Source organism: Lactuca virosa, chromosome 4 (genome assembly GCF_052849685.1).
Source record: "Lactuca virosa cultivar CGN04683 chromosome 4, Lactuca_virosa_CGN04683_v6, whole genome shotgun sequence".
NCBI lineage: Eukaryota > Viridiplantae > Streptophyta > Magnoliopsida > Asterales > Asteraceae > Lactuca > Lactuca virosa.
Window position 1 is genome coordinate 11,158,169 of NC_136429.1, and position 72,089 is coordinate 11,230,257.

General features: G+C 39.2%; 2 protein-coding genes across 5 annotated transcripts; one reads left to right on the forward strand and one right to left on the reverse strand.

Annotated features, from left to right (window-relative positions):
* Nucleotides 1-40,365: 40,365 nt before the first annotated feature.
* Nucleotides 40,366-43,285, reverse strand: LOC145169325 (uncharacterized). Of its 4 annotated transcripts, XR_013742434.1 has the most exons (10): nt 43,122-43,285; nt 42,339-42,683; nt 42,198-42,231; nt 41,918-42,124; nt 41,747-41,836; nt 41,587-41,652; nt 41,071-41,162; nt 40,924-40,977; nt 40,775-40,822; nt 40,573-40,644 (listed from the first exon to the last, which is right to left on the reverse strand). XR_013742434.1 is itself a non-coding variant. In XM_079087900.1 (9 exons), exons 2-9 carry the CDS (start codon nt 42,656-42,658, stop codon nt 40,551-40,553), a joined length of 951 nt encoding a protein of 316 aa, XP_078944026.1. In that variant the 5' UTR covers nt 42,659-42,683; nt 43,122-43,284; the 3' UTR covers nt 40,366-40,550. The 4 variants fall into 4 exon arrangements, 3 of the variants coding, with proteins under 3 accessions (XP_078944026.1, XP_078944027.1, XP_078944028.1); XM_079087900.1 differs by lacking the exon at nt 40,924-40,977 and having other exon boundaries at nt 40,366-40,644; nt 43,122-43,284; XM_079087901.1 differs by lacking the exon at nt 40,924-40,977 and having other exon boundaries at nt 40,366-40,644; nt 43,088-43,284.
* Nucleotides 43,286-45,749: 2,464 nt separating this feature from the next.
* LOC145169327 (ubiquitin-ribosomal protein eS31 fusion protein) lies at nt 45,750-46,414 on the forward strand. Its single transcript, XM_079087903.1, has one exon. It carries the CDS (start codon nt 45,801-45,803, stop codon nt 46,260-46,262), a length of 462 nt encoding a protein of 153 aa, XP_078944029.1. The 5' UTR covers nt 45,750-45,800; the 3' UTR covers nt 46,263-46,414.
* The last annotated feature ends 25,675 nt before the right edge of the window (nt 46,415-72,089 follow it).

Below are 72,089 nucleotides of genomic sequence, written 5' to 3' on the forward strand. Positions count from 1 at the left end.
TCTGTGACTTTGGTGCCTTGACATTACAATAGGATCATTGCATGTGGGTTTGGATTCTAATGGATTCTAGTAGCGTTAAGAATTCGGTATTCTTACACTTGTGATAAGGATTTGGAATTGTGAAATGAGCATCATTGGAAATGTATTCAATTGATTTGTTTCACAAAGAAAGGACCATAGATAAACATAGTGTACGTGCTTGGAGCATGGCATGACTATTGTTTTAATTCAAGTATTAATTCGATTACCCGAAACATTATACAATGAATAAATTATAATTAATATGGTGATTAAATAATAAGTGTTTTATTTATATTCAAGAGTTTTGAGACCATAATTAATTAGATTATTCTTGTGTTTCACTTCGCATGTTTTACTTCCCGAATAACCAGGTTATTCAAACATCCATAGTCGATAATACTTTTGGAAGTAAGTAGTGAATTAAGATTGTCATGAATCCGACTGTAGATTGTCTAAGAGCTTAGACATGGCACAAGTTTGTTGCAGTGTTCATGAGTACTCCTGAAATAGGAATTTGAGTATTGGATAAACCCACGCCCTGTGAATTAATTCATGGATTTTATCACGAGTAATTCTGAGACGATAATATATTATATTCTTGAAACGGAGACATATAAGTTGTTGTTTACGAGTCGGTTGTGCATTGATAATACGTAAACGCATCAGTAACTTGATGTTATAAAACATATTGTTGTGTGTGATTTGATGAGTAAATAGTACAAACATATGAGTCGAAGTTTATCTGTTCCTTTTACCCTTAATGGGATAAAAGCGATATATGTGGGCCCCTCGATGATTTAGTGATTACATCTAGAGCGCTTGGCCAAGCATGGACTAAGTTGATGTGTTCAGTTGTAGTCTGAGTCAGTCGTCATGAATCGGAAATCAGGAAAAAAACTCTTGGACAGAGATTGATTATAATCCATGTCTCATGTCCATACGATATCTTGTAGAACGTAGGAATATTTGATCACTTATCTAAGGACAAGTCACTGACTAGGTCAGACTTCGACAGCGGCTTTTGGTAGCTAAAATTTGCTAGTCAATTTTTGAAGTTGTACTTGCAACTATAGTTATTAGACTTATCCAAGTGGGAGACTGTTGGATTAGGTGTCTAAGCCCATAACTATAATTGGTATGTACTTGAATTGATAGTAGCAATGTTGGAACATCCCAAAAATACCAGCTAAAAATTTCATTTTTAAATTAGGTTAATACATAAAACATCGTTACTAAACATTCATAATATTAATTCATGTCTAAAAACCGGTAACATCATAGTAAAATATTCAGAGTACATCCCAGAAAATCCATAGTGCGGAAACAAGAGTGTGTGTGATATGCCGCTACCGCGCCAGCTCCTTTCCCCTAGCTGAAGAGGTACCTGAAACAAAACTGTAAACTGTAAGCACGAAGCTTAGTGAGTTCCCCCATCGTACCACATACCATACAATCACATAACATACAGATACTGTCAGGCATATCTGGGTGCCCGACCTACCCCTTCGGTCCTTTCGACCGGATACTGCCCAGCATATCTGGGTGCTGGCCTCCCCTTCGGTCCTTTCGACCGGATACTGCCTAGCATATCTGGGTGCTGGCCTCCCCTTCGGTCCTTTCGACCGGGTACTGGGGACTATTTCACCCCTCTACTACTACCACATAACATATATCACATAACCATAATCTGTCTAACATGACTGGGTATGACTACCCCTTTCGGCCCTATCGACCGGAAATCCTGGGGACTATCTCCCCTACTGCTACTAGCATATAACATCATATCATACTAGCACATAACATATCAGGTAGTAGCAAACCTAGATGATATCACAAAGGCAATCATCCATCATACAACTCCTACTGGTGGGCCGGCATTGTGGCCGTAGACCCACCGCTACTGGAAGGTAACTCACCTCGAGGGTAGCTGCTGAAAACTCGCTCAACCTACGCCTGGCTGCCGCACCGGTAACCCTCCGGCTATAAATCTGTAATCATGCATTAGGTACTCATAAATACCCCTTAAGTCAAATGACTGGTCAAAGTCAACTCTCTGATTGACTGGACTCGCCGAGTCCATATAGCGACTCGCCGAGTCCTTCTACGTCTAGCCCGACTCTGACTCATCGGGTCCCTGTTCCCACTCACTGAGTCAGCCTGACTCGCTAAACGGGGACAACTAACAAACCCGCGACTGGACTCGCCGAGTCCGAAGAACAGATCTCACAATTCGCTCCAATCTTCCATCAGAACATCAACCTTGGAGATTTGGAGATTCTGGGACTATAGCTACACGTTAAATTGCTAATTCCACGTGCGACTACGAAGGGTTGGACCTCCTACACTTAAACCCTTCGTATCCTAGTGACAGTTCATGTGACTCGCCGAGTTTGAAGAATACTCGTCGAGTTCAAGGCTATATTCAAGGGACTCGCCGAGTTTGAAGAACGACTCGCCGAGTACCAGGCAATCTTCATAGGACTCGCCGAGTGCACTTTGGCACTCGCCGAGTTCCCTTCGACTCTTCACCCAATCTTGCCAAATCTGAGACATACAACTGATCCAACTCATGGGTCTCAGTTCCTAGGGTCTGGTTATCACATATACACACGAAATCTGGGGGTTTTAAAGCTTGAAGATCAACCATTGGGGACAAAAGGAACCTAAGAGCTAATGAGCAAAGTGAGGGTTTTATTACCTGATTTGATGCCTTCCCTAGCGTAGATTTCGGATCTACCTTCACTTCTGGAACACTCCAACTTCCTCCTTCTTCTTCTAAGCTCCAAAACATTCTTTGGAAGATCAAAATCACTCAAGAACACTAAAGGAGCTAGGGTTGTTCTCTACTGCTCTCTGGGAGGAAAATGGGATGAAATGGGTGTTTTAGAATGGGTAAAATAGGGTGCAAAGTCTGAAAATAGAGTTTCATCCAGACAGGTGGACTCGTCGAGTCCATATGTCGACTCGCCGAGTTCCCAGCTTAAATCCCGTGTCCACCTTGCTGCTACTCGGCGAGTCGGGACGCAGACTCGCCGAGTTCATGGAAAAAATTTAAGAAAATACTTAAATAAAATCGTACCAGGAATCGGGTGTTACAAATCTCCCCCACTTATTTTAGACTTCGTCCTCGAAGTCTGCTGCTCCCTCTCGGAACAGCTCCGGATAATGCTCCACCATCTCATCCGCGGGCTCCCAAGTCCATTCCGAGCCCTTCCGGTGCTGCCATTGCACCTTCACCAGCTCCACCCTCTTGTTCCTCAGTTCCTTCGACTTCCGGTCTAGGATAGCCACAGGCCGCTCGATATAATTCAGGCTGTCATCAACCTGGATGTCCTCCAAAGGTACCACCGCTGAGTCGTCCACCAGGCACTTCCGCAGCTGGGAGACGTGGAAAGTGCTATGGATCTGACTGAGTTCGACTGGCAGATCCAGCCGGTATGCCACCTTGCCCACTCGGGCTGCAACCCTAAACGGTCCAATATACTTGGGACCCAACTTGCCCCTCTTCCTGAATCGGATGACGCCCTTCCAAGGCGACACTTTCAGGAGAACCATATCCCCAACCTGGAACTCCAAGTCTGATCGGCGCCTATCGGCATAACTCTTCTGCCGACTCTGAGCAGTCTGAAGCCTGCTCCGGACCTGCTGAATCTTCTCTGTCGTCTTGAGCACTACTTCGGTGCTCCCCATGACTCTCTGTCCAACCTCGCCCCAACATATCGGGGTCCTGCACTTCCTCCCGTACAACATCTCGAAGGGAGGACAGTCAATACTCGCGTGATAGCTGTTATTGTATGAAAACTCGGCTAAAGGAAGATAGGTATCCCAGCTACCACCGAATTCTAAAACACACGCCCGCAGCATGTCCTCCAGAGTCTGGATGGTCCGCTCGCTCTGGCCATCCGTCTGCGGGTGGAAGGTTGTACTAAAATGCAGACGAGTACCCAGCTCGTCATGAAACTTCTTCCAGAACCTGGAAGTGAACCGCACATCCCTATCCGAAATCACTGAAACTGGCACCCCATGTCGTGCCACTACCTCTCTGATGTAGATATCGGCCAATTTCTCGGCCGAGATGCTCTCCTGAATCGGGATAAATTGGGCGCTCTTGGTCAATCGGTCGACAATGACCCAGATTGAATCCATTCCCCGCGCGGTCCTAGGAAGCTTGGTGATAAAATCCATCGTGATGTCTTCCCATTTCCACAGCGGGATATCCAACGGCTGCATCTTGTCGTGCGGTCTCTGGTGTTCGGCCTTGACCTTCCTACAGGTCAGGCACCGCTCAACGTACCATGCTACATCCCGCTTCATGCAGGGCCACCAATAGTCCAGACGAAGATCCCTATACATCTTCGTTGCCCCTGGATGAATGGAGAATCGGGATTTGTGCGCCTCCTCCATCAGGACCTGGCGCACGCCTCCGAGGTATGGAACCCACACCCTGCGGTGTAATGTCAATAATCCCCTGCTGTCATGGTCGAAGGAGGAAACCTGTCCCACAATCCGCTCACTCTTCCGATGTTCCTCCTTCATAGCCTCCTGCTGAGCCTCCCAGATCCGTTCCAGAAGCGGAGTCACCACCGTCATCCTTAAACAGATATCCCTGCTCGGTGCTGCCTTGCGGCTAAGTGCATCGGCCACGACATTGGCCTTCCCTGGGTGGTAGAGGATCTCACATTCATAATCCTTTACCACATCAAGCCACCGACGCTGCCTCATATTCAGATTTGGCTGGTCCATGAGGTACCTCAAACTCTTGTGGTCCGTGTAAATCGTACAGTGAACCCCATAGAGGTAATGACGCCAAATCTTGAGGGCGAACACAACGGCCCCCAACTCCAAATCATGCGTCGGGTAGTTCGCCTCGTGAGGCTTCAGCTGCCTCGACGCGCAAGCTATGACATGCCCTCTCTGCATCAATACTGCGCCCAAACCTGAGGTGGACGCATCGCAGTATACAACAAAATCCTCCATGCCCTCTGGCAAGGCTAAGATTGGCGCCTCGCACAATCTCTGTCTCAGTGTCTCGAATGCTGCCTGCTGCTTAGGCCCCCAACGAAAGACCACGGCCCTCCTCGTTAACCTGGTAAGGGGTAATGCTATCTTGGAGAAATCCTGGATGAATCTCTGATAGTAGCCAACCAATCCCAGGAAACTCCGAATCTCAGATGGATATTTCGGAACCTCCCATCTCATCACGGCCTCCACCTTGGCCGGATCCACCGAAATCCCGTTCTGGTTGACAAGGTGCCCAAGAAACTGCACCTCGCGCAACCAGAACTCACACTTGGAGAACTTGGCATACAAGTTCTCCCTCCTCAAGGTCTCTAGAACCTCTCGCAAATGCTCCTCATGCTGCTCTCGCGTCTTGGAGTAAACCAAGATATCATCAATAAATACTATCACCGACCGGTCTAACATCGGTCTACACACGCGGTTCATGAGGTCCATGAACGCGGCAGGAGCATTGGTGAGCCCGAAAGGCATCACCACGAACTCATAGTGGCCATAACGCGTCCGAAATGCCGTCTTCTGCACATCCTCCTCTCTGACCCTCACCTGGTGATACCCTGAACGCAAATCTATCTTGGAGAACCAAGATGCTCCCTGAAGCTGGTCAAAGAGGTCGTCAATCCTCGGGAGTGGGTAGCGGTTCTTCACCGTTACCTTATTCAGCTCCCTATAATCGATACACATCCGATGCGACCCGTCCTTCTTCTTCACAAACAGAATCGGGGCTCCCCAGGGTGAACTACTCGGTCGAATGAAACCCCTGTCTAACAGCTCCTGAAGCTGTGTAGAAAACTCCTGCATCTCAGGAGGAGCCAACCGATACGGTTCCTTGGCTATCGGAGCTGCACCAGGGACTAGGTCGATCCTGAACTCCACCTGTCGCTCCGGAGGTATCCCAGGCAGCTCCTCGGGGAATACATCCGCGAACTCTCGTACTATGGGCACATCGCCCACCATCGCCTTACCCGCCTCCCGGGTGTTCATGACATGTGCGACATATCCTGCACAACCCTACTGAAGGTAATGCCTCGCCCTCGCTGCCGAACAGAAGGCCGGCCCTCGCTGCGATCTCTCACCCTGAATTACTAACTCTCCCCCACTTGGGGCTCTGACTCGTACTAACTGCTGCGCGCAATCTATCACTGCCCCATTGGGACTCAACCAATCCATACCAATAATGACCTTGTTTCCCCGCAATGGAATGGGAACTAGGTCAACCAAATACCGCTCTTCGAACAACCTCAATACACAATCTCGGAATACCTCTGATGATCGCACCGACCGGTCGTCCGCAATCTCGACCTCTAAAAGGCAATCCAACATGCCCGAGGACTCAGGAAACTTCTTGCTAAGTGCAAGAGAAACAAAGGATCGGGTAGCCCCCGAATCAAACAACACCTGGACTGGAATACCGTTCACATGGAACGATCCTAAACGTATATACACAGAGCACATATCAATATCATAAATCTCATATAAATAGGCCAGAGGGAAAGAATCATACCCGTCACCACATCGGGTGCAGCGCGTGCCTCCTCGGCTGTCAGCTGAAATGCCCAGCTCCTCACCACCGGAGCCTCTGCCTTGCCCTGCCGGCCATCCGTAATCCGCAGGGTCGTTGGAGCTGGCGCCCGTACTGGCGCTGCTGCTGTCAACTGAGGCCAATTGGCCCTCTTGTGGCCCCTCTGGTTGCAGTGGAAACACAGCAACTCGGACGTCTGAAATACCAGAGTAGGAGCAGTACAATCCCTGCTAAAGTGCCCCGTCTTGCCGCACTTGTAGCAGCCTGATGATCCTAACCTGCATGGTCCCTCATGCGACTTAACGCATTTCCTGCAGCGGCTACGACTCGGTGGCCTCTTGGGCCCGGATCTGATCCCTTGGGCTTCTTCCCCGAAGCCCCAGTCATCTGTCCCTCCTCAGCCTTTCTCTTCAAAATGTGACCCAGATCAATCTCCCTCTCCCTTGCCCTGGCAATCATGGACTCAGGGTAGGGCAAGCTGAAAAACTGACATGCTCCCGGATGTCGGCTCGGAGCATGTCGTGGTAGCGGGTCCTCCTCATGTCCTCATCACCCGCGTACTGAGGTACCAGTAATGCCCTCTGCCGGAACTTGGCGGTGATCTCCGCCACTGTCTCTGTCGTCTGCCTCATATCCAAGAACTCCCGTGCCAACTGCTGGAGCTCCACCGCAGGCGCGAACTCCGTCCTGAATCGTGTCACAAAGTCCGGCCATGTCATAGCCTCAATGGCCGCGGCTCCCAAAGAGTCACAAACCGACTCCCACCAATCTCTAGCTCTGTCACGTAGACACCCTGCTGCAAATCATACCTTCGACCCCTCGGGGCAGAAGCTGATCAGCTGTGCAGACTCAAGGTCTGCAATCCATCGTCTGGCAGCAATGGGGTCCTTCGCCCCATGGAAATCTGGTGCACCACTGCCCCTGAAGTCCTTAAAGGACAGTGTGCGTGGTCCTGACTGGCTAGCCGCCATATCACTCCTGAACGCCCTGAGACGATCCTCCATCAAATCTACAATACCCTCCTTGATCGACCCGAAGATGATGGGAGTCGACTCAAGGATGCCCCTGGTAATCTCTGACGCGATGAACTCGCATAGACCCTCATCAACTGGTTCGGACCCTGAACCCGAACCCGATCCTGATCCTGAGCCTTCCGCTCCCTGTCGTGTGGTCACCATACTGCAAAACATAGCTTAACCACCATCAAACTATATTCCACTAACGAGGCTCACATACATATCACAAGTCCCCGGTCTCGTCTCGGCCCTTTTTGAATCGAGTACGGATCCTCCGCTTTCAGTAGTACGGGCCCATACTACCTTCCACGTCTCACCGTACTTTCCTAAAGAATTGCCTCAACTCAACCAAGTCCCTTCTACTAATACTGCGGTTCTCGTGCTACTCTCGCCCTAGGCTTGCCCTAAGTAATCGCCATCCAACTCTCTGCCATCAGCTGCACAAGAAGTCCCTGCTTTCTTTCCCTAACTAGCTCGCGAATACTATTACATATTACTCAGACTAGATAATTCTTCGAATGAGAGGTCCTACCCTACAACGGTTGGACTCAAACAAGAGCTGCGAAGCAGAGCTAGACCCAACCTTCTGAAATTATTTAGTCCTTGTAATATGTAACGTAACATATTCGTTTACTAGTTAGTGAGAGACAGCTAGAACTCCTAAAAGCACATAGCAAGCAGCATTCGTGCATTGAGTACACATAATCAAGTATATACTATTCTGGCTATCATACTGACTGATCTGTACTAGCATGCAATTCTCATAAAGCTGGAACACATAAAGCAGGCACATAAGGCATCATTCCTAGATCCTTAGTCTTATTCTAGCATGCTGTTCTACTGAAACTGGAACTGATAATCATAACAATAACTTGTATGGGTACTTTGGGGAAAACTTACTTGAGCTCGGCCGGTCGCGCACATCACACACCTTGTTCTTTCTTTCTCAAAACTCTTTTACTTAGTCTTTAGAAAAATCATTTCTTTATAAAAAAAAATCTTTTAATCCCCTCGATTTGAGTCCATACACCCCCGAAGGTGTGTCCGAATCCCTCAAACCAGGGCTCTGATACCAACTTGGAACATCCCAAAAATACCAGCTAAAAATTTCATTTTTAAATTAGGTTAATACATAAAACATCGTTACTAAACATTCATAATATTAATTCATGTCTGAAAACCGGTAACATCATAGTAAAATATTCAGAGTACATCCCAGAAAATCCATAGTGCGGAAACAAGAGTGTGTGTGATATGCCGCTACCGCGCCGACTCCTTTCCCCTAGCTGAAGAGGTACCTGAAACAAAACTGTAAACTGTAAGCACGAAGCTTAGTGAGTTCCCCCATCGTACCACATACCATACAATCACATAACATACAGATACTGTCAGGCATATCTGGGTGCCCGACCTACCCCTTCGGTCCTTTCGACCGGATACTGCCCAGCATATCTGGGTGCTGGCCTCCCCTTCGGTCCTTTCGACCGGATACTGCCTAGCATATCTGGGTGCTGGCCTCCCCTTCGGTCCTTTCGACCGGGTACTGGGGACTATTTCACCCCTCTACTACTACCACATAACATATATCACATAACCATAATCTGTCTAACATGACTGGGTATGACTACCCCTTTCGGCCCTATCGACCGGAAATCCTGGGGACTATCTCCCCTACTGCTACTAGCATATAACATCATATCATACTAGCACATAACATATCAGGTAGTAGCAAACCTAGATGATATCACAAAGGCAATCATCCATCATACAACTCCTACTGGTGGGCCGGCATTGTGGCCGTAGACCCACCGCTACTGGAAGGTAACTCACCTCGAGGGTAGCTGCTGAAAACTCGCTCAACCTACGCCTGGCTGCCGCACCGGTAACCCTCCGGCTATAAATCTGTAATCATGCATTAGGTACTCATAAATACCCCTTAAGTCAAATGACTGGTCAAAGTCAACTCTCTGATTGACTGGACTCGCCGAGTCCATATAGCGACTCGCCGAGTCCTTCTACGTCTAGCCCGACTCTGACTCATCGGGTCCCTGTTCCCACTCACTGAGTCAGCCTGACTCGCTAAACGGGGACAACTAACAAACCCGCGACTGGACTCGCCGAGTCCAAGGGGGGACTCGCCGAGTCCGAAGAACAGATCTCACAATTCGCTCCAATCTTCCATCAGAACATCAACCTTGGAGATTTGGAGATTCTGGGACTATAGCTACACGTTAAATTGCTAATTCCACGTGCGACTACGAAGGGTTGGACCTCCTACACTTAAACCCTTCGTATCCTAGTGACAGTTCATGTGACTCGCCGAGTTTGAAGAATACTCGCCGAGTTCAAGGCTATATTCAAGGGACTCGCCGAGTTTGAAGAACGACTCGCCGAGTACCAGGCAATCTTCATAGGACTCGCCGAGTGCACTTTGGCACTCGCCGAGTTCCCTTCGACTCTTCACCCAATCTTGCCAAATCTGAGACATGCAACTGATCCAACTCATGGGTCTCAGTTCCTAGGGTCTGGTTATCACATATACACACGAAATCTGGGGGTTTTAAAGCTTGAAGATCAACCATTGGGGACAAAAGGAACCTAAGAGCTAATGAGCAAAGTGAGGGTTTTATTACCTGATTTGATGCCTTCCCTAGCGTAGATTTCGGATCTACCTTCACTTCTGGAACACTCCAACTTCCTCCTTCTTCTTCTAAGCTCCAAAACATTCTTTGGAAGATCAAAATCACTCAAGAACACTAAAGGAGCTAGGGTTGTTCTCTACTGCTCTCTGGGAGGAAAATGGGACGAAATGGGTGTTTTAGAATGGGTAAAATAGGGTGCAAAGTCTGAAAATAGAGTTTCATCCAGACAGGTGGACTCGCCGAGTCCATATGTCGACTCGCCGAGTTCCCAGCTTAAATCCCGTGTCCACCTCGCTGCTACTCGGCGAGTCGGGACGCAGACTCGCCGAGTTCATGGCAAAAATTTAAGAAAATACTTAAATAAAATCGTACCAGGAATCGGGTGTTACAAATGTCCTTTTGAGTTGCCTTCAAACCTGGCAATTGAATAGGATAATTGTTAGAGATAGAAGAATGATTTATTAATTTATTACTTGGTTAATAAATTAATTTGAAATCAAGATAAATGATTTATTAATGTTTTATGGATATAATATATTAATTAGAAATCATATTGTTTAATTAATATTTAATCAGAAATTAATTTGAAATTAATTTTGGGATTAAAGGAATTAATTGAAAGTGCAGGGACTAAAGGTGACAATGTTCAATAGTTGAACATTGAGCATTCTAGAACCTCCCTAAAGGGGGGGGGACGAATTCTAGGGTGTTCCTAGGGTTTCATTGGGCTCTAAGGGTGCCTTAGATGCCTTAGGGAGGAAGTTATGGGATTAGGGTTATCTTGGATACATCTGCCTAATCAAATACCTTCCTAGCACCTATATAAACCCTCTTAGGGTTAAATTTCGTCCAATGCACTCCAAAAAGAACCTAAGGGCCGAAATTCTACTCTACTTCTTTCTCTCTAAAGTATTCCTTGGTTGTTAGGTTTGTTTGTGAGCCATTAGAGGCGCGACACTTGTGGCACTTACTACCAAAGTTCAAGATCTTCAAGGATTTGATTGTTATTACAATATAACAATCAAGGTATGTATCCTAACCCTAATTATATGTTAATTTGGAAAGTTATATGTTCCTCCTAGGGTTTCTAGTTTTGTGTTCAATGCTTGTATGTCTAATAGTGAAAACATAGATCCTAAAATTAGGGTTGCATGCACACATAGGATTGTTTGCTATGTATAAAACCCAGCAGCTAGTCCACCTTTTTTTTCCTACAACATGTAGCTGGTCTGCACTTTGGTATTTAGCATAATGTTAGTCCCCCCCGAGTCTATTTATAACATCCCGAAAATCATGACATAAATTTTTTTTGTTTTAGATTAGTAAATCGTTAATAGATATCTTTCCCATAAAACCAAGATAACCAAGATTTAACAAAACATCATCGAATCATAGTAATTCACAGAATGCGGAAACATGTGGTGTGTGCTCTGCAATCATCCCGAGCTCTTCCAATTGAAAACCGAAGTACCTGAAAGATAAATCGAAAACCGTAAGCACAAAGCTTAGTGAATTTCCCAAAATACCATACAACATACCACCACAGATTATCATGCAACATACATATAGTTGCCATGGGCTCCCCCATGGTCTTTATCTGGTATGCCATGGGCTCCCCCATGATCTTTACTTGGAATGACATGGGCTCCCACCATGGTCTGATATCCAGTTGCCACGGGCTCCCCCCGGGGTCTTCCATGCAAGTATCACAGAGACAACTAGCATACCACATAACACATAATGGGCCGACATTGGTGTCTTCTACCCATGGATATAGTGAGAAGACTCACCTCGATTAGCTGAGACCTACAGATACTCTCTGACTGTAGACCCGCTAACAATCTCACGCTATCAATTGCCCAAAACATCAAATTTATAACTAGGTCACGACTTACCCTGAGAGTCCAAACTAGGGTAAAAGACCATTTTACTCTTCCCTATGCTTTGCCCAAGGCCCAAGCCCAAACCAATAATCCAAAAGGCCCAACTTCTATATAAACATCCAAGGTTGGGTTATGGTCTAATTTTCCAAATTGGGCCCCCAAACCCTTTTATGGGCCTAACATCTAAAGGAATCCAAAAGGTACCAACCAAAAGTCCAAAAGGATTTAATGGCCCAACGAGGCCCAAACTATGAAAACCCAACAATGGCCCAAACCTCAAAAGCCGAAAACACCCTTCTAGGGAGTACGCCTAGCGTACTGAAGACGTACGCCCTGCGTACTCGACCATAAAGCACAACGTACAACCACCTGAAGCACAAACCTCACATTACTGTGAGCGTACCTCCTCGTACGCCCAACGTACTAGTCAGGAGTCCAAAAACCTTTACTTTTCTCTTAATGGGTTAAGTCAAAATGTCTAACACCTAGATCTGGTCCGTAACCAAGGTATTAATCAGTAAAGTTTCCAACTTTACTCACAAACACAACTTAATGGGACTCAACACTTAAACAAGGGACTAAATAAGAGCTTAATACATGCATGGACCAAACCTTTCATAAAGTTTCCATTTTTATGAACAAGGGACCTTGGTGGAACTTATATCTAACCTCCACTACTTCTGGAGTAGATTAAAAGCTCACCTTTTCATCAAAGGACTTAACAATGCCAAAGAACACCAAGAAATAGATCCAAACACAAATATCATCAAGGTCAAAGCTTTTTACCTCTAGAGGCTTGCAAATGGAAAGATACTTCTGGATCTAGAAGCTCAAACCACAACTCCACATGATTCTCTTCTTCTTCTCCTTCTCAAGGCACCCAACAAGCACATACCAAGCTCAAGAATCACTCAAATGAGGCTAAGGTTCGATTTCTAGGGTTTATAGGGGTGGAGGCTGAAGATACTAGGGTTAGGTTATGAGATAAGGAGCTTAAATAGGGTCCAAATCCCTAAAATAAGGTTTGCATGATTTTGGAGTATGCCTCGCGTACTCCTAGTACGCTTAGCGTACTCTTCCCAACTTCCTGATCCTTCGCCTTCGTACGCACATCGTACTCCGAGGAACGCCCAGCGTACATAGCTTCGCACCAATACGCCTAGCGTACTTCCCATGTACGCCCCACGTACAAAGGTTTTTGCCTTAAACCTTGCAATCTTCCGAAGGCCATAATTCCTTCATTATAAACACGATTCTGATGATCCTTATATCCATGAATAGGTATCTAGAATCCCTACACTATTATCAACTCGTACTTGAAATAAAACTCCCTTAACCCACAATCCAAATTCCATAAAGGTCTGCTGCCAATTTACCAAAATACCCTGACTCCAACTCTAACACTGAATGCCCGAATCATCTGTAACCCATTACCCACACTCAAATGGGTAACGATTTAGAACAGGGCGTTACACTATTGGCCTTCGGCACGAGACTGGTCCACCATCAACTCCCCATATAATATATATCAACACATATATGACATATCGACAATTCAACATACAAGCAACTAACTAAACTAGCCTGATGACATATTACAGGGCAACTATATCCTAACATACAAAGGATATATACTGGAGCACATAATATAGTGAGAAAACTCACCTTGATAATGACTCGGAAGATTGACAGCTATCTGGGCGATTCTACTAATGATCCAACTAATGGATAGCGCGTCGAACAAGTATTAACCTATAATACTTTAACCTATTAATATATATGACAATCTGGTAATGAAAACTAGATCTTTCACTAATTCCAGTGAACACCGAGAGTTCTATCCAATAAGGATCAGTCAGGCAGGACAGTTGGGAGGCAAGATCATTTCGACATATAGCCTTTCTGAAATCCAACAAGCAAGCCAATGTGACCATTCTAAACACATCTCCCGTAAGTAGATCAATCGGTATTTTGACTTTGAAGTACTGATAAATCTTATTTATAGGTTCATAATGACAACTTATGACTACAAATATAAGTTACACTAAAACCAAAAGAGTGTAGCTTAACTTACAGAGATTTTAGCGAAAACCGGGAAAATGCGCGGACATAACTTTGAAACCGAAAGAACTATTTCTCTGGGCCCATTAATGCTCCAGAACTTTGCTACTAGCCCCTAAAAATTACCAAAATAGGGTTTTGAAGGTTTTGGGTCGTTTGAGAGTGTTTTGGGAAGAAATTTGTGAGAAGTAAGGCCATTTTCGTAGGTATATATAGGTTGAAGGGGGGTGCACACCGCACATCCATCTGGGTATGTCGCGCACTTGCGCCTTGTTGGCTCCTCTCTTCCTTTGCCATGTGTCCCGTTTGGAATCGTCCACCTCGCCTATTTTAGAAGACTGCCACGTGGCCCATTCTTGTGGTGCCATGTGTCACGTCTGTATCTTGCCACATCATCGCGTCTCTTGGAGGAGCGAACGGTCAACTTGCCACGTGGCACACTCTGGTGCTGCCACGTCAACAACAAAAGTATTTTTTCGTAGATATTCGGACAGCCATAACCTTTGCATACGAGCTCCATTTTCAATGTTCTTTATATCTCCAGAATGCTCTCGATGAGCTCTACAACTTTCATTAAGGTCTCAACGTCTAATTATTGCTCTAACAGAAATTCATATTTAGATCATTTTAGACTGTTAAAGTCCAATTGAAATTCATAACTCCTTCATACAATCTTCATTCTCGACTGTCTTTATATCGAAGGGTTCATATTTACAAGAGCTTCAATTCTTGTTTAGATTGTTTTGGCAAACAATCAACCGATTAGAGTTTCGCTTTTTGTGCCCGCATTGCTACGCTGAAACTTTGAAAAATTATAACTTTCTCTCATGAAGTTAGATTTGGACGTTCTCTATATGCACGCTTTCGGTTTTATGATTACTACGACTTTCATTTAGGTGATGTTTTTTTTTCTAAAAACTACTTCCGACCACTTATTGTTGCGTCGCACAACACACACGCAACACTTGGCCCTTCGCAGTTCTTTGTTTTTCAGAAGACTTCTGACTTAAAAACTATTGTGTGTGTAGCGTGGCGCAACACTTGACCCTCTGCTTCAAACCTCTTCACACCTTACTTTAACTTATTGTAGTAGTCTGCAGAGGTTAAAAAACAAACAGACTTTTTATTATATGTTGCAGCCGTTTGTTCTCCTTCTTCTGCTACAGAGGGTTGCAGAGGTGGTCCGCAGACTTCAGACATTTTCACTTCGAAAAAACAAACGACCCCTAGATTGCTTGGGCCAATAAGCAACCTATCTAAAATTCACTTTTTACGATACATTCAGTCATGTCGGTTTAATTGATGAACTTCTAAGAACCATAACTTCTTCATACGAAGTCGGATTCGGGCGTTCTATATATAAATACGAAAATCGTATTGACGTTTCCTACACGTTTATGATGATTAGTTTGGCTAAAAAGTAATATGTCTATACTTCAAATTTTATAAACGGTGGTTTATATTAATTTATATTGGAATGCAAAAATGGGGTGTTACATATGTCCCTTGAGATCGGTATATTAGGATCAGTATGTGAGAATAATGAGAATGGGTAACCAGGTAAATTATTTGATGATAATTATATAATTAAAGAAATTAATTATTGTGGTTTGGAAATCCTATGTGATCACTAGTCCCCCAAGCCTGACCCACTCAGTTTCTTTATATCACAAGTAATGGTACGAAGACCCATGGATGTTGAGTAATTTGAGAAATCTATAGGCCGTAGTATAATAAGAAGTTGTAAGGCCTATTAAGACTTGTTTATGCGTATGTATATGTATTGAGGATGACATCCCATGGTTTTAAATATAAATTAAATACATTTCCTCATAAATGTTTTGATAATAATATTATCATGTTTTGGGAACAAATTATGTATTAAGTTTTATACTCTAAAATGAATAAAGCATAAACAAAAAGTTTTTAATTGGCCATGAAAATGGGGATGTCACAATTGGTATCGGGGCATTAGTTTAAGCGAAATATGAATATTTGAGGATTTCTAGACTTAAACTTAGAGCGTTAAGCGATGATTGTAAGATGAATGTCTGCTGTATTTTAGGTAGTATGCCTAAAATGACACATGCACTAGCTTATTTTAGGAATGATGCCTAAATTGCTTTTGTGTGCTAAATGATTTATGATAAAGCATGCTATAGCAATAAGATGCTTTAGTTTGCCTACCTAGGATGATATTAATTGAATAAGTCGATGGTCTATTGCCGACCTAGATTTGGAAATTTTATGTGTTCAAGATTCTAAATGTTTAATTATGATATTAGAGATGAACCCATGTCACCTGTTGTACAAACTGAGCTGAACGAAGAACAGTCTGAGGAGGGAAACTACAGCCGAATTGTTAGCCAAGATGAGCCAATAGTGGTTAGAAGGAATCAACTAAATGAAGGAGACGATAGTCGTGGATGCAAGTATAAGGATTTCATGGCTTCCAAGCCACCAAGTATTTCTGGAACCATAACACCATAGGAAGTCATGGATTGGATCTCCGAGATGGAGATAGTATTTGAGAGCTGTGACTGTAGCAATAGGAAGAGGATTGTCCTAGTAGTCCGACAACTAAAGATTGGGGTAGTAAGTTGGTGGAAGTTATTGGGTGATTACATGCCCAAAGGAGAATCCATCAACATGTCATGGGAATAATTCCTTATGCAGCTGAAGAGAGAGTACTGCTCTGAGCAGGATCTTCTGGAAATCAACAATGAGTTCTAGAATCTGAAAAGGGTAAAATAAGCGCTAGTGAGTACGCTGCAAGTTTTACAGAAAATATGAAGCTTATTTCTTACTTGGTTCCTACTGAACTCTCAAAGGTCAACAAGTTTGCTAATGGATAACCAGTGGATTTTGGTCCAATGTCCAAACAAGCAACCACTTTGAAGGCCTCCATCTGGGCAGGAAAGAATGTTAAGACCCAACTAAAGGAGAAGGGTCTGGAGAGAGCAGATCTAAGAGAGAAGAGAAAGTTTGAAGGATCTTCTAGATCCAACAAGAAGAGAAGATTTTCAAAATCTGGCCCCAACAACACTCCTATGGTGTACATGCAACCCTAGAAACCTTGGATCTATGTTTGACTAAGATACATGCAAATAATTATTTTTCCAAGGTTCTTATCCTAACTAGCATGACATGGGATACTTAAATCAAATAAAACTAGTAGAATTACTTACCTTGTAGTAGTAGTTGATTGCTTGGAGTTTGAGAGCCTAGCACCAATAATGTGGATGCCTCAAATGGAAGTCACAAATCACCACAAACTTGGAAACTTGAGAGAATAGTCACAAACTTCTTGAAATCGGCCCTCTTGGTTTACACACATCAACTAGTGTAATTTCTAGAACCAAAGCCTCCTTTATATAGTGTGGTGGATTAGGGTTACATCCATGTAAACCCTAATACCCATGTCTTTTCATTTCCATGAGATCCATGGGTTAAAGCTCCATGGAGTATCCATGAACTTTCCATGCAAGCCTAGCCCATTCCAAATAAGCATTAGCCCACACTATATAAATACAAGAGCCCATATTTAATTAGTCATACTTTTGATCTCTAAATTAATTCTAGATTAATTATAGATCAATACTAATTAAATAATACGATTTTATATTAATATATTAGGACTTATAATATATTAATAAATCATAACTTATACTATTCTCAAACGATTATCCATAAATTGTTCGGGTGAAGTGCAACCCAAATGGACCATGCCGGGTCGGGTCAAGTACATACCAAATATAGTTATGGACTTAGACACTATATCCAACAAGCCTATGCATCCAGACAACCGAAATACAATGAGAAGAAATACCCCACTCATGATTTGGAGTTGGCGACGATGGTTTTAGCGCTAAATATATGGAGACATTATCTTTATGGCACGAAGTGTAAGCTTTTCACTGATCATAAGAGTCTTCAGTATCTCTTTGAACAAAATGAATTGAACATGAGACAAAGACGTTGGCTAGAGTTACTCAATGATTATGACTGTGAGATACTTTACCACCCTGGTAAAGCAAATTTCGTAGAAAATGCTCTGAGTAGGAAGGTTGTAACGTCCCTAACATACCGATAAAAAATTTCATTTTAAACATCAAGTCATGCAACCAATTGCTCCAAAACCAAACAAAGTAAAAAGGTATTTCAAAAAATCAAAGTATCTCAAAAGTAACCAATGTGGAAAAAGACATCAAGTATGTCATAGAAGAAAAATAGTTATCAGAGCACAATCCCAAAATCATAAAAATATCAGACACAGGTGGATGCGATGCAATCATGCCGGGCCCTTCCTTTTTGAACCGGAAGTACCTGAAAAATATTTAAATATAAACATAAGTACAAAGCTTAGTGAGTTTTCCCAAAATATCACATACCATACATCATACATACACATCATATCAAAACATATAACGAGTCTATTTCACCCCTGAGCACCTTCCAACTCTCTAAGCCCCTTCTAACTCGCCGAGTCCCTTCCGACTCCTTTGGTATCTTTCAACTGGTAGGGGTCTATTTTACCCCTACAGCTAAGCATACATTCATGCTAGCAAGAGTCACAAATATAACAAGCACATACAAGCATATCAGTAAGTGTCATAAAGACCACTACTATCTTACAACATTATCCATATTACCTTCCACACCTACCCATATTTTTCTCAAGTATCACCACAACACCCTAACATTATACATAGACATAGCGAGCGCTCAATCCTCACTCCTAGAGGAAGGCTAAATATCTCATAACTGACCTACCGGTCCCACGCAACCCACCCATCCATGAAACTTCCACCAACCCTGCAGCACTAGTGTATGATAGCCATACATAACGCTGGACCCTATAGACTTTCGAATAACTGATCCTACCCTAAGCCCTTCATCAGACAAGAACATGAAATAAGGCCAAACCAAACATTCTCAGGCTATAAGATCTTAATTATGTACGGCCATGATGCATACACTAAGCAACTACAGTAATGATGTCAATTTCATATAAGGAAAACCCTAGGCTACCAGGCATCATATAATCAGGTGTAACATCTGGATTTTCAGGTATGTTATTTTTAATTATTTATTTTTTTGAGGATCATTGATCTACTCGACGAGTTGGTGTTATGACTCGTCGAGTAGAAGCGGGGTGGCCACGCAAGTTTAATGAACTACTCGACGAGTCCAAGAGTAGACTCGCCGAGTAGGCGCTGTAAGTGGAAACCGTAGATCCCCGGGTTTGGGACCTATTTAAAGGCACTTATAGCCTCATTTGCAGCCACACCTCTCTGAGAAGAAACCCTAATCGCCCCTTGAGCTTGTGAGAGAGTCTTGAGCCTTACTTGAGATTTGTGAGTGCATTTTGGTGAAGGAAAAGAAGATTACAAGCTAGGATTGAGAAGAGGCTGATAGATCTTCTGCTTATTCTTCCAAGAGCTTCTATTAGAGGTATCAAGTTCGAACCTTTCCCTTTCATTTGTGTAGATCTCTCATCTTGAAGATTAGGGCTTCTTTTCCTTTCTTTTTGGGACTTTGAGGATTTGGGGTTCATGAGGAGGCTTGAACTCCAGATCTGGGCCTTTGAGGGTCTTTAGCACCCAAAGGTTCCTGCTTTATTCAGCCTTGATGGTATTTATGAGTGAAAACCCCATTTAAATCATGTTCTTGGCATTTCGTGCCCAAAATGCCATGCATGGACCCCAAGTTCAGACCTTTACGTGATTATTGGGTGTTAGAAGGTCAGATCTATAGGTTAGAGAAGCAGATCTGACCTCAGAAGGTCATTTGAGTAATCTCATGGATTAAACTCGCCGAGTCCATGAGCGGACTCGACGAGTCGGGTCGTGTTGCACCACGATTCGTGATCAGTGGTAACCATTGAGAAAAAGGTTAACTCGACGAGTCGAGTGAGACATTAGGAGGATTCAGAGGAAACGTATGGACTCGCCGAGTCACCCGAGTGCACTCGCCGAGTCTGGTCAAAGTTGGACCGTAGACTGGGGTTTACTTTTAGGGTTTTGTCAACATTTGGACTTTGGACCATTGGAGGGGTAAAATGGTCTTTTCCCCTTCTGAGAGAATATAGGGAGGGATTAGTTTAGCCTTTGAGAGCCGTATTAATTAGAGATAATTACTTTATGTGATTAGGCGGAGGCTAGATCCGATATTCGAGTTCGAGACTTTCCGAGATTACCCGAGGTGAGTCTTCTCACTATACATTACCTCGAGCGGTAGCTATGTGCAGACCAGAGGGTCTTATGTGTTATGTTTGAGTTTATGTGCATTGTGTTATATGTATGCTATATGTTATATAGACCGGACCGGAGGGTCCAACGAGCTAGACCGGACTGGAGGGTCCAACGAGCTACGGGACTGGAGGGTCCCGCTGAGACACATTGACCAGGGTCATATCGAGTTATAGCCTCGAGTGGGTTATGTGTTGTATGTGGTATTTTGGGGAACTCACTAAGCATTTATGCTTACCGTGTTATGTGATATGTGTTTCAGGTACCAGCGAGGATCGCGGGAAGGCGCCGACATGATTTATACACACTGGCAGAGGATTATGTTTTGAGATTCTGGGATATGTTTTATTATGATGACATTTGATACATGAGATTTTGAGAATATTATATGAGTTTTTATTAAATGGAAAAATGAAAAATTGTTTAAAATTTTACGTTGTTACAAGTTGGTATCAGAGCCTTGGTTTAGGAGATTCGGATGCACCTTCGGGCGAATCTGAACTCAAACTGAGGATTTGAGAAATTTTGCATAAAAGAAACAATTTTCTAAAAAGAGAAAAAGATTTTTGAGAAACACAGAACGAAGTAGTGTGTACAAGCAGCCAGCGCCCGAACGGTGATTTACCAAAATACCCTTACATTATGTGTTATGAGATATTATGTGATATGCTATGCATGCTAGAGTAGGCTAGGTATTCATAGTTAGGACTAGAGTGGGCCTGATTTGTGATGCCTTAGCCTAGGAGTTACTGCTACTATGAGATACTTCGTGAGTGAGCAGGTAGCAGCGAGGAGCCTATGAGTGGTCTACTGGGGAGTAGCCTGAGTTTAGTGAGATATAGAGTACTTGTGATCTGGGATCCTAGGAGGAGGACTTGGGGTGAATACCGATGCGTTGTGGAAGGTAGTATAAGGGCCCGTACTACTGGAAACACCGGATCGGTGAGCAGTCCAAGTAAGAATCCTTAGGGGACTAAAGAACAAGTAGGGTTGAGTATCGAGTGCGAGTATACTCGAACGAGTCTCTGACTTCTTTTGTGTTGTATTTCAGAGACATCATGGTTGGGACGCGCCACCACCCAGGAGGCAGTGGTATCAGTGGTACCAGAGATGAGTAGATCCGTAGGTTGATTCACGAGGAGGTGGCCGCAGCCATTCGAGCTCAGATTCCTGAGATGTTTGGGTCTATCAAGACCACTTTGATTGAGAGGTTTGATGAGCGGTATGCTTCTCTTACCGAGGCTGTTGTTGCTGCAGCCACCGCAGCCGTCGCCGCTGCCAGGCCACAAGGGGGTGACTCGTTGTTGTACCGAGAGTTCAGCAACACGAAGCCACCAGAGTTTGATGGGACTCAGGATCCGATAGCCGCGATGAGGTGGATCTCTGACATTGAGGGATACTTCTACACCTGCTCTTGTCCGGAGCATCTGAGAGTACGGTTCGCGCTGAACCAGCTTCGCTTGGGAGCGAAGGACTGGTGGAAGTTTGTTACGGCAGACTTCACTCCTGCAGAGATTACAGCGGTGACCTGGGAGAGGTTCACCACCATGTTCCGAGATGAGTATGTTCCCCCGGTGGAGAGGTAACGGTTGGCACAAGAGTTCTTGTCCCTCAAGCAGGGGATGGAGTCTGTGACTGTGATTACACGGATGTTTCATGAGAGGGCGTTGTTTTGCCCTGAGCACGTGTCTACCAAGCAGACACGTATGAGCCGATATCTGAGCATACTGAGGAGGGACATTCGTGAGTTCGTGGCGAACTCGACATACCGGACATTTGCCAAGCTCCAGGCGAATTCCCGGAAGAGGGAGATTGAGCTAGAGACTAAGGCCAAGGAGGAGGCCGAGTCTCAGAGGAGGGATAGGCGGCCGGTGCAGTCTCAGCCGGCAGCCAAGTGGGCAAAGCCTGCTGATTCGAGATCTGGAGGTCCGAAGGGCCGCACTTGCGGGAAGTGCGGCAAGAGCCATGATGGGGTGTGCAGAGCGGGTGTGTGCTACAAGTGTGGGAATGAGGGGTATAACGCGAGGCATTGCCCCAAGGGATTTTCGTTTTGCTTCCATTGCAACCAGACAGGCCATCGGAAAGCCGAGTGCCCGCAGCTACTACAGGGATCAGCGCAGGGATCTGCACCTGCTGCTAGAGCTACCGAGGTTCAGCCAGCGAAGTCCGAGGCACCGAAGGCTCGCGGGAGAGCCTTTCAGTTGACAGCGGAGGAGGTCCGCGCAGCGCCCGATGTCGTGGCTGGTATGTATTCTTTTATTTATTTATACTGAGTTTGAGATATTGTGCTTATTCTGTGGTATGCTTAGGTACTTTTCTTGTGAGTTCTGTACCAGCTTTGGTGTTATTTGACTCGAGTGCGAGTCGATCTTTCGTGTCTTTAGCGTTTAGCCAGCACATCAGTAACCGACGAGAGGCGTTGAGTCGACCTCTACGAGTTTCTATAGCTGACGAGCGAGTGGTATATGCTACTGATGTGATTCGAGGATGTGTGCTCGAGATCTTCGGTGTTGAGTTCCCGATAGATCTGGTCCCGATTGCGATGGGGGACGTTCGCGTTATAGTGGGTATGGATTGGTTGAGCCGATTTGGGGTGGTTATAGACTGCAAGCGGCAGACGGTGTCGATACGAGACCCTAGTGGGGGAGTACTGACTGTATATGGCGAAGGTACCCGATGTGGGTCAGCATTTTGTTCGGCTGCCAGAGCGAGACAGAGTATACAGCAGGGTTGCAGCGGCTGCCAGAGAAACCGAGTTTGGTTGATGATGTTCCGATAGTGCGTGAGTTTCTGGATGTTTTTCCCGAGGAGTTGTCGGGTGTGCCTCCTGAGAGGCAAGTGGAGTTCCGCATCGATTTGGTTCCGGGGGCAGCGCATATCGCCAAGGCGCCTTATCGCCTTGCGCCGCCAGAGATGCAGGAGTTATCCTCGCAGCTTCAGGAGCTGTTGGGGAAGGGGTTTATTCGACCGAGTAGCTCACTGTGGGGAGCACCGATCCTTTTTGTCAAGAAAAAGGATCGTTCACACCAGATGTGCATTGATTACCGAGAGTTAAACAAGTTGACGGTCAAGAACCGTTACCCCTTACCAAGGATCGATGATCTGTTCGATCAATTGCAGGGAGCGTCTTGGTTCTCCAAGATAGATTTGAGGTCTGGATATCATCAGATGAGAGTGCGGGATGAGGATATCCAGAAGACGGCGTTCCGGACTCGTTATGGGCATTACGAGTTTGTGGTGATGCCTTTTGGGCTCACCAATGCACCGGCAGCGTTCATGGATCTCATGAACAGGGCGTACGAGCCGATGTTGGATCGATCGGTGATCGTGTTCATCGACGATATCCTGGTGTATTCGAGATCCCGAGAGCAGCATGAGGAGAATTTGAGGGAGATCCTCGGGGTTTTGAGATCGGAGAGGCTTTACGCCAAATTCTCCAAGTGTGATTTCTGGTTACGATAGGTCCAGTTCTTCGGGCATCTCATTAATCAGAATGGGATATTGGTCGATCCGGCCAAGATTGAGGCAGTGATGAGTTAGGAAGTGCCGAGGTCCCCCACCGAGATCAGGAGTTTTCTGGGGTTGGCCGGCTACTATCGGAGATTTATCAAGGATTTCTCCAAGATTGTCGTGCCACTCACCAGGTTGACCCGGAAGGGCGTTGCTTTTACGTGGGGTCCAGAGCAGCAGACCTCGTTTGAGACTCTTCGCCAGAAGTTGTGCGAAGCCCCGGTGTTAGCCCTTCCAGAGGGAATGGAGGATTTTGTGGTGTATTGTGACGCATCGATATCGGGGTTGGGTGCGGTGCTTATGTAGAGAGGGCATGTGGTAGCGTACGCATCGAGGCAGCTGAAGCCTCACGAGGTGAGGTATCCCACCCACGATTTGGAGTTGGGGGTCGTGGTGTTCGCCCTCAAGATATGGCGTCATTATTTGTATGGGGTTCAGTGTATCATATACACGGGACCACAAGAGTTTGAAGTACTTGATGGATCAGCCCAACCTGAACATGCGCCAGAGGAGATGGTTGGATGTGGTAAAAGATTATGACTGCGAGATCCTGTACCACCCGGGCAAGGCTAACGTTGTAGCCGATGCCCTGAGCCGTAGGGCGGAGAGTGCTCCGATACGAGATATTTATATGAGGATGACAGTGATGACTCCTGTGTTGGATACCATCCGAGAGGCCCAGGCAGAGGTTGTGGGACCGGAGAATCGCAAAAGGGAGCGGGTGATTGGACAGGTGTCCGAGTTTGTGACGGATAGCCGAGGGCTCATGACCTTTCGTGGTCGGATTTGGGTGCCGTATACGGGCGGGGCACGTAGCACCTTGATGGAGGAGGCTCATAGATCGAGATTCTCGATCCATCCCGGGGCCACGAAGATGTATTTGGACCTGAAGAGAGACTACTGGTGGCGCTGTATGAAGAGGGATGTTGCATGGGTAGTAGAGAGGTGCTTGACCTGTCGTTAGGTCAAGGCCGAGCACCAGCGCCCACATGGCAAGTTGCAGCCACTGGAGGTTCCCCAGTGGAAGTGGGAACATATCTCTATGGATTTTATCACCAAATTGCCGAGGACCGCGAGGGGTGTTGATGCAATTTGGGTGATTGTGGACCGGCTAAGGAAGAGCGCTCACTTCCTTGCTATCAGTGAGAGCTCTTCTGCAGAGAGGCTGGCAAAGATATATGTGAGGGAGGTGGTGTCGCGGCATGGAGTGCCGGTCTCGATTGTGTCAGATCGAGACGTACGTTTCACTTCCAGGTTCTGGAAGAAGTTCCATGAGGAGTTGGGTACGAGATTGCATTTCAGCACTGCTTACCACCCCCAGACGGACGGACAGAGTGAGCGGACGATTCAGACACTTGAGGATATGCTTCGAGCATGTGTTATGGACTTCGGTGGAAGTTGGGATACATACCTACTTTGACTGAGTTTTCCTACAACAACAGCCACCATTCGAGTATTGGTATGCCTCCCTTCGAGCTTTTGTATGAGAGGAGGTGTCGAACTCCCATCTGTTGGGGAGAGGTAGGGAAGTGAGTGATGGGTAGCACTGAGATAGTGCTTAAGAAGACTGAGCAGATACAGCAGGTCAGACAGAGGTTACTGACAGCCCAGAGTCGTCAAAAGAGTTATGCGGATAGACGGCGATCCGAGCACGAGTTCCAGGTTGGAGATTTCGTACTCCTGAAGGTATCTCCCTGGAAAGGAGTGATCCGATTCAGGAAGAGGCGCAAGCTGGGGCCTCGATACATTGGTCCGTTCAGGGTCACCGCGAGGGTGGGTAAGGTAGCATACCGTCTGGAGCTACCCGAGGAGTTGAGTCAGATCCATGATACCTTCCATGTATCCCAATTGAGGAAGTGTATAGCCGATGAAACGGCGGTTGTGCCGCTAAAGGATATTCAGGTGGACGCGAGTTTGAATTTCATTGAGAGGCCGATCGCGATCTTGGATCGGAAGATCAAGGTGCTGAGGAACAAGGAGGTGCCCCTGGTTCAGGTCCAGTGGCAACATCGGAGAGGGTCCGAGCTGACTTGGGAACCGGAGTCAGAGATGCGGGAGCAACATCCAGAGTTGTTTGCAGAGTAAGACTTCGAAGTCTGATTCTAGTGGGGGAGAATTGTAACATCCGGATTTTCAGGTATGTTATTTTTAATTTTTTTTTTGAGGATCATTGATCTACTCGACGAGTTGGTGCTATGACTCGTCGAGTAGAAGCGGGGTGGCCACGTAAGTTTAATGAACTACTCGACGAGTCCAAGAGTAGACTCGCCGAGTAGGCGATGTAAGTGGAAACCCTAGATCCCCGGGTTTGGGACCTATTTAAAGGCACTTATAGCCTCATTTGCGGCCACACCTCTCTGAGAAGAAACCCTAATCTCCCCTTGAGCTTGTGAGAGAGTCTTGAGCCTTACTTGAGATTTGTGAGTGCATTTTGGTGAAGGAAAAGAAGATTACAAGCTAGGATTGAGAAGAGGCTGATAGATCTTCTGCTTATTCGTCCAAGAGCTTCTATTAGAGGTATCAAGTTCGAACCTTTCCCTTTCATGTGAGTAGATCTCTCATCTTGAAGATTAGGGCTTCTTTTCCTTTCTTTTTGGGACTTTGAGGATTTGGGGTTCATGAGGAGGCTTGAACTCCAGATCTGGGCCTTTGAGGGTCTTTAGAACCCAAAGGTTCCTGCTTTATTCAGCCTTGATGGTATTTATGAGCGAAAACCCCATTTAAATCATGTTCTTGGCATTTCATGCCCAAAATGCCATGCATGGACCCCAAGTTCAGACCTTTACGTGATTATTGGGTGTTAGAAGGTCAGATTTATAGGTTAGAGAAGCAGATCTGACCTCAGAAGGTCATTTGAGTAATCTCATGGACGAAGCTCACCGAGTCCATGAGCGGACTCGACGAGTCGGGTCGTGTTGCACCACGATTCGTGATCAGTGGTAACCGTTGAGAAAAAGGTTAACTCGACGAGTCGAGTGAGACATTAGGAGGATTCAGAGGACACGTATGGACTCGCCGAGTCACCCGAGTGCACTCGACGAGTCTGGTCAAAGTTGGACCGTAGACTGGGGTTGACTTTTAGGGTTTGGTCAACATTTGGACTTTGGACCATTGGAGGGGTAAATGGTCTTTTCCCCTTCTGAGAGAATATAGGGAGGGATTAGTTTAGCCTTTGAGAGCTGTATTAATTAGAGATAATTACTTTATGTGATTAGGCGGAGGCTAGATCCGATATTCGAGTTCGAGACTTTCCGAGATTACCCGAGGTGAGTCTTCTCACTATACATTACCTCGAGCGGTAGCTATGTGCAGACCAGAGGGTCCAACGATTCAGACCGGACCGGAGGGTCCAACGATTTAGACCGGACCGGAGGGTCCAACGAGCTAGACCGGACTGGAGGGTCCAATAAGCTACAGGACTGGAGGGTCCCGCTGAGACACATTGACCGGAGGGTCATATCGAGTTATAGCCTCGAGTGGCTTATGTGTTGTATGTTGTATTTTGGGGAACTCACTAAGCATTTATGCTTACCGTGTTATGTGATATGTGTTTCAGGTACCAGCGAGGATCGCGAGAAGGCGCCGGCATGATTTGTACACACTGGCAGAGGATTATGTTTTGAGATTCTGGGATATGTTTTATTATGATGACATTTGATACATGAGATTTTGAGAATATTATATGAGTTTTTATTATGTGGAAAAATGAAAAATTGTTTTAAAATTGTTTTATCATGCAATTCCTGAAGATCCTTAGCCTAGTACTAGCATGTTGTTCTAACATATATCACAATATCAGATAACCGTATGGTATTTTGGGGTATACTTACTAACTCCGGCTGATCGTACACTTCGCATCCTCTTTTACTTATTTTGAAAACCATGTAAAATCATTTTAAAAATCCTTCCTTGATTTGAGACTGGATTCACACGAGTGTTCCTCCAATTCACTCAAACCAAGGCTCTGATACCAACTTGTAACACCCATAAAATTCGAGCCAATTTAAAACTTTTTAAATCATTTGAAACCATTCAATTATTACAATTTGTTTTCAAAATGGTTTATACATCAGAGTTCCCAGAAATCATAATCATCAATCGAGGAAGTGTACGGTCACGCCTTCGACTACCCGCAACCATCCGCTGACCTGAAACAATAAACTGAAACTGTAAGCCCGAAAGTTTAGTGAGTTACCCCCAAAATACCAACCTCATATAACCATAATCATATCATATCAACAAATACAGAACAACACGCATAATGAGTTATCAGTCTGACTGGACCGAATCCCGATCCTCAGTCTATCTGGACCGCTCTCCGAGCCCTCGGCACGTCTGGACTGCCCTCATCGGGGCCTTCAGCCTATCCGGACCGCTCGTTGGGCCTTCGGCCTGACTAGATTTGCCCGGCCCGGGCCTGCAGTCTACCCGGTCTGCCCAAGGTGTCTTGGCCTACTGCACACAGCAGGACCTGCCTCAACCCTTTCCCCAAACCAATAAACATGTGCACACAAATATCATACGCTAGCATGCAATAACATATAGTCATACAGATCTAACAGATCACTAACATGTCAACCATCCTACAACCAGGATATCAATCTAACAGATTACTAGCATAACAACCATCCTAAACCAGGATGAAATATAACATAGCAACCATCCTAAACCAAAATGAAAATCATAAAGGGCCGGCCTTGGTGCCGTAGACCCTGTTGATATAGCAAGGAGAACTCATCTCGCAAGTAGCTCGGAAGGTAGTGTCAAACTCCTCCAGATGTAGCTCCAACTCCAACACCTATATTCACCAATGTCCTTTGCTATCAATATTCAATTTACCAAAATACCCTCAGAAGTCAACTGGTCAACCCTTGGTCAAAGTCAAAGTCAACTGTCACGGTCAACAGTCCATGTTGACCTCAACTCGTCGAGTACCCTTAGCTACTCGCCGAGTTCCTTGCATAACTTGCCAACTCGCCGAGTCACTCGTCTGACACGCCGAGCCCAAGGCAATCTTCATCGGACTCGCTGAGTCACTCTACTGACTCGCCGAGTCTACGACAATCTTCATCGGACTCGCCGAGTCGACCATGCCACTCACCGAGTCCCTTCGGACCTTCATCCATACAGATGCTTTTTAAGCCATGCTAAGGCTCCATACTACAGATCCAACTTCCCAATGAATGCTTATCACGTAAAGTTGCAAACTTTACGTGCATGCAAGGCTCTAATGACTCATAATGCCAAATCCAAACTTGAAATGGGGTCTAACTCAAATGGAAAGTTTCATACATGACAAGGCTAGAAACTTTATGAACCTAGATCCCAAGGAGGGTTCAGATCTGAAGTTGCAACTTCAGATCCAGCTCATACTCAACAATAGCTTCATAACCAAGCCAAAAAGCCCTAAACTTCATCCAAAGAGATCTAGAAAGAAATGAGGCCAAGATCATGAATTTATACCTCAAATGAAGCTAACTGAGATAGATTTTGTAGATCCACATGAGTCCCTTGCTGCTAGCTACTTGACCTTCAAACTCCCTTCACAAGTTCCACCTTCCAAAGCTCAAAAACACACTCAAATGAAGCTCTCACATGAAATAGGGTTTGCTGGACTCTCTAGAGGCTATAAGGGACTAAGGGAGGCTAATGATTCCTTATATAAGGTAAAAAAACCCGAAAATTAGGGTTTCACCCTCCAGCTCTAACTCGTCGAGTCACTCTTCCGACTCGGCGAGTTGGTCACTTAAACACGTGGCCCCAAACCCGCTACTACTCGACGAGTCAGGGTATCTAAATCGTCGAGTAGACCTTGAAACTTGAAAATTAAATCCATAATATTAATACTTGAGAATCGGGGCGTTACAATTAATACATTTTATTGTTTTTAAAACATTAATTTATTAAAGTCTAGGATCCAAGTAACCTAACAAGTAAATGGGTAGGTGACATTTATCTCATCCACTTAATCAAACCCGGTAGGTAGCGATTACCAATTGCATAAAATATATAACTCCTGGATAACGGGATCCTAAAAAACTGTTGTTATATTTGTAATGTTTGATCTCATCTATGTCTCGGACCTCTGATGCTTAGGCGACCCTCTCTCACCCTTTCTATTCATCATCGCTATGGAAGGTCTAAACGTCGCAATGAAGGGGGCATGTGATAAATCACTATTTCAGGGTGTTAAGCTTCCCAATAATGGAACCATTATCTCTCATTTGGTTTATGCCGACGATGCCATGTTCGTAGGGGAATGGGATAAATGTTACATTAGGAATCTATTCTGTATTTTTAGATGTTATGAAATCTCATATGGGTTAAAAGTAAATTTTCATAATTCACGTGTTTTTGGAACTTGTACCTATGATAGCGAAGTTAATAGATGGGCTTGTCTTCTTGGCTGCATTTCTAGTTCTCTCCCCTTCAAGTATGTGGGTGTCCTGGTTGGCGCTAATATGAAATAAAAAACATTGGAAACCTATCATTGAAATGTTCCAATCTAAGCTCCGGTTTAGAAAGCTAAGACATTATCATTAGGCGGTCGTTTAACCGTCATTAAATATGTTCTTGGAAGTCTCCCTTCGTAGTATTTATAGCTTTTTAAGGCTCCATCATGTGTCATTGAGTCCTTCAAAAATATTAGAAGAAGATTTTTGTAGGGAGGTTGTCAGGATAAGTCCTCTATTTATTGGGTGGCATGGTCAAAAGTTATCGCTCCTAAAGAGGAAGTGGGACTTGAGGTTGGATCTTTAAAGGCACGAAATTACTCTCTTCTCACCAAATGGTTGTGGAGACTCAAATCAGAAAAAAAGGTCCCTTTGGAATAACTCAATAATCAACATTCACGACCTCAGTAAATGACCAATTGACTATATTGCTAAAAAGACTTCCACTAGTGTATGACCCAACGTTGCCAAAGCCATCAACAACTTCAATATGCTTAACGTTAATCTTAATGACATTTTCTATTTTACAGTTGGTTTAGGTGATAAAACCTTATTCTAGAAGGATAGATGGTTGGGGTCAAAAATCTTCCAAACAAGATTTCTCAGTCTATACTCATGTGAGGCGGTGAAATTATGAAAAGTGGGCGAAAGGTGCTCGAGTTCTGGTTTCCAGTGGAAGCGGAAGACAGCTCCCATCAGCTCGATGCTTTCTTAAAGTTGGCTGAAATGATTAATTCGATTCGTTCATTCTCATTTACTCAGGAACTTGATGTCTTTAGATGCAACCTCACACTTGATGGAGTGTTCACAGTTCCCACTAAGGAGAGCACTGAATTCCAAAATAAACCACACTCTCTGCCCTTCCATTAATTAGATTAACACGGTTCCCCTCAAAATTCTTTGCTTCATGTAGAAGGCGAAATTGGGCAGGCTTACTGTTGTTGATGAGTTGAAGTCAAGAGGTGTTAATATTCAAACCCCATGCTGTGGTCTTCGCGAATCAATTGATCACGCGTTGATTGATTTTAGAATTGCATCAGTGGCTAGAGACTAGATACTAAAATGGCGTGGAATCCCCTCACATCAGTTCTCTGGCATCACAGACTTCTTGGATTACGCAGCGAGTTGAGGAAATTGCCCTAAAAAGAGGAAGGTTGTCATCAACATCTTTTATTGCTTATTATGGAACTTATTGAAGGCTCTACAATAAGATTTTCAATAAAATTGTGTCTTCCCTAACTAAAGCGGTTGATAATGTAATTTCTCTATCTTTTTTATGGTGGAAACATAGGGGTTGGTTGGGTAGATATGAATTGATTGAAGTTGCTCCCCTTTTTCGTGTTTCATGTAAACTTCTACTCTGTATGAAGCTCGCGTCTAGCTCCTTGCTAGTCGTGCTATCGCTTTTATTTATATAATTACCTTCCGTTTCGAAGAAAAAAATGTCACCTCCATAAATATGCAATAAAATGAAGGGTCGTTTGCTTACTTTGCCTCCGCACAAACTTAAAACAAAAAAAATAATAAATAAATAAATAAATAAAAACTAGAAAAAAACTACTGCTATTAGCTATATTTAAGTTATAAAGAGTTTCAAGTCCAACGGTCTCAGATGTTGGCTTTCATTTTTAAGATCGGAGTTTTGAGTCCCGTCTAAAACATAGATGAATTCATAAGTAGTTTGAGAACAAATTAAATTGTTGTTAAAAAAAGTTATATTTAAGTTATACGTCAATAAATCACTACCGTTTTAAAAAAAATACATTAATAACACATAACATGGTCACTGTTTTATATATTGTTCTCGCTTAAATTTTCTCTTTCGTCAGTCCATGCTTCGATATCGTAGATTTTACCAACTCAAATGTTAATAAAGTTGTCACGTCATTTTGGTAACCCATGCGGGTTTTCATTTATTGCTGGTCCAAAAATTGGAATATTTAGGTAACGATCTTATTTAATGCATCTATTTTATAACTTTCTACAAGGCACGCCATTTTATTTTGGAATACAATAAATTTTATGATTTTTTTTAAAGCGGCAAAATTTTATAAAATGACCAAGCTTAGCAAGAACTAAGACTTTGACATAACAATAAGGTACATAGTATATAGAAAAAGTTCAAAACGGATTACAACACCATTGCACCAAATCAGTATCAACTGATCGACTCTTGTGTTTGCACCATGTAAACGATAATGATATGACATCGTTCGCGACTAGCGTTGGAGAAGACGATATATCTTTAAAGACCTTGTTGTGTCTCGCCGTCCAAATTCGCCAAATGAAATAGTAGAGTATCGCGATTAAAATCTTTCTTTTTCTGGGGCAATTACCCCAACGGCAGCAAAGCCAAGAAATTCCACTAGCCCCGAGAAATTAAATGCATTTTTTAAGTTTTGCTTGTAAATGCATATGTTTCTATTAGACCATAAGGTGTGGGCAACTAGATGCAACTAGATGTAACACTATTTTGGTGCCACATCACATGCCACATCATCAATGGTGTTATAACACCAAGTGGGGAAATAGGCAAGATGTTGTATCTTGTTATGATACCAACTTTTTTTCCATTTTATAATTTATTTTTTATTTATTTCGAATTTTTTTAAAATTTAGACAAATATTTTTTAAATATAAATAATAAATAAAACATAATGTTTAAAAATTATAAATAACAATTAAAAATTTTTAAAGATTAAAATTAACATAAAGACTAAATTACACATAATATCCAAAAACAAAAAAAGAAATAACATCCAAATTCAAAAAAAAAAAAAATACAACGCTATTCGTTATCGTTATTGTTACCATAGAATATATAATCCGCCAAGTCCTCTCGAAGTTGTCTGTGTTTATTTGCGTCCTGAATGTCAACAACGCGATGCAAATAATCTGCTGTTCCTGGTTGAAACTGAACGTGTCTGGACTCCGTTGGGATATAGTGTGCAATATTTCGCCCTTTATCTTCTACTATCATGTTATGCATTATGATACATGCATACATGATATATCGTAGAGTTTCTAAATCCAATGGTCGTATGTCACTTCGCCTTCAGCACTCCAAAAGCACGTTCCACTTCGCTTTCAGCACTCCATAAAGCAAATCAACCGAATGAAATCAAATTGTTTTTTTTTAATTATAATCAAATCAATATTATTTTATAAGGCTTTTGACATTAAAGTCGGTTTGTTAAATTTTGGTTGGCTTTGTTCATATTTTTTTTGGAAACGGCGAATATCATTAAAAAGGATCAACGATTAGCAAGAAATTAAATCGCGACCAAATAAAACAGTACAGAAACGAGAAACATAAAAAACAATTACAATGTGAAAAAAAAGAAAAAAAACATTACTATGAATTCAAATTTGAAAAAAAAACCCTTAAATTTACAGATCTTTAATGTTTTCACCTTTAAGTAAAATTTTCAAATTTGATATGAAAGACCTTAAGTTTGTGAAAGATTTTCTTACATAAAAAAATTATTTTTAGGACCAAATTTTTATTTTTCACACAAAACCTTCAAAATCAAAAGGCCGACAATGCAAAACTCAAATGAATATATCAATGATTTAGTAATTTAGCAGACTTAACAATTATATATGGTAGATCTAATTCCATTGAAATGTTCGTTCAACTTATCTTCCCAAACATATATCTTGGACTTTGTCGTTGGTATTTTCCAATAGATATGCATGCGAAGTGCTGGAAAAATAATAGAAATGAAACCATATTCTAGGAAATATGTAAAAGATATAAAATGTCTGGTTTTAAAGGAAATATGGTTAGGCTCCATTGTGTTTTATCTATTATATGTGATTGATTTTGACCATATTATCATAAAAAAATAAATGGAATTATGATTCCATGAAAGTACATTATGATACAATGACTTCATATAATGTTGAGTTGATCAAGGCTATATTTACCTTTGAACGGAAACTATTAGCAATGATGTGTACTTTTTTTTGAACCGACAAAATTTTATTAAAAACTCAAGTCAGGAAGATGCAAGATAAGAAGAAAAAGAAAACAGAAGAATTACACCATATTAAATGGATAAAAGTTCCAATATGCCCGATTACAATTATTATTACTATCCATGTATCTATTCCAACTAAAGATCGTCAAAATAATGCACTCCATCGTTTTTGCAGGGGAGACCATAATCATGTTAAAAACTTTGTCATTCCTTGATTTTCAGATGCACCATATTGTTCCATAAACAATGGATATTAAGATTTTTCTTTTCTTAGGGCGGTGACCCCAATTTGCAGAATAGTCAATCACCTGTTGAACTCGAGAAAAACTACTTCCATTTATACCGCACTAGTTTAGAAACATCCTCCAAACATCAACAACAAAGTTGCAAGAAATCAACAAGTGATTAGCATTCTCCGTCCCCTGATTACTTAGTGGGCATAAGATAGAAGGTATATTTACCCTTCTTGAACTAAAGCAAGTAATCCTCAATTAAATAATTTTGCACCATATCATCTTACACATAGTGTGGACAAACTCTTGTCAATTGCTCGCCTTAAAACATCAACATGAAATCTTCCATCTTTGCCTAAATTGAAACGCCACCCATCATCTTAATCACCAATTGAAATTCCATAACATATTTGTGTTAGTCGATGAAGTTCATCCATCTCGAGGTTGGTATGTGGTTATCTCCAGTTCATACCATCTTCATTTTTTCTATCAACAATCAAACAATATTTTTTTTTCAATCTAAATCACTTGTCAAGTGCTCGCTAATGATATGTATTGATTTTTTTTTTCCGTTGCATGATGCAGCAACAATAGTATTTGAAAGGAGTGAGAGAGGTAAATACTCTTAACATGTATATCTTGAACAATTTTATAAAAGATAATTATTGCTTTTATCCATTGTAGTAGTTATTAAACATGATATCACCCATCAAGCGGCGAGTGAAATTGAAGGTGAATATTTTATGATCAAAAGTGAAAAGATGGATAATTACAAGAGATGGTATAATAAGAAACTAAAAACCATATTTAGTTTTTATATAGAAATATAAAAATATAAGTTCATGAAATTCATTCTTTATTCGCTTTTTTTGTACCGTGATGTTGACATTTTTGTGTAAACTAGTTCGTTTAAGTTACATAAAAGTTTTATTCTTATATATCGGATGAAAAGGAAATGTAAAATATTTTCATGAATGTCATCGAAAGAGACCACGGATGAACTTTTTACGTAAAAACATGTTAGACACTTGCTACTTGAGAACACAATAAATTAATAATACGAGGAAAAAAAGGGAAAGTCACTCTAGAGTCAATACGGGCCGGCTGTTTTTTAGTTTTATTGTTTTTTATTAAATTTTATGCAAACGGCAACAAAATCAAGATGGGCTGCTGCTATTAAATATTTTAAAATTCAAAGCTCCGCAGCCTCTTGTTCAACAATGGACTGCTTGTCTTGCGATTTGATGATATTATTCTATTTTACATTTTATTCTTTCTTCAAAACTTCGAAATAGTTGGGATAGTTGTAAAAATTACAAACATCACTAATAATTTTATCCTATTGAACAGGGCCGGTCCATTCTTTTTTTACTACCCGGCGCTAGATAAAATTTTTATGCCCTTTTTTCCGTACCGTAAAATAGAGAAAACATATATATATATATATATATATATATATATATATATATAAGATTTTATTTAAAAGTTTATAATCAAAAAAATAATACAAACAAAACCTACAAAAATCACCTAAAACAATATATTCATGTATTTTTTTGAATCGAAATCATCTCTTATTTTACAATAATCCATATTTTGTAAAAAAATCACTTTCCATACTTAAAATTATTAATTCATTCAATCTTTTTGAGTTATGGTACTTCGGAGATACGATTTGAACGGATGACCAAGAACTTTCACAATTGTGTGCTTCATCCCGCAACATTTCTGCAAAATTTAAAAAAAAAACAGAAAAAAAACTCGAAGTTCAACAAATAATTAAATGTCTTTATGCTTCCGATTCACATAAAAAAAACAAGAACACAAAAGTTTAAAAGATAGATAAAAAATCTACCCAAATCAATGAAGAGAAATCATAAATCAGAAACAGATAAAGAAAAAAACTAAGTATTATAACAACAATGGAATAAACTTATACTTTCTGCCTCTAAAAGTCCATATAGTAAAAGTATTGAAAGATATTTAGAACTCTAATCGTAAATTTTGTATCTAACTTAACCATTTATCATGTAAAACATCATATATTCTTTTTGAGTGAATACACGTTTTTTATATTGTCCACACGCAATCATGGATTCACGTTAAAAGCATGTGACCATCAGAACTCTAATGAACACATCCATAATGCCACTCACTACCATGGCTATTTACATCTAAGGGTTTAGAAAACGGATTGGGTCGAAACCGAATGCTCCATCTGTTCCATATTAATATTAGATGTTTCCTTTTTGGTTTGTCCCAAACTAATAGATTACTTCTAAAAATAAATATCCTTTTTACCAAAATACCCTTTATTATTAGTTAAACTACCATGAATTTAAATGCAGCTACCATGAAATTAAATACAACAAAATGGTACAACTGTTATTTCACTTAATAAAGTTAGTGATAATTAATGTTTTTTTAATCTATGTTGTCCGTGGACAATAATTGTGGAGCGGAGGGAGTATATAAAATAACAAAAATAGAAACTACTATGATTTAGAGCGGTTCGACTATGGTTTACAATCGTTCAACTTCTTAACATGAATTGATATAACCTTACGGTTTCAAATACAAACAATACAATTGTTAAAATGATGTCATATCAAATACAATTGTTTTATAATAAAGACCAGTTGGGGTAATCAAACCGAATTTAATTTCAAATATGATTGTTTAAAAGAAAGACCAATTTGGGCATTGTGCCAAACTACGAGCCGACTTTTAAAGGACTTTAAATATGGGAATCGAACGGGAAATGGACTTTTCAAAAACTCTTAAAACATGTTTTTGAACGGGTTTCGACCCAATCCTAGTATGGTTAGCTGGTTTGGTCGGTCCATATTAGGTCTGTGATAATGGGTGAGTGTACCAAAAATTTAACAACATACACCAATGCATTAAAGTTGGGATGTGAAGACACCGCACACAGGACACAATGTGATGATATGGCACTATGGTGCCTCGGGTGAACACCGCCCCTTGTTTTCCTCACTTTTTCCCAGCGACAATCAGAAATAATTGAATCTTACACCTGACCTTTTTTTTATTTGCTTTCTTATTTATACAATACAAGATCCTTTAACATATAAAAAGTGAGAGATAATCATTTCCTAAATGAAAGGGGAAGAGATGGAAGAACGCAAGGGAGTGGCATGACGTTGATGTGGAAAACAAAAGGTAAGAGGTGTGGAGAAACAACACCAATAGAAGGATAGCCTAATGGGCCTAATTATGGAGTGGGGATTGACATGTAATATTTGGTAAAAATAATTGAAAGCTTAGATTTTATTTGGAACTGAAAGTTATAGTTTTTATTTATATAGAAATGTTTGGTAAAAATAGATGTAAAATTTTAAAATGTGTAAAATTATCTAAACTGACATCTTAATAGATAAAAAGAAACAGTATCTTTATTCTTTAAGCATAAATAATATTGTTATAATAGACATGAACCTTTCTTTAAATGTATTTGAACGAGTATTTTGTTTTAAACTAAAAACTTTAAGTTCATACCCCCACACGACGATTGACGATTTCAACCTTTTTTTTTTAGAAAAGCTAAAAAACTGAAGCTCCTAAAGCTATCAAATACTCTCTAAAACTCATTGCCAAACACATCACATTCTTTTAAAAATTTGGAATTAATGAACGAGCTTTTTGTATAAAATCACATACTAACTAATTTTTGGATACCTTAAAAAGATAATTGTATCAAGTTTCAAATTTCACTCCCCCTTTATAGATTTTCAATATGGCCAGAGACCGGACGTACAATTTCATAGTAGGGATGTCAAAAGAAATTTTAATAGTGTCACAATAACGCTACAATAATAGAAAAAAAAATTCGAAATTTTTTACATTACGTCCGAAAAAACCTGACGTTGCTGGTGCCACTACGGGCACCATAATAAAACTGTCAATAATTATGGTAAAATGTGTTGAAGAAATCATTACTTATTATTGAGTTTTTGGAAAGTAACTATTAATATTGTTTTTTAGTCGGGTTAATCGTATAAAAACATTATATATATATATATATATATATATATATATATATATATATATATATATATATATATATATATTCTATTTAATGTTTTAAATCTATTTTTTTATTTGAAAATACCTTTACATTTTTTTTGTTTTTATTTTCTGACTTGGCTATTTTTACCAAGTTTATTGACAATCTTTCAGTTTTATATAATATTTTTCAAAAAAAAAAAACTCATTTTTTTTGGAAAATTCTCACATTTGACATACTTTTTCCTTTGTACCGTTTTTTTCGTTTCGGTTCCTTTTTTTTTTTCTTTTGTTTTTTTGTTTTTTTGTTGTCGTTGTTGTTGTTTATGATGTTCTTGGTGAATTTTCAACATTAAAATCTGAAAGAAATATTAATTTTTTTAAACAAATAGAAAGTTTGTTGTGTCTAATTCTTATTTGAAAAATGCATAAAGGTCAATTTGGAGATACTCAAACAAGACAGACGAAAAATATTAGTTTAGATTGAATTGGATTGGCATCTTAAACTGTTTTTAGAATCAAACAACAAAAAAAAACTTCTAGACTTCGATCTATATTTGGAGTCTAATTTCAGCCTTTATGTTTTCCCTACAAAAGATATTAGGGATGAGCATATGGATCGGAGAACCGGCCGGAACCGGTACCGGCACCGGAACCGGAACCCGATGGAACCGGTCGGGCCGGGACCGGGACGTTATTTTTGTGGATTTTTGGAACCGGGAACCGGTAGGAACCGGAACCGATATAACCGGAACCGGTAGAACCGGTAAAAACCGGAAACGTATGATGCTATTTTTCAATGACTGGTTCCAACATTTGAAGACACGACAAGAACCGGTAGGAACCGGGAACCGGTAGAACCGCCGGGCCGGTTCGGTTCTTGATTTTGGCCGAAGCCGGTTCCCGGGTCAGGCCGGTTCCTGCCGGTTCGGTCCTTTTGCTCATCCCTAAAAGATATTTTTAATCTCAAAGGTGATTCGATGCATAATAATCTAATTACATTCCTATAAGATTTATTCCACCCATTAATAGTCATAAGAGTCAACAAATATTATAAAGAATAATCTAAGATTCCAAGTTGTTTGTCACCTACTAACTATGATAATCCTGCAATTTTTTTGTATTTATTTTTCAACAAGAATCGGACACAACAATATTTCTCTTTGTTTAAAAAGATCACATGTTTTCTTCGGATTTTAATGTTGAAAACCAACAAGATTATCATAAAATTGAACAATAATGAAAAACAGGGGTACCATAAATCAAAACAAAAAAAATTGGTACAAAAGGAAATTTTTTGTCAAATATAAGAGTTTCTCATAAAGAAAATTTTTGAGGGCTTCTTCGAGAAAAAAAAATGATTTTTCCGGGAAAAAAAATCTATAAAAACGTAAAATTACCGATAAACCTGTTAAAAAAGTCAAATCACGAAAAAAAAATGTAAGTTTTTTTTAAAATAAAAAAAATTAAAACAAAAAATCCAAAAATATAAGATTTTACACAATTAACCCATTTTATTCTTTAGGATCAAAATAGTCAAATTAGAGAATCATGTAAATAGTTACTTATAAAGTACTGATTATTGAATTAAATGAAAATTTATATAACCATCTCTAACTTTAAACACATAATATTTGATTATCTTATTTTTCAAACCTAAACACCCTCGTATATATATATATCATGTTCTTTGTTTTTTCATGGTTCATTATATTGATTTCGTTCCCATTTGAACTTTATAGATAATAATTAACATGCCAAATAATAATATAACCGTTTAATAAAAATAATTTAAAGACTGCCATGCAGTATAACACAATAACCCTTCTGACCTATTCTACTAACATGTTAGCCAAGTATAACTCAAATCAATGATGTTACTACAAGTATGTTACAATTGACACCTCTTTTCTTTTACATGATGCTCCAAGATTTTATGAAAACCTTGATAAAAGTAACTGCTTCCATTTAACTATGAGTGCAAAGATGCCAAATACAGGGATGTGGATTAACCCCAATCCAAAATACCTGCGGTGAATCATTGATCCCGTGAGTGACAACATCTACAAACATATTGCATACCTCAAAGTTTTTAACTAAACTTTTTATTTTAACTATTAAACATAACACAAATCAACTTATTTACAGAAAATTATACCAGATGGGAGCATATGAAGATGATAAGTCAAGGAAGGGATATGGCCACCTGTAATAACAATAAACAAGGTCAATTTTATATATATATATATATATATATATATATATATATATATATTAAGTCAAAAAGATACAACTCCTTATACTAACTGTTTTTTTTAACCATTAAGTCCATGGGTAAACTGGCTGAATGGATAACGATGTCTGCGTTGATAAAGTTTTGTATATATAAACTATAAAGTCTGTTTCTTTAATAAACCATCTAAATGAGACCATATTCATCAAATTTACACTTACCTCATTGAAACACAAGCATGAAAAATCCACTGAAAGACGACAAACGAACATGTCCACAGACCAAAGTATGCTAAACGGAAGAATGGAAACCGCTGATAAACAACGCCCTTGTTACTTTCATTAATTTGTTTATTATAGCATCCTACTTTCATTTTTTTTCTTATTAGTACAACATTGTAATTTATAAAATCTACCAATTATAGCAATGTCACACAAATAATAATTAATTTTCATTGCTATAGTTGGTTAAAATTTTCAACCAATAGCATCTACATAAGAAAAAAAAAATCAAAGTACAATGCTAAAATCGGGTCAATTTTTAAAAAGTATAATGCCTTGATAAGAAAAAAAAGTTGAAAGTACAATGTTGTAATAGAAAGAAATGAAAGTAGGATGCTATAATACAAATATAAACAAAAGTACATTGCGATTTCTTGCTAATTCTGTAATCATTATGGAGGTTGGAGGAAATGTCAAAAGTGATTAAAAGTAGTCCATGAATAATTTGCAACTTACTAGGCGATTTAGAATCACATCAATGAGGAGGAGAACAACGTTAATAGAATGCAAGCTAACATTTAACTGTAACAAATAAGTATAAGAAAAACACTCAAAAATAATATATAGAAATCAATCTATAAGCTTTACACCAAAAGTGAAAGAGTAAAAAACTTACAAAAGTCAATTTGTAAGTTGCAGGAGCAAGAAATGGATAGATTATAAACCAAAATACACCATCAGTGAGCCCCACAGCACCTCCACATATCTGTGCTTATAAAGACAGAGTGAGAAATGAATTTTACAAATAAATAAACAGAAAAATAACATTTTTATTTTGAAAACATGCCTGGAATACAATTTGGCATGAATAAGCCCATATGCCAGCTGTCTTGCGTGTACTAATATCTCCATGGTTACTCAGTTTCATGGACATATGTTGAGGTTCCACACTCACTTGTATTAAAGAATCCTCTAAACCCACATCATTCATATTATCATCAACAACTTCATTCCAATATTGGCAACACCCGTAAATGGAAAGTGAAGATGCAAGCTACACATGAAAAGGAGCATATTATAGCAATGTGGTTTGTAAAATGGTTAATACAATTAGCAACATTACATACCCCAAAATAGAAAGTGACCAAAACAAAAGTCCACCTACAAATCACCAAAAGAAAACAAGATATCCATGAAATCTGACATGTGTAGTAAACTTAATTTGAATAAACAATGAAAGGGATAAGAGTTTGAAGTAATAAACTTACTGAGTGTAAAAGAAAAGTACTCTAGCTCCACCAATTACCAGATTAGAAATGATCAAAGCCAATAGTACACCAAAAGCAATTAATCTATAAGCAAGAAGCCAAGCAGGATGAATTACTCTCAAAGAGGTTTTCCAAGTTTCGTCCTCATACAGAATCCCAATAGGTTCAGTTTCATCATCTTGTTGGTGACGTCTCTTTGTGTTAAACACTTCATATTTGAGTATTAAAATCCCAGCTGTTATAATAACAATGACGACCCATGATCCACAAAGGAAGAACCTCCAATTCAACCAGTAACTCAGGGCTGTTGTATCATCCATCAGTGGTCTCTGTAAATCGATGTTCCTGTTCATAAAGCTGTATGATTACAAATTCTAGCTTAATCGCCTAATTGGCGAAGGATCCGAATAACTTCTGTTTCACACCAAAAGTCTAAATGATAATGAACCGCCATGTTTGAGGTGGTAGTAGAACAGACACCAAATTCAGTGCATTTAAACTAATACCAACTAAGAAAGCAAGTAAACAAACCACATAGCATGAATATGTCAGAAAACCGCAGCGATGCGTGCGATAGATATCGAAGCAAAACACCGTCAACGGCGAATTGCAGTTCAATAAAATGAAATTGAAAACGAATTCATCATTGTGAAAAATAGATTATACAATTACAACTATACATAAGTATAAATCTAGATATCTACATCTAAAATCAATGAGAAATCAGGTCAACTTAAAAGGATTCATACCTCGAGGGAACTCGAGAACTGATTACTTATGTACCTGCGTTAGTTCATGGTTATCGATCTTCCACTGTTATGTTGTAATCACGGATCAGGAGCAAGGAGATTTGGGATTGGACGAAAAATGCTACTAGCTTTTGCATAATTTGCAGTTAGTTGTTGATACCGAGACGATGCTCAACGAAATTTCATTTGGACCTTAAAAAATAAAGGGAAATTAAATAATATAACCGTATTTGAAAAAAATAACTAAATAACAATGTTTATATAACCGTATTCCAGACAAAAAAAAAACATTTTTTTTGAGAGAAAAGTTTCAAATTGATATTTTGGAATTTCGGACCAATATTTTGGATTTTGGAACAACATTCCAGATTCATGACAAAAATTTTGGATTCCGAAAAAAAAAAACTTTGAAATTTCGAGGAAAAAAATCATTTTTTTATTTAAATATAACAAAAAGTTAGACAAATATTGTCAATATGAACTATATCAGTACATAAAATGATACATTTATTGAAAAACGTAACATTAAACACTTCAAAAATAGACATTTCATACATAAATAGGGATATTTAAAAAATAAATAAATAAATAAAAACACAAAAAATAGCTTTGAAATTTGAAGATAAAATCCGAAATTGAGCATCCGGGAGTAAATGCTTATTTAGACAACACATTTCGTATATAAATAGAGAGATTTCATTGAAAAAAAACATTAACTTTTAAATATGAACAAAATGAGGCATTAGAAAGAAATGGTTATCTTTTTGAAAATCTTATTTATAATGTTAAAAGGTAAAACCACATTTAGCTTTTTTCACTTTAGCCATGTTTGATCTTTATTTATTCCCTTAAAACATGTTTAAATTTTAATGTTAATGTTGAAAGGTAAAACCACATAAAGATTTCGAACTTTTTTTTTATATAAATTACGGTTTTATCGTAAAATCATTTTTTGATGATAAATTGAAACTTGTAATTTTTTTTTCATATATTTCATTTAGCAAGTTTTTTCATTCTTAACCGATTACCGTTGTTGATGTGACAAGTATAAGTTAATTTAGACACGTATTATTTCTGAAGATTTCCTTGATATTGTCATTTTTTTTCCTGTGGAAAGTTCTAAAGCATGAAACTCCCTTTGTTCTTGGTTTTTTTTTACTATCTTGTTTATGACATTGGACCATTGGAACCCTAAAATGAAAAAAGATCTTGTTTTTAGTGTAGAGAATTTGGGTTGGAAAATTTAGAAACATGTTCATTGCATATTTTGGTTTGGTTTTGAATTTGTTAGCTTCTTACCGCCATATACATTGTATAAATAAAAATGGTTTTGAAAATATTTTGAGAGTTTGGCTTAGGAATTGGATTATTGCCATCATCCAATTCCTTTCCAAAGTCTCACTTATAGGCATTTCACTTATCTTTTAGAGTTATAACAACTCATTTTACTTAGGAGTTGGATTATTACATGTAAATTGCATATTTTGGTTTGGTTTTTGAATTGGTTAGTTTCTTATTACTCAATTAGTGGTGACATAGCAAGCAAGGGTAACAGATAATATAAGTTTATACCAAAATATTTGTCAAATAAGGTGACATGGACATGCACTATTGATATTTACTCACCTTTGTACTTATAGTCTCCTTGTTTTGTTACTATCATGGCTACTGGATCTGGATTTCTCAATGAGACATGTATATATCTATGAAACCATATTCCATTACATAAACTTCAAACAATGCTTTTTTCCGTTAAAATTATATTTTTTCTTGTAAAGTCCATGTCTTCGTCAAATAAACTCAAATCCTAAGATATATTGACAACAGATCCCTTGGCGATTCTAACTAAAGAGCTGCCCAACTTAACAACTCAAATCAGCAGTGAGAAGCTACTGACCGTAAGGAAATAGTTTTCTTAGAAAAAACTGTTGTTGATCTTGTTGTTCCTTATGCTTATCTGTAAATAATAGTGGCGTCCTTATTGCGGGAGATGAAGAGATGAAAGATTCATAGTTTTCGAAGACCTTTCCATTGATAAGGCATTAATGTCTTCTTTCTTGAGGTTTTATTATTTTCATGTATAGATAGATCGTTTATTCTAAAACCCAATAAACCTGGGAAACTATGTAGTCACTCAACCACCTAAAAACGACAAGATTGATTGATGCAATTTATAAAGTCTTGAATAAGGTCAAGTAAAGTTTTGGCCCCATCAACATTTATAGATTTAGCTTTTGTCAGTTTTATCATGTCGAAAATATTGCCTTCTTCATTTCAAATTCTTTTAGTTTTGAACAAATTATAAAAATGCCACTAATGACTAAATAACTTTTTGGACTACAAATTCTCGATAAATAAGTACCAAACATTTTAGTTAAATGTTTGATATGTAATCAATTCGACTCAAGATACGACTTAACCCTAACGATTAGTAAAGTCATTAGGCCAAACCAATAATTGGTTTCTAACTCAAATTGGAATCGGATCGGATATTTTCAAAATTCAAAATTGCATTTTTTTTTTCCACCTCCACCCAAAATAAATAAGACCCATTACCCAATGGCCCACCATTTTGATATATTTGTTTGATCAAATAAAGACTGTGTAATATGAGCCCAGATAAGCCCATTTTGTCTCGAAAACCCTAGTCCTATAAAAGTTTTCCTTTTCCTTTCAAACTCTAGTTCCTGAATCCCACACGAAATCGCCGACGATGCAGATCTTCGTGAAAACCCTAACGGGTAAGACGATCACGTTGGAGGTAGAGTCCTCTGACACGATCGACAATGTGAAAGCAAAGATCCAGGACAAGGAGGGCATCCCACCAGACCAACAACGTCTCATCTTCGCCGGAAAGCAGCTCGAAGACGGCAGAACCCTAGCCGACTACAACATCCAGAAGGAGTCAACTCTTCACCTTGTCCTCCGCCTCCGTGGTGGCGCAAAGAAGCGTAAGAAGAAGACCTACACCAAGCCAAAGAAGATCAAGCACAAGCACAAGAAGGTGAAGTTGAGCGTTTTGCAGTTCTACAAGGTCGATGATTCAGGAAAGGTGCAGCGGTTGAGGAAAGAGTGCCCAAATGCTGAGTGCGGAGCTGGAACGTTTATGGCGAACCATTTCGATAGGCACTACTGTGGTAAGTGTGGACTTACCTATGTTTACCAAAAGGCTTGAGTTTTATTCAATTAGATAATTATCGATCTTTCTTTTACATGTTATGTATTTCTGTAGTTGATCTGTTTTTAACCTTGATTTTGGAGGTTTGTTTTTGAATTCAACATCTTGAATGCTTTATATTTTGGGTTATGGATGTGTTTTAAAATTAAGTCTTTGCTGCAGTTAGTAAGATTATTCAAAACTATAATCATATTTTTTTGTAGTTATTAAGGTTGTTCAAAAAGGATAATTTGATACGCTAATAATCTGACATAACACCAGTTGCTGCTTTTATCTATATGATCCCTCTATAGGATTTCAATGAATAATTTGGCTATTATCTGTATCGAGATCTTGGTTATGATTTTTAATTGAAGCTGAACACTAGTCGCTGTTTTTATCTATATGATTTTTAATTGAAGCTGAACACTAGTCCCTATTTTCAAAATTTTACTTGGACCGTTCCTTGTTTGTTTAAAAGTTGCACGGTTCATCCTTCATTAATTTAAATTTGCACGTGTGATTCTTTGTGAGACTTAAAAATACTATATTGCCCTTGTTTATTTTCTTTTTGATTGTTTATTTTTTTTTATTAATTATAATATATAGAAAATGAAGTGAGCCTCACACTTACCCACCCCCATCCTCTTTAGTCGGATGCCCTAAATCCCTTTTCACGTTTCTCTGTCTTCATCTGAAAACCTTCCCTTCCCTTCCTGTGAGCCTCACACTTACCCACCACCTATTTCATCCCCTGCACGTAACGTCGCCATATCCTCCAAGCCACCATCGCCTCCTCATTTGTGTGTTGCTACTGTGGAGCTCGACTGTGGAGTTGGACGGACCACAAATCTCCTCTATGTCTGTCCTCCTTCTTTTCCAATCTAAATACTGATGAGGTTGAATATAGAAATGGGTTAGTTTATTGAAATGAGATGATGACGATGCAGTGGATGTGGAAGGGCAGAGTTGTAGAAGTTGAAGGTATGGAGGATGGTGATGTGTAGGTAGGAGGCGGATGAAGGATGGAGAGAAAGAAGTCATCTGGTGATTATTTGGGAATGGATTTGGTGGATTTTGCTGATCAAATTGCAGTTCTTAGTTAGAATTGGGGGAGGAAGATTGGATTTTAAAAGAATACGACAGAGAACCACCATTCGCAGCTGCTAGCACTTGTACTGGGTGGCGATCTAAAAATAGAGAAAGAAAAAGGTTGGTCTCGACGGAGAAAAGAGAAGGAGTGCCGGCGTTGGGTGGTTGTCGGTTGTGAGTGTAAATCAGAGAGAGGGAGAAGGAAATCGGGGAAGGGGAGGGGAGGGGTGGGATGTTAACTTTTTTTTTTTAATCTAATAAATAAGTAACAGAAAAATAAAAAAGAAATTATTAAGGGTAAAATAGTCATTTTATGTCACTAGGAACTAACCGTGCAAGAAAAAACAAATTCAGGGATGGTCGGAGTTAATTTTTGAAAATAGGAACTAAACACGCTTTTTGGCATATGCACGAGGGACGAATGGTGTAATTTACCCTTTTATCTTTCATGAATCATGATCTTTCATGAATCATGATGATATTTTTATACACTTGTTATTGCTGTTTTCATAAATTTGTTCACACACTTTTCCTCTGATATATTCTATTGAAAAATGTTTACTCTATGAAAAGGGTGCTTTTTTTTTTTAAGTGGGTTGTGTATCAATTTATGTGTGGGTTTATTACCAAATTCTAAGTTTGGTTTGCACCACATAGTAAATCATTTTGGTACAAAAATGTTTGGGATGAGATAGCATCTCCATTCTCCAACCCCAAAATAAAACATAGAATATTGTGTTAACTTGCTCCAACCAAACATTAAAACTAAAATTAAATAATAGTTAAAATTTCTCTAGTACAAAACGGTATTAATGGTTTAAGATTTATTTTTGATTTATATTTTTATCTAATGATAAGCTTTATATAATAATTTCTATAATAGATATTTAGTTATATATAATTTATTTCTTTTAGTTGTATTTCTATAATTATATATTTATGAAACTGAGTAATAGAAAGATACAAAACAAGTTTTTAAAACCTAATAAATATAAGCGTTGTTTTTGTAAAATATAATATACCTATTTAAAACGATAGTGTTAAAACGATAGTTAATGTTGCATCACTTTTGATGTTATATTTATCATTCTAGTTGAAATGAAACGATAGTGTTAAGGGTTGAAGATTGTTTTAGGCCATACTTGTTGCACATAAAACAGGCATATCTATAAAATAAATGCTTTTGCATGTTTGTTTGGTGACCTGGATTTGAAATGATGATAACAGTTGATGGATCAAGGTAAATGTTCATATTGCCAACGTCCACAACAACCATGGCCCCGGTAACCACACTATGGCTTCAGGATTGGTAGTCAAGACACCGGTGTTTCCATGGTTTGAAAACAAACTGCTACTAAGCTAGAGCTGGCAAAAAACGGTCATGACACGAAACCCAACATGAAATCGACACGAAATAAACGAGTTTGGGTAAAATATTTCAACTCATTTATTTAAACGGGTTGACACGATAAGATACAAAAATTAAATGGGTAAGATTAGGATTGAGAATTTCAACTTGAGTATGACTTGAAAATGACTTGTTTATTTATAAATAAGTTTTTTGATCTCATTAAATAAACTAGAAAGACCCAAAACCAATATAAGTAAAAGAATATTTTTGGGTTAAGTCATTTTCTAATGTGGAAACAACATTTTCGGCTAGTGTAAGACTTCATTTTCAGTATTTCTATTATTTCATAATCTACATAGTTCCCTCCACCACTCCTTCTCTTCAAGATCCTCCTTCCGCCTCTAATTATTACTTTTTCATTTCCACTTACCTAATGCATACTCTTTCAAAATGTTTAATGTTTCAACCGTGACATTTCAAAGTATACCCCTAATCCGGAACCCAACACGAAATTGACACGAAAATAAATAAATTGACACGACACGACACATTAATTAAACGGGTTGAGTTAGGCTTACGAGAAGATAAGCACTTATGTTTACAAAAGTTAATATATCCTTATTTTACAAAATACAATTGTTTTAAAAAGTGTTATGAGAAGATAAGCACTTATGTTTACAAATTACCTTTATTTCAATAGTGTTGTGAAAATAAACGAATAGTTTGATATCTTTTTTTAGAAAAGTATTTTATATAAAAATATATTAAAAAAAATTTGTTACATGTTTATTTTATTAACCCTACAAAAATAGATCACTCTTCATTCTAAACATTTTAACTAGTAAAACGTTAAAAATTGCATGGTAGTTAATATTTTTATATAAATTTATGACAAAACTTCAAAAATGGTCCCTGTGGTTTCACAAAATCTAAATTTTGGTCCATAATTTACAAAAACCTCACGGATCGTTCCTATGGTTTCAAAACTTTTAACAAATGGTCCTTTTCGCTAACTACGTTAGCTTTTGGCCGTTAAGTGAATGACATTTTTGTCATTTCACTACCACATGGACCATTTATGAAGTTTTGCCTTATTTTTAAAAAAAAGGTCTCTCTTTTTTCTCCATCTCCACTGAGTTTTGTTTCTCCAATGATTACAAGTGTTTCATTTCCAGTTTTAAGATCCAAAAAATTCCAAGACCTACTACAGAGATCTCCAGCTCCGGCGAATTCGAGTCGCCGACAACCGACGAATTCAACAAACTTTTGCTTCTGTGAATTTTGGGTCTGTGAACTTAAAACAAAAGCGAAGAGTACTCTCTCTTTCTCACTCTGTATTTATGCGGGAATCTTCTGGGAAGAATCGGGGTTGAACTTTTTATGGAATACATGGGTCCTAATGTTTCTTATCAGGTTCCAAGGGTTGAACCATTAGAAGTAAATTCCCGTTCTATCCCTATTGCATCTGTACCCGAATCATTTTTAGATTCAAGAAGATCCATCACTCGTGAGCCCCCCCTGTAATTGAACTCATACATTTGCCAGTTTCTTATAGAGCACATGTGACAAATTCACCAAATCAAAGTCTAAGATTATCAAGGAGTTCTGAATCTGTAGTTTCTGTTTTGCATAATGGTAATTCATTTTTAGCTTCCCCTTCAGGGTCTCCTAGTTCTTCTCAAAACCTACAAATTGATGCTAATGGAAACGAAGTGATACGAGGTCGAGCTCCTGTAGTCACTTTCAACACAATCGATAGATCCGAGAGGAAAGACGTGGGGCCCGGATACTCCGAATACGTTGCAGTTTCTAAAGAAATGAAGAAGATGAAGATAACAAAAAGACGAGTTTGTTACAGGTGTGGGAAAGGGAAGTGGGAAACGAAAGAATCTTGTTTGGTTTGTGGTGCAAAATATTGTAGTAATTGTGTTCTTAAAGCAATGGGATCGATGCCCAAGGGTAGAAAGTGTGATACTTGTATTGGTGAAGCGATTGATGAGTCAAAACGTCTTACTTTATGGAAGAATTCGAGGTTTTTATATCGTTTGCTTAGTCCTTTGGAAGTGAAACAGATTATAGAAGCAGAAAAAGAATGCTCTGCTGATAAGCTAAAACAGAGAGAATGGAGAAATGAGATGTGGATTTGGCTTTCTTTTTTATCGAGAGAGAGAGAGAGAGAGAGAGAGAGAGAGAGAGAGAGAGAGAGAGAGAGAGAGAGAGAGAGAGAGAGAGAGAGAGAGAGAGAGAGAGAGAGAGAGAGGGGGACCCTTGCATATTAAATTTTATTTATTTATTTATTTTTTGAAAAAAAAGTAATAGAAAACCTCATAAATGGTCCCTAGGTAGTAAAATGACAAAAATGCCCCTTACTTAACAGCTAAATGGTAACGGAGTTAGCCGGAAGGACCAAATGATAAAAGTTTTGAAACCACAGGGATGATCCGTGATATTTTTGTAAATTAGGAACTAAACTTCAGATTTTGTGAAACCACAAGTACCATTTTTGAAGTTTTATCTAAAGATGGGCCTGCGTGGTCTTTGTAAATGTTTCGTTGTTTTAATTGGCCAAGCTTGGGCTTATTTTTAACGCGTTTCAAGTCCTCAATAGTCTTGCTCTCATAAGTAAGCCCTATTATGTCCGGGGGACCCCATGGCCCATACCATCGGGGCATAACATATCAACTGAATTGTTGGAAATTATTTATTTTTAAGGGTAACAGTTGTTGACACGACACGACAAAAATACACGATACGAAACGAAATTAAGATGAAATTTAAATTTGAATTTGTCTTTGTGTCACGTTTGTGTCAGGTGTAAAAAACACGATTTCGTGTCGTGTCGTGTTCAAAATTCGACATGAAATTGACACGATTGAACATTTATTTGTTGTGTTTTAGTGCTTATTTATGATTAAATATTAATTGAATAAACTAATTGTTATATTATATTATCTTTGTATGTTGTGTCGTGTTTATCGTTTTTAATTGGTTCGTTTTCATGTTAGTTAAAAAAACACGACATCGTGTCGTATCGTGTTAATGTTACATAAAACTTTGTTGTGTCGTGTCATGTCAGCAATAAACATGACACGATGGCACGATTTGCCACCTATATTTCTTTCTCTTTGTCTATTTCATTTTTGGGAGCCTATTAGCAACCCTATCTAACATCTTTTCAAAGAAATGTTATTGTTTATAATCAAATATTATTATTTTTAATTTTGTATAAAAAATTAAAGTTTTATTAATTACATTACAAAAGAAACTAGACATTTAATAAATTTAGAGTAATTTATCTAAATTGTCCTTGTGGTTTGCTCAAATTCGTAACTCTCATATATATATATATATATATATATATATATATATATATATATATATATATATATATATATATATATATATATATATATATATATATATATATATATATAGTTTTTGCTTTGATTATGGTCATGGACCGAGTTAATATTCGTATTATTTCTATATATTAGTAGTACCCATACTTACGCTCCATCTCCACACCATCCCTTCGTCTCTCTGATTTTTGTTTCCTTCCCCTAACATTGTGTCTACCTCTATGATGCATGGAAACGACAGTTAGGCTGACGTACCCGTATCAGAAACTTGGGGGAAACGGCTAAGAAACGTTTCGTAGACGTATCAGCATATCCAGAAACGTTTTGGGCAAGTTTCCACAAAGTTTCCTATTTTTTTTTGCATAGGCTTTTATTTAAGTCCAAAGAGGCTAATGGAGTAATAATGGGCTATTGTAATTGAGATTACCCTACAACTATCACCGATCACTGCCTCCTATTTAATTATAATCGACATCGTTTACAGCAAGGTTTACTCGTTTACTGCTTTGCATCAATACCTGTCGACGATCAAGTACAGAACAAGAAAAAATAAATATAGTCATTTCATGTATAGCATGGACGACAACCATAATAAAACCAAACCATTGGAATGATCATAGAGAAAAAATAAATATGAACGAAACTTGCAGGTTAGACCAAACCATAGACATAATTTATATAATCTTCTCTTAAATTTATTTCGTTGCAAAGATCTTGGTTATTAGGCTTAGTTGTGTTATCAAAGATGTTATTAGGGGCAATCCACGTTTATAAAAGGGCGTTTGTGTTGGAAATTAACCTCTACGGACCCGGAATCAAATGCCCTGAACACCTATCAAAACAACTATTTGTATTGACACTAGCAATATTACTTTCAAATGGAAACTTCTTCTATTATTCTAATACTAAAGTGGCTATTTTGTAACACTCGAGAATTTGGTATGTTTCATTTAGCCCCTTAATGCAAAATTCATTCCATTATAGTCCCTAGCTAGTACGCGGGGCGTACTCTATGAGTACGCTTAGCGTACTAGCTCGCTTCCGGATCGCGCATGCTCCCACGTACATTGGGTGTACGTGGGAGTACGCATGACGTATGCAAGGCAGAGGCAAACCCTAATTTTTAGGGTTTGCACCCTATTTAATCAACTTATAACACCTTTGGACATTTATTTGATCAGCCTTCATCACTCTCTACCCTAAGGACGAAACCCTAAGTGTTTTTTGTGAGTTTTGAGCTTGAATGTGAGATTTGGTGGTGTTTTAGTGTAAGAAGGAAAAGAAGAACACTTGGAGGATGCTTGGGAATAGCTTGTGTGACATCCCCTAATTTCTCGGTCAGAAAAGACCGATTTAATTTATGCTTTTTAAAATAAAATCAGAGAAATCTTTTTAAAAGATGTTGCAGAATTGGTCCCCAAAACAAAACATGATAAAAGTTTATCAAAACCTTTCTTTAAGCAATGTATAGTTTCATTTCATATCAAAACCTCGGGATGTCATGTTCCGATACAGATCAAAAGCATAAACAAGACATTATAAGCCTTTCAACAGTTATTTACAACTACTGGCCTATAATCCAAAAATCTCTCATCGTTCTCCGACTATGCTCGGGGTCCACTACCTGTAATCATAAAAAGTTGAGTGGGTCAGGCTTGTGAGCCTAGTGAGCATATAGGGTTTTCAACCCACAATAATAATAAACTTATTAAGTTCACCAATCAACAATAACCCTGATTACCCATTCCCATTGTCCTCACTTTACGTCCCTAAACACCTATCACAAGGGACCTAGCCTAAGGAATATCATCGGGATGGACACAACTGCTAAGGGGACTCCTCAGCCATACATGTCCTAAAGGCAACCATGAGGGGGATAGAGTACGCCAATGAACATTTAGTTCATCAACACCTACAAGTTGCGAACTTGCTAGTGTACCACTGGACTGTCTAGAAAGGTCCGTGATCGTCATCTATACTCCACTAGACGACTACAACAACAACAACAACAACAACATCGAGGCCTCTCACCATTTTAACACACATCGATTATTTCATCTACCCATGTTCTACCCAGCATATTTGTAGATAAAATACATAATATTCACATAATTCCTTTTTATTTCTTCAAAATGAGTTACAAAGGTTAACCTAGACTATCACATAAATATTAATGCCTAGGCTAGAAACACGAGCGTTACAATTCTCTCCCCCTTAGGATGATTCTGTCCCCGGAATCACACATCAACAAACAACTGCGGGTAGCGACTCATCATGTCACTCTCCGTTTCCCAGGTGAGATTTGGCCCATTCGTATGTTTCCAACGCACAAGCACTAAATCAACCATCTTGCGTCGTAACTTCATAGTCTTACGGTCAACGATTGCCTCAGGTTCTTTGATCAACCTCTTGTTTTCATCCAACCTTAACTCAGAAATCGGAATTATGTCGGGCACATCTCCCGTGAACTTTCTCAAATAGCACACATGAAAGGTATTATGAATACCCTCCAGTTCTTCCGGTAATTCTAGCTTGTAAGCTTGATTCCCGATCCTCTGAAGAACTTTAAATGGTCCAATAAACATTGGACTCAACTTTCCCCTTTTACCAAATCTTATAAGTCCCTTCCACGGCGAGACTTTAAGTAAAACCGAATCTCCAACTTCGAATGATATCGATTGTCTTTTCTTGTCAGCATAGCTCTTTTGACGATCTTGAGCAGCTAACATCCTTTCCCTTATCACTTTCAACTTTTCAGCAGTCTAATGGACTATTTCAGGTCCCATAAACTGTTTTTCCCCAGCTTCTAGCCAACATGATGGCGTTCGACACTTTTCCCCATACAAAGCATGATAAGGTGTCATCTTGATGCTTGAGTGGAAACTATTATTATAGGAAAATTCTACTAGAGGTAAGTGTTCATCCCAGTTACCTTGGAATTCCAGGGTACATGCTCCCAGCATATCCTCCAACATTTGAATTGTTCGTTCGCTTTGACCATCAGTTTGCGGATGGTAAGCTGTACTCAAACACAACTTGGTACCCAATTCCTCTTGTAGACTCCTCCAAAACCTTGAGGTAAAACGGCTGTCACGATCGGATACAATCGTTAACGGAACACCGTGAAGCCTCACAATTTCCTTCACGTAAGAATTCGCAAGTTTATCCATAGACCATTTCTCGTTGGTTGCTATGAAATGCGCACTCTTAGTGAAGCAATCAACGACCACCCAAATCATGTCGTGACCGTTCCTTGTCCTGGGCAGTTTAGTCACAAAATCCATGGTAATGTCCTCCCATTTACCCATGGGTACAGGTAAAGGTTCTAAACTCCCATACAGTTTCTGATGTTGTGCCTTAACCCTAGCACATGTTACACACTCGGCCACATACTTAGCAACATCGAGCTTCATCGTTGGCCACCAGTAATAGGGTTTTAGATCCCTATACATTTTTGTACTGCCGGGATGAATCGAGTACATGGTTTTGTGAGCTTCTTCCATCAGAAGACCTCTTACTCCTCCCGTTTTAGGTACCCAAATCCTATCTTTGAATACCTTCAATCCTTGACCGTTTGTATCAAACACCAACGTTTTTCCCAAACGTTCCTCCTTTCGGTCATTTTTCTCCAAAGCTTCCTCCTGAGCTTTCTTTATACTTTCCACAATTGTCGAGACGACTTCAAATCTCAGCGCTCTTGCCCTTTTCTTTTCAAGATTTACCTTCCGACTGAGAGCATCAGCAACAACGTTTGCTTTACCAGGATGGTAAAGTATCTCACAGTCGTAGTCCTTGAGTAGTTCTAGCCAGCGCCGCTGGCTCATGTTCAATTCCTTCTGATTAAAGAGATATTGAAGACTCTTATGATCAGTGAAAAGTTTGCATTTGGTACCATAAAGATAGTGCCTCCATATCTTTAAGGCGAATACTACCACTGCCAACTCCAGATCATGAGTGGGGTAGTTCTTTTCATGCTCTTTCAATCGCCTCGATGCATACGCTATCACTTTATCCCTTTGGGTTAGAACACATCCTAACCCAACTCCAGAGGCATCACTATAAACTGCGAAGTCATCAACTCCTTCAGGTAACGAAAGAATTGGTGCTTCGCACAATCTCTTCTTTAACTTTTCAAAGGTTTCCTTATGCTTTTCATTCCAAGCATAAGTAGCTCCTTTGTGGGTTAAAGTTGTTAATGGAGTAGCGATCGAAGAAAAGCCTTGGATAAATCGACGATAATATCCGGCTAATCCTAAAAAGCTTCGAATCTCCGTATGACTTTTTGGTTGTTCCCACTTCATCACAACTTCAATCTTTGCTGGGTCAACCATTATTCCTTCTTGGTTAACCACATGACCTAAAAATTGGACTTCTTGAATCCAAAATTCACATTTGGAGAACTTTGCATACAGCTTCTCCTTTTTCCGAACTTCTAGCACTTCACGCAGATGCTTTTCATGCTCCTGCTTGCTTTTAGAATAGATCAAGATATCGTCTATGAATACTATCACGGTTTTATGAAGGTATGGTTTACAAACCCTGTTCATCAAATCCATGAAAGCTGCTGGGGCATTGGTTAGTCCGAACGACATAACCAAAAATTCATAGTGTCCATATCTTGTTCTGAACGCAGTCTTTTCGATATCCTGCTCTCTCACCTTTAGTTGATGGTATCCTGACCTAAGATCGATCTTCGAGAAATAGCTCGAACCTTGCAACTGATCGAACAGGTCATCGATCCTCGGCAACGTATACTTGTTCTTTATGGTCGCTTTATTCAGCTCTCTGTAATCGATGCACATTCTCATGCTCCCATCTTTATTCTTTACAAATAACACCGGGGCTCCCCAGGGTGATGAAATAGGTCGAATGAAACCTTTGTCTAATAACTCCTGAAGTTGTGTCATAAGTTCTTTCAATTCTGTTGGTGCTAATCGATACGGTGCTTTTCCTATCGGCGTCGTTCCTGGTAACAAGTCGATACGAAACTCCACTTGTCGATCAGGGGGCAATCCGGGAAGATCTTCGGGAAAGACTTCCGGGTAGTCACACACCACCAGAATATTCTGCACCTCCTTCTTTTCCTTCTTAGCATCGATCACGAACGCTAGATATGATGTACACCCCTTGGCCAAACACTTTCTGGCTTTCATTAGGGAAATGATTCCAGAATTTACTCTGCGTTTGTCTCCATACACCATAAACGACTCTTTCCCTGGCGGGTTTACTTTTACTATCTTCTGCCTACACAATATTTCGGCATCATTGGCGCTAAGCCAATCCATTCCTAAAACTATGTCGAAACCATTTAACTCGATATGCAATAATTCCTCGTGGAACTTATTCCCATCCAAGTCAATGAGGATGTTTTTCATACGATGGCTAACAGGTACAAACTTGTCACTAGCAATTTCGACTAATAAAGCATTAACTAGTCTATCAACATGCAAAGCTAGTTTTCTACCAAATTCATGCGAAATAAAGGAGTAATTGGCTCCAGAATCAAACAAAATTTGGGCAGGCAATTCGTTTACGAGAAAGGTACCTGAAGCGACATCGGCTTCTTCTTTCGCAACTTCAAGTGTCATCTGAAAGGCTCTCGCCTTCGGCTTTGGTGGAAGATTGGGTTTCGCTGCGTCTTTCTTCTTCGGGCAATCCCTCAAAATATGCCCTTCTTCATGGCACCCATGACAGACGTTATTAGTGAAGGTGCATTCATTGGCATAATGCCCTGGCTTTCCACACTTGTAACAAGTGATTCCCACACTGCATTGCCCAGCATGTTTCTTCTTGCACTTGTCACACCACTTGGCATCGGCTCCTCCTCTGAATTTTCTCGAACCAGACTTCGAGAATTTGTTCTTTTTATTGGAACCTGAAGTTCCTTCAAACTTTCTCTTTTCGCCAACTTCAACCTTGCTGGCGGCTCTCCCCTTAATCATATCTTCAACAGACTTGGCAGCCCAGATAGCTGCCTCCAAAGTAAGTGTCTGACGTACTGGCACCGCATACTCCCATGGAAGTCCCTTTGCGTACCTTTCAATTTTTTCCAGCTCATCTGGGACAATACGCAAAGCAAACTCCATTTTGTCTGTGAAGTTATTCGTATATTCGTCGACGGTCATACTCCCCTTCTTCATCGTTAGAAATTGGTTTTCTAACTCAAGTACCTTTTGGGCCGAGCAGTACTTGCGCTTAAAGTGCACCAAGAACTCTGCCCAAGTCAGTTGCAGTGGCTCATTAGGGCTTAGGGTTTTTCCCAGAGTGTTCCACCAACGAGCAGCACTACTCCTGAACTGACGTACTGCAAATGTGGTTTGTAACTTGCCTTGTCAACCACAAGTCATGAAAGCCAATTCCATTTCCGAGATCCAATCCATTACTCCGACAGGATCTTCTTTTCCAGTGAAGGTCGATGGCTTGAAATTCATAAAGTCTTTATACTTGCACCCATTTATCTCCACTCTATCCTCGTGGTTATTTCTTCCAACCACGAGCGGTTCACTATGACCAACTGATCTGCTGTTGTTCCCTTCTTCAGATCGATCGTCATTTAATTCACGTTGTTCAACAGGAACTGAAGGTTCATCCCTGTTGTTCAGCAACATTTGCCTCAATTCCTCCCTTTGTTCAACCAACATGGTCTGAATCATAGTTCGTACTCCAGCCATGGTGATGGGTTCGGGTGCAGTTCCTACTATAGGCACCTGTTCCACCACTTGGGGTTGAGGTTGTTGGTTTCTATTTGCGTTTCCCGCTCCACTTCGAGTTCTTGCCATTACAATCTATAAACTGAATAAGGCGAATTTAGGTCTTTATCCTCGATAGATATTTCAATTCCCTTATCACTCTGAAACGTTTACATGTTAGTTCTAATATCGTAATCATACGCTTAGAATCCTACACACATAAGGTTTCCAGATCCGGTCGGCAACAGACCAAAGATCCGAACAAATAATGGCATATATGGCAAACATATAACATTTAGCACATAAAGGCATTTTAGGCATCTTTCCTAAAATAAACTAGTGCCCGTGTCTAAAATATGGTAGAAACTCATCTCACAATCATCACTTAGCATTCTAAGTTCAAGTCTAGAAATCCTACAATTTCTTAGTTCGCTGAAACTAATGCTCTGATACCAACTGTAACATCCCCTAAATTCTCGGCCAGAAAAGACCGATTTAATTTATGCTTTTTAAAATAAAATCAGAGAAATCTTTTTAAAAGATGTTGCGGAATTGGTCCCCGGAATTGGTCCCCAAAACAAAACATGATAAAAGTTTATCAAAACCTTTCTTTAAGCAATGTATAGTTTCATTTCATATCAAAACCTCGGGATGTCATGTTCCGATACAGATCAAAAGCATAAACAAGACATTATAAGCCTTTCAACAGTTATTTACAACTACTGGCCTATAATCCAAAAATCTCTCATCGTCCTCCGACTATGCTCGGGGTCCACTACCTGTAATCATAAAAAGTTGAGTGGGTCAGGCTTGGGAGCCTAGTGAGCATATAGGGTTTTCAACCCACAATAATAATAAACTTATTAAGTTCACCAATCAACAATAACCCTGATTACCCATTCCCGTTGTCCTCACTTTACGTCCCTAAACACCTATCACAAGGGACCTAGCCTAAGGAATATCATCGGGATGGACACAACTGCTAAGGGGACTCCTCAGCCATACATGTCCTAAAGGCAACCATGAGGGGGATGGAGTACGCCACTGAACATTTAGTTCATCAACACCTACAAGTTGCGAACTTGCTAGTGTACCACTGGACTGTCAAGAAAGGTCCGTGATCGTCATCTATACTCCACTAGACGACTACAACAACAACAACAACAACATCGAGGCCTCTCACCATTTTAACACACATCGACTATTTCATCTACCCATGTTCTACCCAACATATTTGTAGATAAAATACATAATATTCACATAATTCCTTTTCATTTCTTCAAAATGAGTTACAAAGGTTAACCTAGACTATCACATCAATATTAATGCCTAGGCTAGAAACACGAGCGTTACAGCTTGAGCTTATAGATCCAGATTCATCTTCATCTTCATCTTAGCTAGTCATTTGAGGTAAAAATCTCCCATCTTGATGATTCTATGTGCTAGATCCAACTTAGGGTGTTATTTATGCATTTTTGGGTCTTTTGAGTTAAAATTGAGCTTTTGATATACTCCAGAAGCCACGAATGTTAGAACTTAGCTTCATTGAGGTCCTTTGTCCATAAAAATGTAATCTTTATGATAGATATTGGTCCATGCAAGTGTTAAGGTTCTTATTAAGCTTCCTTTTGAGTGTTGGGTCCCATTAAGTCGTGCATGGGTGTAAAGTTGCCAGCTTTATGTGTTAAGTCACTTCCTAGAATCAGATCTGAGAGTTTGGCATGTTGGATTAACCAATTAAGTGCTTGATGTGTAAAGTTGCCAGCTTTATGTGTTAAGGTTCTTATTAAGCTTCCTTTTGAGTGTTGGGTCCCATTAAGTCGTACACTGAGCGTACTGGCCCCAGAAGGAGTACGCCAAGCGTAAGTCTGAGTACGCCCAACGTACTCAGTTGTTTGACTTTTGGGTTGACTTCCTCGGTTTGGGCCATATTTTGGGCTTTTAGGGTTTTGTACCTATTGGGCCATTAGACTTCTAAGTTTGGGCCTTTTGAGTAGATGGGTTGGGCCCTAGTTTTGGGCCAAGTAAGAGAGAGGTTAAAATGGTCTTTTATCCTGAATATTGGACAAGTAACTTAGATTCTTGATTATGGGTCGAGATCCAATTATTGATTGGATATTTATTTGATGTTGTTAGCGTGAAGATTTTCCGGACCAGCAGACTGAGATTTTCTCTTAGCGATTCTGCAGATTGAGGTAAGTTTCCTCATTGTTTTTACCGGGTCGAAGGCACCAATGCCGACCCATGGTTTGTTATGTTTAGGATGTTAGTTGTCTGCTTGACTCTTGCATGTGTTATGTGTATATATGTTTACCTGGCAAGGCCCGATGCCGGGCGGGGCCTGATGATTATATTGTATGCTATTTATCTTTGTGATCTTTATACATTTGTTTATATGTTTGTATGTATACCGGGCGGGGCCTGATAACTGACATATATATTTCGAGCGGGGCCCGATGCCGTGCGGGGTCCGATGACCGGCGGGGCCCATCATATGTTTGATATGTATGGTATATGGTATTTTGGGGAACTCAGTAAGCTTTGTGCTTACGGTTTTCAGTTTATGTTTAAGGTACTTCTGGTTCGCAGGGGAAGAGTCCGAGATGATTGCAGTACACACACCACATTATTCTACGTGTTATATTACTATGATGTACATGGATGTTATTGATATACTTTGATTCACCATGATTTCTATGATGTTGTTTTGGATAATGGTTTTATTAATTTAAAAATCAAAATTTTTTGTCTTCATTTGTCACACCCCCAAACCGGAACGGCGGAAACGTTTGGGGGTGGATGACGTCATGTATAGTATCACATCAATTGCACCATAGTAATCAAAGTAAACACAACCATTACATTGATCAAGTAAAATATTTACATCGGTTTGATTCATGTTTATATACATCGAAAGTATAACAAAAGTAAAAGACGTGACTCTATACGCTCCGTCTTCTCAAAATCTGTGTGAGGTACCCGTCTACTGATTTCCTGAGAATACAAGCCGTTTTAAAAGAGTATCAGCATAAAGCTGGTGAGTTCATAAGCATGTTTTCATAAGGAGAATCTGTTAATGAATCAATGAAAGTATTTGTATGTTCCCAAGAAAATCCATTATTTTCTAATGTGTGTATTTTGTTACTGAATCTCATAATGTATTAGTTCACATGTCTAGTTACCATTGAATGTGTTGTGCATTGTTTGTTTTGAATGAGAAACCCCTTTTTACATGAAAAACCCTGGCTATCACCAGTATGTATGGTACGTTGTAAAGCTCAGAAAACTTTAATATGTATAGTAGTTCTATTACTTTATAATAAAACTAATTGAAGTTATTACCATTCATACATTAATCGTATATTCTTAGTACCAAATTTATGAGTTGTTATAACCATACTTGACCATTGGATTGCCTGAACGACGTTCTTCAGGCGTCGGAATCGAAATGACTTTGTCACCCAGACCTGCCGGCCTAACTGTAGCTAACATGTAACACCGTAAATTTTCAAGACAATTTTTCTTTTGAAAAACATATGATTCTCAATACACATTTTCATAAAGCATCATTTGTTTAGTTTACAAAACACAATCCCTTGTTAATTACTTAATAATCCAGGATCTTCGAAACATAATTCTTTCACTGGTGTGTACAATCAAGCCGGTGCCGTCCCGAGATACTGAGAACACCTGAAACACATAACACATAACACATAACACGGTAAGCATGAAGCTTAGTGAGTTCCCCAAAATACCACATACAACACATATTAGCCACTCGAGGCTATAATCTTTGTGGGCCCACTGGCCCTAACTCTGTGGACCCTCTGGTCCTAACTCTGTGGACCTTCCGGTCCTAACTCTGTAAACTCTGGAATACACACAACATAAATCACATAGAAATAATGCAGTGCAACACATCACATACATAGCATACAAGATACTCTGTCACATAATTCTATTTACCACTCAAGGTAAAGTATAGTGAGAAGACTCACCTCGCATGATGTCGGATACCCTCTCGTGCTCGATAATCCGACCTAGCCTCCTCCTATCAAAATGATAACATCTCTAATCAAAAATCCTCTCATGATCTCATCCCTAATAATGGGTAGAAGACCATTCTACCCCTATCTGACCTCTCTTGAATCAGCTTGACCAAAACCCCAAGGTCAACTGAAGTCAACGGTCAAAGTTTTGACCAGACTCGTCGAGTGCACATGGGTGACTTGGTGAGTCTAAGCGTGTCCTCTAAATCCTCCTATGGCCTCTCTCGGCTCGTCGAGTTAACCCTTCACTCGACGGGTTACCACGGGTCACGAATCGCGGGGCAACCTGACTCGACTCGTCGAGTCCCCTTATGGACTCGGCGAGTTTCCTCCATGGCGACACTCAAAAGACCTTCTAAGGTCAGATCTTTTTCTCTAACCTATAGAACTGACTTCCCAATGCTCAATAATCACGTAAAGGTCCAATCTTTAAGATCATGCACCACTCATAGGGTCTTATTGGGTGAAATAGCTTTTAAAATGGCAACCTAGGTTCACAACTCCAATGGAACAGAATAAAGTTGAAAGAGTGGGACTCCCTGGACCTCTCAAGGTTCAGATCTGAGGTTTCCCACCTCAGATCATGTCTCACTTAGCTCAATATCACAAAAGAAGGGGAGTTAAACCCTAAAACTCTCAAGATCTTGAGGTCTAACCAAAAATAGGTGAAAAGGATGCAAGATCATACCTCTTACAACAGTCCCAAGCGAAGAAATTTTAGATCCACAACCCCCATCTCGTTCCTGTTGGATTAATGTCTAAGTCCATAACTATAATTGGTAAGACTTGACCCGACCCGGCATGGTCCATTTGGGTTGCATGGCATCATGCATTTGGATAGACTATAATGAGAGAAATAACACTTAAGGTTGGTTAATATATTATAAGTTCTAATATATTAATAAGGTTATTTAATTAGTATTGATCAAGAATTAATTTGGAATTAATTAAGTGATCAAAATGAGACTAATTAAATATATGGGTTGATTGTGTAAATCATTCATTCTTATATATGTGGGCTTGTGATCCAAGATTCCTTATGTTGGACTAAGTCCATGGGGTGACCCATGGATACTCCATGGAGGTTAAAATCCATGGAGCTTAAGGAATGGGTAAAGTTATGAGTTACATGGAGTAACCCTAATAGCCATCATATAAAAGAATCCCATGGCTCAAGAAATCGGGCACTATGTGTGAGTGTGAGGGCTAGACGATTTCAAGGAGTGTTCAAGTTTCTCTCAAGTTATTCCAAGTGTATTTGGTGTTGTGTGAACCATTTGAGGTGTCACACTTGGGGCACTAGGCACTCAAGCTTCATGAAGACATTCTACATCAAAGAGGTATGTATTCTATCTTGTTATATTTATTATTTTGTATGCTAGATTAGGATAATACCTTGGATGTTCATAATTGTATGTATAATAGAGAAAACATAGATCCAAGGTATTTAGGGTTGCATGTACACTTAGGAGTGTTAGAATGCTCAAAACCCAACACTGGTATCAGAGCCAAGGCTTGTTTTCTTGTTATACTTGCAAAATTAGCTGAAAAATCGAATTTTGGAACCCCTGACAGCATATATTCGACTGTTTTGGCTAGAAATGGACTAGGAACATTACCCTTAGATGTTTTTGGACTTATAAACTTGTTTTTGATGTGGTAATGTTCATGCTAATACAATTTCAAAGATAATTGTCAATAGATTCATGTTTTGTATTAGTTTAAAAGTTATGCTAATTACTTGAAAAAAATTGATGTGAATTATCTTTGTTCATATGAGTTTATTAGATTAATAGAAAAGTTAATTGATTATGTGTTTTCAATCCATTTTAATCTAAGAGTTGATTCTAAAGTGTGTTTTTGTAACTTGTCCTCAAGTTATATGAAAAGTCACATTTAAGTTTCATAAAACTCATAAAAAGTTGGCAATGGTTACAAAAATGAAGAGTCTTGTCCTCATTAAATGGTTTTATGACTCCATAACTTGTCCTCAAGTTATGGAGGTTCAAGAGTCACTTCATTAAATGATAAAATGTGTAACCTTAATTAGTTTCATAAGTTACAAAAATAAAGAAAAGTTACATTCTTTTATTAGTTTAAAGTCTTCCATAACTTGTCCTCAAGTTATGGAACTTGAAGAGGTTTTTTTTTAATTAAAACTACTTTAAACACATAAGTTATGGAATTAATTAGTTTTGAATATTTTCAAAACTTGCCCTCAAGTTTTGGAATTTGTAAAGTTTTCCCCATGAATACTTTAATTCCAAGTTAGCCCTTAGAATTTTAAAAGTTAAAATTCAACCCTTATACTTTATAGTATTATAAGTTAATAATAAATATATGTATAAGAGCAAGTCAGTCTTACCGTTAGTAGGCCTCATTCACGAAGCCGGTCTATAAGGGGGGTATAAGGTTACTGCCTATAAAATGGCAGTTTAATGGGTGTCCACTCTCACCCACCGCTTCCTTGACTGGTGGAGGGTCGTTAGCCGAACGGGTAGGACAAGGACTATAATTCTCCCTTCATTAAAAGTATTAATGATAAATACTAAGTAACTAAACACTTATAAATTCTCAATCTTAGTTACTTAGGAAAATGTGAATAAGGTGCTAATCCATGAAATTACACTTTGCACTTTGTTTAAACCGTTAGTGGAACATGTGTGGTTAACCGGCACACTAACCTAGATTTAACAAAGTAGGCAAAGGGTAACTAAATATTTATCATAGTATCGGTGGAGCTCGTGTGGTTAACCGTCACATCGATTGAGGGGTAAATATTAAGGGTACCAAGTATATTTGCATGGTTACTTCACACCTTGTTTTGTGATCCTCGACATCCCAGTCACAAAACCTGAAGGGCACACTCGAGATTGAAACATGCCATTGAAAAGTTCAATGAATCTCAAAAGATCTAGGAGTTTCAAATCCAATTAAAAACCTAATTACATTATTTCGTTTTCATGGTGGAAATTGGTAAATCGTAATTTACCTACCTTCAACTATTTTATAACTCGGATTACGGCATCCCTCTTCCAGTTATAAATAGGTTGTTGGATCCTAGCCTTAATATTTCATATTGGGTGTTATATTAAGGACTTTAGATCAACTATCTTGAATATCTCCCAAAAGATGTCTAGTTCAGACATCTACGATCTTCCCAAATCTCTTGGAACTTTACTTCCTCCACCTCCTCAAATTATTCTCCCTAACCCACAAGTTCAAGGTCACTCAAGCCCTAATGGCAAGCAAGGTCTATGTGTGATCACATCTTAGAGATGAAGTCACATATTGACAAGCTGGGATAGTTGGGTGTCAAAGTCTTGAGAAAGTTGGATGTTCAATCACTTTCTAAGTCACATAGTGAGTTCCTTTGGGACTACTATGAAACAGACTATGACATGAACCTTAATGATCATATCTATTTGCTTGGTGCTGCTGAATCAGCAATGATTTGGAACGATAGTAAAGCAAATTTGATTAGAAGATCAACTTCCCAAAAACTTTATGGACAGTGACAATGGTGACACTGGAAATCCAGAAAAAGCATTCTCTTCCCAATGGAAAGGGATTGGCCATAGTCAACCCGGTTGACCAAATGGTAAAGAGAAAGGCTAAGTCTGAGATAGTCCCATTACCAAAGGGTCCATATGCTTATTTTGCCAAAGGAAGGGGCGTTGATTGCAAAGCTGCCAAGTTTACCTAAGGATGTTAAAGTCAATAAGTCTGACTCTACTTCAGGTAGAGCCCATTATCTAACTCTATTAAGTTTCTATTCTAAGATCCTCATTACATGATGTGACTGGGTCACATGTTGATGTTTTAAGAATCAAAGAATAGAGAGAAAGCTTAAAGGAAGTATATGTTGATTCTGATCGCGTAGGTGGATTTCGATCGCATCAGAATTTTGAAGCTGTTACTTAGGAGTTATGATATATTGCTTAGGAATAGATAACAACAAGTTTTTCCGTATGCATTTGCACTATAAGGATAAGTTTTTTCCGCAAAGTTTTGAAATAAAATAAAAGTTTTTAATTTTATATTTATTTTAAATATCCTTACAAGTGGCATTTGTGGAAAATGGTTGTTTATATGATTCCATTGATAGCAATATTTGGGAAAAAAATGAACTTGATTCTTTTGTTTGTGGTAGTGTCATAATTTACCAAATAAGGAAAGATTCTCATTCCCAAGGCTTCAGTTGGATAGAAACTTGGAATCATGCAAGTTGAATAGTATGATGAATGAGAACTTTCAAGCATTGGAAAATTAAGACTTGTTCACATGGATGTGTGAGTCAAGTTAAGGACTAAGGGATCGAGTACACATTCTTGTGCACTGGTCAAGTCCACCACAAAAGATCAAGAAGACTATTCGTCATGATTTACTTAAGTTCAGTAAATATGGTTATACTTATAAGTTTAAGTATAAGTCTGTAGCATTGGAGAAGTTTCAATGTGAGACAGAACGAATAAGAAGAATCAAAGTATGGCAGAAAGATAAAAGTTTCTCAAATTTGAAAAGATGGGAGAGTACTTTAGTATCATGTTTATGATCATCTTAATGATTAAGATACCATATCACAATTGGTCCTCTAAAGTCATCTTAGTGCATTCTTATGACTAAGAAGAGGAGTCATGAATTGTTGAAATGGTTAAATCAAAAAGATGAGTCATACTTCGTTCCAAAACAATTCTTAGAGTCATACTCCAAGATTGTAACTTGAGTGACATATCTTAAAGAGGGTTTGTTAACACTAGTCAAATGTAAGAGTAAAAGGTTATCTACTCTTGTACATTTGAAATTGGTAAGTTGTGATGTTTTGGATAAAACAGAGACCAACTTAGGCCAATTGTGTAAAGTGTTAGTCTTGATAAAGAATCCGCACTATCTCTTGAATATTTGACAAGGGAGTCTTATATGTCAAGAGGACAGTGGGAGTCTTAAAGCTCTTGAAAGTTTCAAGACTTAATCAAGAATAAAACCTAAAGTCCTTCACTAGCACACGACTTGAGGTTTATAACCTATCATGTTGAAATTTTTGTGCCTATTCAAGTTGGCTTTGCATAGGAGTTCTGAGAGTTCTCAATTGGTTGCACAACTACTTGGAAGCAATGGCAGGCACCTGAGCTGCTAAATGGCAAGAATTTAAGATTGCACAAGTTTAATCAATATGAGTTTGGATTTGTCACTAACCTTGTCTTGTGATTATGGTTTTGACAAATTCACATGGATAAGAACACATACACTATTAAATCTAAGTGTCATAAGGTTTCTCTCCGATTCATGAAAATGATGGTGAGGAAACACTTTCACTAAGTAGATTTTAGCTAGATAGCAATTGTGATATTTGCATTCTCAAAGTCGTTAGTGGAGCGTGTGTGGTTTACCGGCACACTAACATGGACTTGTGAGAAGTGGCAAAAGTCTAAACAATTGAGACTATGATTACGGCATCCCTTTTCATAGTTCTAAAATTGTTTAGACACACATGTGAGCTATCTAAGAGAGGTGTATGATTTTGATAAAGTTTTATCAAAACAATCTAGTATCAGAAATCTGAACTTTGGTAAGAAAGTCAGCTGATTTCTAAGTACATGTCAAAGCTAGTGGGAGCATAAGTGTTATGCTAATAATCATCATGTTAGTGGGAGCATGATAATTATGACAAAGGTTGCAAGTTAGCAATGTTAATTATAGAAAACAAAAGTTTCAATTCGTGAGGTTGCAGGGGTTGAAAAAGTTGTTTTGCTATAATTAAGGGAGAGGAAATTATACTTCATTTCAGTTCTTAAGGCTTAGATTGAGACCTTAATCATCTTTAGTCAAGAATATATATATGAATTTCATGTTGGATTGGTTCAACTTAAGGAAATTCTATATATTGCGTTCTCAAAATTCGATTATGATTACGGCATCCCTCTTCATAGTCAAATTTTGAAAACATGGCAAATAAAAATATTGTAGCAAAAGACTGGTCTAGAATCATGTCTTTATGTGAGACAACATGAATCGTGTACCATTTGCTTTGGGTACAGGATCGATTGCATGTGCTATAATATTTGTCATTTCTAAATTTTTCCAAATGCCCAGAGGCATTAAGAAGGGAAAAGGTCTAGAATTGGATATGACTAAAATGATTAAGCAATTGTCGAGGACAATCTGAGGTTTACCAAAGATTGGTTGCTCAGGGACAGTTGGAAGTATAGTGCTAATTTTGGAAGGACCATATTGACATATTCTGAAAAGAGGCATCTCTTATTCAGAAGTGATAGTCAAAATGAGAATATGTAGTTGTCTCCATAGGTGGAAGTTATCTGTGTAAGATTAGAAAACTTAATGCAAGAAGCATGTCCAAAGCAATGTACTTTGAATATGAGACTTAGTTTCCTTGGAGTTGATCTACATTGGAATACCTTATAATGACTGTTGACAAGTCTTTATGACTTTGTACATATTCATTACAGGAGGGTCAGTACATATAAGTTTAAAATCTAAACAGATTTCGATAAATGATAGGAATTTGAAATTCTCACATTTTTCGATAAGGATTTGGGAGTGTGAAATTAGAATCATTGAAATTATGTTCAATTGGTTTATTTCACAAAGTAAGGATCATAGACAAACATAGAGTGCATACTTGGTGTATGGCAAAGCTATTGTTTAAGAAAAACATAGTGTACATGCTTGGAGCATGGGACAACTAGTGTTTTTAATTCAAGTATAAAGTTGATAAAACCGAAACAATGAATAATGAGTAATCAGTATGGTGATAAATAAAAGTGTTTATTTATATTCATAGGGTTTGATACCATATTTGATTCATTTATTCTTGTGTTTCACTTTGCATGTTTTGACTTCCAGAATAACTAAGTCGCTCTTCCTGAATGATTAAGTTATTCAAATCATCCACAGTCGGTCATATGTTGGAAGTAGATATGAATCAAGACTGTCATGGGTTGGTTTGTAGAGGTCCAAGTTGGTGGACAAAGTGGTGCTACAACACTCATGAGTGCTCATAAGTTCTGAGTATTGGATTCAACCCACGCTCATTTGAATCACTTCATGGATTTTATCACGAGTGATCATGAGACGATAATATCTTATATTCTTCAAACCTAGAGATATGAGTTGTTACTATGAGTTGGCTATACATTGATTGCACGAAAACGCATTGGTAACTCGATGTTATAAAACGTGCCTTTATGTATGATTCAACAAGTAGTAGAACAAGCCATATGAGTCGAAGTTTATCCATTCCTTTTACCTTCGGGATAAAAGCGATATCTGTGGGCCCCTCGATGATTTAAAGATGATACATGTGAGTGCTTGGCCAAGCCAGGACTGATTTGATTTGTTCAATCAGTCAGTCATCATGAATCGTAAATCGGGAAACAACAAATGGACAGAGAGAATGATTCATAATCCATGTCTCAGTCCATATGATATCTAGAATGGAGGAATATATGATCCCTTATCTAACGGACAAATCATTGACAAAGGTCAGAGTTCATCGACAAGGTCAGAGTTCGACAGAAGCTTTTGAGAGCTACGATTGCTGATCGGTTCCTGAAGTCATACGCAATAATAGTTTTAGACTTATCCAAGTGGGAGACTGTTGGATTAATGTCTAAGTCCATAACTATAATTGGTAAGACTTGACCCGACCCGGCATGGTCCATTTGGGTTGCATGGCATCATGCATTTGGATAGACTATAATGAGAGAAATAACACTTAAGGTTGGTTAATATATTATAAGTTCTAATATATTAATAAGGTTATTTAATTAGTATTGATCAAGAATTAATTTGGAATTAATTAAGTGATCAAAATGAGACTAATTAAATATATGGGTTGATTGTGTAAATCATTCATTCTTATATATGTGGGCTTGTGATCCAAGATTCCTTATGTTGGACTAAGTCCATGGGGTGACCCATGGATACTCCATGGAGGTTAAAATCCATGGAGCTTAAGGAATGGGTAAAGTTATAAGTTACATGGAGTAACCCTAATAGCCACCATATAAAAGAATCCCATGGCTCAAGAAATCGGGCACTATGTGTGAGTGTGAGGGCTAGACGATTTCAAGGAGTGTTCAAGTTTCTCTCAAGTTATTCCAAGTGTATTTGGTGTTGTGTGAACCATTTGAGGTGTCACACTTGGGGCACTAGGCACTCAAGCTTCATGAAGACATTCTACATCAAAGAGGTATGTATTCTATCTTGTTATATTTATTATTTTGTATGCTAGATTAGGATAATACCTTGGATGTTCATAATTGTATGTATAATAGAGAAAACATAGATCAAAGGTATTTAGGGTTGCATGTACACTTAGGAGTGTTAGAATGCTCAAAACCCAACAGTTCCTTGCTTGAATCATGCTCTTTCCCTTCCATAAAGCCCACCACATTACTTGATTTCATCATAAGAACTCTCCCATGGCTCCAATAGCGATTTAGGGTTTCTCACAGAAGATATGGGGCGCGTCCAAGGTCATATGTTCCTTTAAATAGGCTCCAACCCCGGAACTTAGGGTTTTCTCTGCCCAGTACCTACTCGGCGAGTCCATCCTTGGACTCGTCGAGTCCGCTCATTAAATCCACACGACAATCTCGACTCGACTCGGCGAGTTGGTCCCTCAACTCGTCGAGTCCCTCCTCAAATCTCAAGATTAACATACACAATCATGTCCCTGGAAATCCGGTTGTTACATAACATTTATGGTGTGGGGCTGTCAATCTCGTATAGATCTATACACAAAATCACGTTCTCCCGCAAGGAGACTCTGGTTATAATCTTAGGACTTTTGTTAGTACTTAAGTAAGTACACGAAGAATTCTCACTCATAAAATGCTATACTAACAATTAAGTGTAGAATAAAATGAATCCTTGAATTTAACTGGCTGAATATATGTCTCATAAACTATACTCTATATAGCTTATATGTTTGATCACATTGAATCTTTGTTTGTACATTGATAAGATAATTATTCTATAAACTTACCTATCATAGTTTATATGTTCGTTAATGTATTCATGTTAAACACTGAAAAACTCCATGATTATGTTGAAAACCTCCCTTATGCTCAACAATATACAAAAGGGATGAAATATCTAAATATTTGATAAAAGTATGAAAACTGTGTGGTTGTGTCAATTTCATCAGTTCTAAGTGTATTAAAATCCTTTTGTATAATTTCACAAGATCAATGATGTTTGGCTTGTATTCCCCCTGGAAACGTTAAAAACAGTAAAGGTGTAGGGGTATGAACTCACTTGATTAGGAGTGACTTGGATGA

Coding starts and splice junctions, on each gene's coding strand:
- LOC145169327 (XM_079087903.1), top strand. CDS start 45,801: ATGCAGATCTTCGTGAAAACCCTAACGGGTAAGACGATCACGTTGGAG.
- LOC145169325 (XM_079087900.1), bottom strand. CDS start 42,658: ATGGATGATACAACAGCCCTGAGTTACTGGTTGAATTGGAGGTTCTTC. Junction 41,837..41,917: donor CATGCCAAATTGTATTCCAG/GCATGTTTTCAA, acceptor TTATAAGCACAG/ATATGTGGAGGTGCTGTGGG. Junction 40,823..41,070: donor CATGCTTGTGTTTCAATGAG/GTAAGTGTAAAT, acceptor TTGTTATTACAG/GTGGCCATATCCCTTCCTTG.